Source organism: Haliotis rubra, unplaced genomic scaffold (genome assembly GCF_003918875.1).
Source record: "Haliotis rubra isolate DU_JTF1 unplaced genomic scaffold, ASM391887v1 Scf207, whole genome shotgun sequence".
Lineage (NCBI taxonomy): Eukaryota > Metazoa > Mollusca > Gastropoda > Lepetellida > Haliotidae > Haliotis > Haliotis rubra.
This window is the reverse complement of record NW_025766081.1, coordinates 1467733-1539821: the sequence shown is the minus strand read 5'-3', so window position 1 is coordinate 1539821 and position 72089 is coordinate 1467733. Positions and strand designations below refer to the sequence as shown.

The following is a 72089-nucleotide window of genomic DNA, read 5'->3' as shown; positions in this document are numbered from 1 at the left end:
GAAGCTCATGCGATACGTTGGGTGATGAAATCAACAATATTGATGGATGAAGCGATTAACAACCTGTAAAGGAGTGTCAGCATCAAGAATGACCACCCTCCCCTGCCCATGGATTAAGTGCTGTGTGTTTCATTTCGGTTTTATTTTATTCAGGCATTTCTTCAAAGCTAATGCATTTCGGTAAAGCTAGGCTAATTCCTGGACACATTTGCGTGAGCTCATATTACTCGGCCTTGATTTTCATCCACAATTACCCACACAAACATGGACATGATGAGACTGCATCTTGGAAAAGTGTGATTTCTTTTACAATGTTTAATTTCTCGCAGTTTTCTGTCAGTGTCAGTTGGACGGGACGCCATGTTGCAGATTCCGCCAAGCTTACAATGATGCTGGACTGCCACTCACGGTTACAATTCGCCCGTTTCACTGACAGGGGATAGGTAACTTGAGATCCCCAGAACCAACAGAATGAAACCAGTGGTGTTACTGAAATGCATTTCCTGGAGATAACATTTGAACCGCAAGGGTGATCTTGTCGTAAGTTTCAATGACATCTCAACAGTTAAAGCACACTTAACAGCAAATTGGAGACCTGAAATATAAGTGAGTGAAAAAATCTTTAAACCAGACATCCTCATTCCAGGTAAAATTGTATCAATGTGTGCTACGATTATCGAATCAATGTATTATACATAACACTGAGTTTAATGTTTGTCGACAACGCTCCTGAGTGGCTTGCGAGTGGTTCGTGAGAGAAACCCCTATAGCAGTAAGCATTGAGAACACCAGAAATGGGCTTCACAAATACTACGCATATGGGAACTGGAACCCGAGTCTTCAGCATTACGAGCGAACGCTTTAACCAGCAGGATGCCCCATCGCCCCTGATTACTTAGTGAGAGCGTGGGCTGGTTTCAACGCCATTTGGAACAGTTTGGCACTTCTATTATAGCGTTTCATTATGAGGATGTGGAGCAAGTGATTCCGCTGCAGTGAAAGACTTTGTTCGAATCGGTGCAAAGTTGCACCTTAATATTTTGATACACTCATGTAGACAAAAGGCGATTAAAATTAGTTAAATTAATGTGAGGTATAAACTAATGATATAGATATTTTACATCATGCCTGGGTTGATGGGATAGCCTTTTGGATAAAGCGCCCATCACGACAAAGACACAGGTGTGATTTCTCACATGAGTAAAATGCGGGAAGCCCATTCTTGTGTCCTAGAAATGAAAGAGTCTGTACTGATGATCAACTTATTTACTGTGCAATAGTTATTTGCTGGAATTTTTGAGGTATAGAACAACACTCCACTGCACGTGCCTGATACTGTGAAAAAGTAACAATACGGGGACTTACAGTACATTTGCTTCCTGCATGGGCCCAAGTTGGATTTATATCATCCCATCAGCTGTTAGCAATTTAGACAAATCTAGCCATACATTAAACATACGCATATTCTACGATTAAAAAGTGGAAAGTTAAAGTTTTACTTTGAATGTTTTGGGACTTACGTACCCTCTCAGGAGGGCAATAATTCTACAGTACAGAACCCTCATATCCTTCCCCACCAGGGACCTATGACGTAATTGCGGGAAGGGAACACTTAATTCCTCGCAGTTTTGTTGTTTTGTTTTGGTGTGTGGGTGGTTGGGTGGGAAATACTCAGGATATTGAGTATGACCCAAAGGCCAAGCGTGAGGCCCCGGACATGGCTATTGCAGGTATCAAGTCGGCCATCCAGCGCCCTAATGCTCAACATGGACCTATCAGGTAGCATTAAATTCTATTTGCGAAAGTGGGCGATGCCTGTGTTGAATAAACACACACACACACACACACACACACACACACACGTACACTGGTCATTTGATTAAACAATCAATCTAGTAGTTGTAACAACTAATCACAATTTTGATATTACCAGTAATTCAGCAAATAAATAAAAATCTATGTGTGCAAGTGGGCAATGGTCTGTGTTCATAAAACAGCTGAATATTGAGTCCGGTAGTTTCAAATAGTGATCACAGTTTGGATATTACCAGTACCGAGACCCGTTTCACAAAATAGAACTTGCACGATTGTATCACTAATTGTTAACACAGGATCATGAGGATACCACAGATCATCTCCTTGTAAAACGGTACCGAAGTAAAAATCAGAACACAAGTATCCGCTAGACTCTGCTGGTAGTAAGGTGAGGTGAGGTGAGGTGAGGTGAAATTGGGGTTTAACGTCGTGCTTGAGAATATTTTGCTCATATGACGAAGTTCATGCGTGTGTGTGTGTGTGCGGCTGCTTGTACTAGCCCAGACTTAAGCTGGTTTTATAGTGCTAGCCTACTGAGATACCATGCCGCAGTGAAGCATGAATACCCCACTCAGACACATTATACTGACTCCGAGCCAACCAGTCCTTGTTGTACCCATTAATGCCGAGCGCAAGGCATGACGCGGTCGGAGATGGAACCCGCGACCTTCCACTCTCCGGGCGGACGCTCTAACCACTACACCATGGAGGCGGTCGCTGGTAGTAAGACGAGTGAAGGCATCAGGTAGACAGGCGACTGATTGTATGCTATTGTAGCCTAATTGTGTGAATCGATTCCAGTGATGGACATCCCTGCATTCTCTACTCAATACTATTTGAACGTCGGCACAAGCTGGATTATTTCAGTACGGCGTTGGTCACTGGGTTACCTTGTCCATACTCGATCATTCACATACCGCATTCATTTTTCGTTTCGTTTGTTATTCTCTCACTTAACTAGGGTCATTTTTACTTGATCCCACCGTCAAAGTTTCTGGAAGCTGGAGTCAAAAACAAATGTATCCAAGCAGTGAAAAACGACCCTCTGTTTCTGTTTCCGCATTTTGTCCATTACCTTTCACCAATACAGGTTGAAACGTTCATATCCCAACATTGGCGGAAGCTAATGTCAGTTACAGAGAGTCACAGGTGCTGGCAACACATTAAACTGCATAGTAAACCAATTATAAAGTTTCCAACATAAACAGTTGTTGCTAGACTTGCATGTTAAAAGTTAGGGATGGATGATCGGTTATGAATTTTTTTACGCTTCGCAGATACGATTTACTAATTTTGAGACGTTTTCATATCAACACACGGATGACTGACTGAAAGAATGATTGAATGAAAGGAAGGTAGAATAGTCATCCAATATAAAAATCGATTTATATATAGAAAGAAAACTAAGAAAATTATAGCAACAAATTCCCAAGTGTATTACTGAACATTACCTAACGTCTATCCGGCTTCTCTTGGGGATGTGATATGAAACACCTGTCGCTCTTGCTTATTTTAGTCCATTCCAATTTAAACTTCAAACCAATTACAGTTTCGGAGGCTACTTGAGACTTTATTTGCTCCGCTGTTAATAGTTTTTAATTGTAAACTTGTTCAGTACATGCAAATAATTCCAATGCGATTAATTTTTATAATAAGCAGACTTAGCAGAATTGCTGCATTTCTTTCGGCTCATTTATTCACGTACAATTAATATCCTTAGGACAGACACCATTACAAAAACAACATATTTTTATGAATTAGTACCGTGAACATTTTTAAAATAACTAGTTTTTAGGATGCAGTTCAAATATTACCTTGGGTGACTTGAACATTTATTTGGAACTTGAGGGCACAAGAATGAGAATGAGAAAAAATTGGCCAGTTTTATGGTATGTGCATTGGCATTTCTTTGACTCTCATAAAACTTTGCTACATTTCTATGTTTGCATTAAAATTACTCCCAATTGACGGTTCTTACCGTAGGAACCATCCTGTTTCTTTTGTCGACATTAGGCATGAAGAATGACGGCTTTCAAATCCTTAAAAATAACTGATAACTTGGATTTGTTTCTTTATCTCAGTTGACTATGAAGTCATTATTTGCTGGGTTTGGTTCAGTGATAATGCGCTACAAACATTTCCAAGAGATGTCCATAAATCAATTAATCACCAAGTATAGTTCACAAAAGGAGTCACGTGACGCACGGCTGATGCACTATAGCCGGAAATTACGTCCGAACTGAGGATATTACGGAAATATAATATATCATAACCTTTTCACATTATATATCTGCACGACACGACTCTACATGTATCTACATATAGATGGAAAAAACATCGAGATGTTGAGTGCGCCTGTTCTTAAAGATCTTTAAAAAAGACTGCATTCGGTGCAGTGACATTTGACGTGGCCGTATTGCCTTACGACCCGGAACTTACTGTGGCGTGAAGCTATATCTACTGAACGCAAGGTTTCATAATCTGCCACTTTTTTATTTCTGGTAGGATTATAAACTACATGTCGATACAAAATTGTATGCTCTCAAAAGTGTTAATGATTTATTAAAGATATCCACTATGTATTGCGTGTGGCTATCTTCACATAGCAAAATCTACCGCATGGACACTGTTAGATTTGTCAAATATTCCTTTCGTTTAATAAACACATCATTAATTCAACATCGGGGTTTGGTCATTGTTAAGATATGTTACAGTCCGTCAGTGCATTCCACAAATAACACTTTCAAGACAAAGAATGCAAATATGACTTACAAGCGAAAAACTAACTTTAAAATCATCTTGCCCAAAGCAAATCTACATCAGAAATGCATTGTCAAGCACATCTGCATTTTGATCAAAACAAAACAATACATCGCGAATATGACCCACCTCAGACAAGAAAACACATCTGGAGATCTTCCATCACTGTAAAATCCATGCAAGCAGTAAAATAAATCTTGTGGTCATGTAGACAACAAAGAACCTGCAGTGGCAGCAGACAGAGTTCTTCTACCAGCACCTTGCTGTGTCTTTCAGTCACTTGCGGACCGTCAGTGCCGCAGGACTACTTCTTGCAATGCAGCATTCCGTCTAATCGGGGGATGCCTTAGACTTGTACTGAGTAGAGAAGAAAAATAGATAAAGCTTGTTAAGTACTGCAGGTGCAGAGATCGGAATATCTTCAGGCGTGTATAGACGGAAAAGGGATATGACATTTATTGGCTCTACCAAAAAGTGTTGGAGTGGTGGATTATCAGCTGCTGTAACGATGCTATTTTGACATTTTGCATTGGCACACGTTTCGGGATAGTTTAACTTCTACCAGGCATGTACATGCTATTTAAACTGTGTTTGAGTGGCGGGGGCTACCGTCGGGAAAGGAGATGCTTACTTTTTTGTCACATGCTGGCATAACTGAATTTCAGTGATCGTTAGAACAGATCCTCAGTAACGCATGTTTGTTGGAAGAGGCCACTAAAGGGAATCGAATGGTCAAGCTGGCTTACTTGGTTGGCATACAGCTGGAATATTGCTGAGTGCAGCGAAAAACTAAACTCACTCACTCACTCACTTAGCGATCAAGTCATATATACACTAGTTCATATTTGCCACCCAATTGCAAATCTTGCCAATGGATCCTTTTGTGCAGATAATCGAAACTGGGTTTTGTGTGGGCGTAGCGTTTTTATGCGTGGTATGATGGAACATCCTGAATTTGTACAGTCGAACACTCTACCAGAGTTCAATATGTACCACACAAGAAATTGGTTTTCTTAGACATCCATTAATTTTCATTCCCTAGTTGAATCTTTAAGGATCTTCATGTGCACTAAGTTAGTGCTCCTAATGTGTAAAGCATCTGCCACATTGGCTGTTTAAATGCGTGCGTGAAATGGATAGATTACTGGGCTTTTTATGTAGATAATTTAATTCTAAACATGTGCCTGACTCTGGGGGCGTTGGTTCGAATCCTGGATGGGACTCCAAGTTACATAACTCAAACTTATACAGTTCAGTCGCATAATATGTCTGTTATATCCATATCGCCTGGCCACGCAATTCTGTTAGCTGACACGAGTAGTGGAGACCCGATATGGAGGAATAATTAGCATGCATACAGGTGAAGTACATTACGTTTGAACTTAAGTACACTTGAGCTACTGATTTATGGAATTTCGGAGAAAAATTTATGTTATCGCTTTTGCATTATTAAGAACAACCTAGCAGTTAATATAAAGGTGTGTGTGTGTATTGATAAACATATATGAAGACATAGATCAACTGAATATTTTTACTTTTAAAATTACACATGATACATGTCACAATAGCAACAATTTATCGCTATTGCAACTCAAAAGGCAAGTAATGACGCATAATTTGACCGTCCCGTTGCATTGTTTGACTAAATGCTACCAAACACATAATTGTGTGCTCTATACTGAATTCCTGATACGAAGTTGTGGTACGTGATGAGTAACTAATGCTGCAAAATAGCATGACCTTTGTCCACTTCTTCTAAATAATGTCCTCACAGATGCCTTCTCCGTTCCCATGTCGATTTAAATCCTATATTTCAATTGCTCCAGTAAACAAGAACATTTACGATACCTCCAGTTTGTCCAGTGTATGCTTAGAGGCGCAAATGGATTTTAAGAACTGTACAGGTATTACTCAGAGACTGGCTAAGCTTGTGCAGGCGCCAGTCGATAAACACGTGTATTTATTATCGAACGTGTCACACTTGCAGCGTACATTTACGGAGCTGCGAAGGTCAAAGATGGATGATAACTTGTGCTTGTCAGGTTTTCTGTCCACGTCAGTGATTTTAGAGAATTTTATAAGGCAATGAAAAACTTACAACTGAGTTATGTAGGGTGGAAAATATCGTAGATTTTCTCGTTTACTGTGATGAAAGTCGCAGCTTTTCACTAATGTAGTTTTAAGATCCATTACTAGGCTAAACTGTGTCTACGAGTTTTGCATTTCGAATGAAATACTGAGGGAAAGTCACATTGGTTAGTGCACATTGTTTGACCCGTCGAAAGGTGCATAAGTGAGTGTCTTGCGTTTTGATCCCGCTTTTTACAGATGCATGCTTGCATGTTACTTGATGTGAGTGGAAACCAACGTGCACGGACATCTTAAAACTATTCTTGACTTTATTGTTCAAAAATGAAACGTGGACAGCTCATCAAGTTGATGTGAGTTTTCAGAATAAGACTTTGTTCCTATATTAAACATACAATTTGTATTTTTACCATCACTTAGTCTGTAGTGATTTACACAAAGTAGCAACAGTGGAAAGGTGTATGTTTCTAAAGCTTCCAATCGTCCCAAAGTAAAGCTTGTATTGATCATTATGGATTAAACATTTTAATGAGGAGTCTTTAGATTGCACAATAAAGGTATTTTCAACCTCAAACAAATTGGTTTTTTAGTGTCCTTCATTATTCATTTTGTGTCGTTACGATTTTAATTTTCTAACATCCACATAATTGACATTTAAATTGAATGCTATGCGTTATCGATCTGGAAACAAACGAGTGAAGACACAGTCAGACTGTGCATCTACGGAGCTATCAGTTCAAATATATTCAGGGCGGTTTGACAGCCGAGTGGTTAAGGTGTCTGCTCGTGATGTCGAAGGCCTGGGTTCGATTCCCCACATGGGTAAAATGTGTGGAGCCCATTTCTGGTGTCTCCCGCCATGATATTTCTGGAATGTTGCTAAATGTGGCGTGAAACTACACTCACTCACACATACACACTCTCTTTTCAACTGATTAGACAACCGATAGCATCGTACCAGTCCCTTATAAATGATGAAATGAACCCCAAATGTCCAACATTGACTAATATATCCCACTAGCAGTAAGGTACATCGCCAACATCTGGAAACACTAATTTACTCTGAAACTATCAGTCTGTAATAAAGCCATTTAACAGCGAGCTACTGTCAGTTGTGTTCCTGAGACGCCCAGAACAGAATGCCATAAGGTAGAGCGATGGGACGCCACATAAGTGTACTACAAAGAAGAGATCCAGATGCTGAAATGAGAAACTTGACAAAAGTCCGGATGACAGAAACACTAAGCTGCATTTGTATCTTTTGATAAGAACGATGTCTTAAGTCGCAATTTTGGCTTCCTTTGAAGATGCCTTGCTAACCTCTTTATCGTCACTGATGTGAAATTTCGATGAAGTCTTCATTTTGTACACAACACTAGTTTACGAAAAAACAGGAGAACCGGAGTTCTGCTTGTAAGAAAAATACAACGCACAAACACTCAAAAAAAGGATATAAGTTACGAAAGAACTTAAAATACAAATTCAGGAAACTTTTCTGTTATATTAATAATAAGTGCATTTATAGATTGCGTAGATCAATGCTCATGATGTTGATCCCTGGATTGTCTGATCCAGACTCTATTATTTATACTCTGCCAACAAATGGCTGGAATATTGTTAAGACATATAGACAAACTCCTATACCGTGGCATTACACTCGAACATAATTTTGTTTCATTCAATGAAAATAGCCTAACATTCGTTTTAGCTGCCTTTGAATAAGATAAAGAAGTGAATAAGCGATATTCACTAACAAAGATCAGACAGATGCGAGATTTATATTATATCCACACATCATTGTTTATTGAAATAACATAAGCATCCAAAAGCGTCTGTAATCATAATGCTTGGTGTTTGAACAAGTAATGGTGTCCTGGGGAACCGTGTTTCCTGTTAATACATCTACTGTTATGGAAGTGCACAAGCAAACATACAGTTATATAAGACTATAATTTCTGTTCAAACCAGTGCTGACTGACTCCACCTTTATTTAACAAAAGCCTTCTTTGAAATAATGGTGAAATTAAAATCCAAGACGGGAAGCCTATATTTATCGATATGGTATGTTACTTAATTCCAACCAATGCTAAGTCTACAGTTAATATAACATCTCAGCGAGAGAAGATGACTTTTCTGCATGCAGACAAGCTCATCCTACAAAACATCGGCCCGAGAGAGAAAACAAATGCCGATTATGCCATACCTCATCATTACACTGCAGTCTATTATGCATAATTGCACAGGCTCATAGTCTAGGGTATACCAAGAATACATTTGGTTGAGTACTTCTTTAAACGGTATTTGAGTGAGATCTCAACATTTTGGCAAATGTAGTATTGAAACATGCAAACGATTGACTGACAAAAGAGATGACTGCAGCTCTCCAATAACCAACTTTCCTTTTATGTCGAGCGTTATTCCAAACCCCAGCCTTATGTTGATACATTTCAAAAGTTCAAGTTAATATCGAGCATGCTCATTTCAGAAAGATTTAGAGGAGTCCTATATCACTTAAACGCTTCCCAAATACGATCGCACGTTCGGGGCTTAAATATATCTCTCAAAACGTTTCATGTCATCTTGTAGAAGTTATGTCCATTTTACGCATAAGCAGCAAAGGAGATGATTAATGGAGGTCCAAATTTTGATCATGAATGATCATAATTTGATAGTGATTATTCCTAGCCCAGTTCAATAGTAAATGAGACTGCAATCACAGACTCAAATACAGTAATGTTTATATTGAAACTAATGGTGGACGCAGCTTTGTCTTTATTAATAATGAAACAACGCCGTTACAGCGTAAATCCAAACATATTTGTCAAGCAGGATTGAATAATGACAATTGAAGGGTTATCAAGAACAAGACCTTGCATACATGAAACGGATAAACATAAGTAGGATCAATAATAACTGAATGACAAAGAACACGATGGACAGAAGACAGTGCCTGCACTGTCTAACCGATGTTTACTTTCTCGTCTATAAAACGTCCATCAAGAAAAGTGTTTAAGAGTTTCATTTATGCCCACTAAGCAAGTGCAGTGCTATTCAAGTTGTGTGTTAAATGTAACAATATGTTAAAAGATTTTGTAATGTTGAAAAAGTATGTTTTGAACCAGATCAAGTATCTACAGGTATAATTATCCGCTTGATTGGATATGCCAGTTTCTATGGCAATACAAAAACACTAGTGTCGTCGATGAAATTGAACTAATAATAATAATAATAATAATAAATGTGAACTTATAATGCGCCTTTTCCATGCACAAGGCCCATGCTCAAGGCGCTAACAAAGTGAGTGGATAATATACCTAAATACAATAAGGGACTAGTTGCTAGTCATAATGCAGTGAAAACAGATGAGTCTTGAGAAGTCGTTTGAAGGAATAGAAGTCAACTGCTAATTTAATGGTGATAGGGAGAGAGTTCCAGAGTAGAGGGGCAGAGCAGACAAAGGATTTCCTTCCGAAAGTTTGCAGTTTGAACCGAGGCACAGAGAGTAGGTTCAGATTCTGAGAACAGAGCTGTCTTTCTGGAGTGTACGGGGTAAGAAGTTCTTTCAAGTATTCTGGGCCTATGCCATTGAGGCATTTGTAGACAAAACACAATATTTTAAAGTCAATTCTTGATTTAACAGGCAGCCAGTGGAGGTTTTTCATGACAGGTGTTATGTGTGAGCGCTTTGAAGTTCTGCTTATGATTCGGGAGGCTGTATTTTGGACATTTTGCAATTTTGATAGCAGCTTCTGAGAAATACCAAAAAGGAGGCTATTGCAGTAATCAATTCTTGATATAACAAGTCCCTGGACTAGACCGTGGCTGCATCACGACTGATGAGATGGCGTATTCTGCCAATGGCTCTTAGATGAAAGAAGCATATTCTGCAGAGTTGATTTACATGAGTGTCCATCGCCAGGTGTGAGTCAAGTGTAACTCCAAGGTCTTTAACAGAGTCCACTGCTTGTATCTCTGCATCTGCTACCAAAACAGTTTTGGTGGTAATTTGTTTTTGCATTTGCCTGGATCCAATAACCATCACCTCAGTTTTGTCATCATTTAACTTTAGCAAGTTGTTTGTCATCCATGACTTAACATCTTTAGTGCAGTCTGTTATTTTATGAAGACCCGTGTGAAAGTCCTTGGGAGTTGAGTTTTTCTGAAGTTGAGTGTCATCTGCAAACGAATGATGGCTAATGCCATGTTTGTCAATTACGTCTGCAACATCGGTCGTGTATGCTATGAAAAGAAGCGGACCGAGTACCGATCCCTGGGGTGCACCACAGTGGACCAAGGAGGTTTGTGATTTGATGTTATCTAACAGGACAGTCTGACTTCTTCTTTCGAGATAAGATTGTAACCAGATGAGGGGTACCCCATGGATTCCAAATTGGCCCTTGAGTCTTTCCAGAAGGAGTTGGTGGTCGATTGTATCGAAGGCAGCAGAGAGGTCAAGCAAGATAAGAGTAGCTAGTTTGCCTTCATCAACAGCTGTAAGTAAGTCGTTAGAGACTCTGTCATCTGCAGGGAAAAATAATTATAAACCCTTGAGAATTCTTTGGGAAAAAATGCAGACTAAATAAATGATAAGTCCTGCTTTTTATTTTGAATCAGTCATGATAAACGTTTCTAATTAAACCAAAATAACACATTAAGTAAGTGCGTACATTTGTAAAATCCTAGTATTCTCTCATTTTATGAACACTTGTAATAATTAGTATCAGTGGAGAAGGTACTTCATGCACATCTCTATCATTTTTCGACAGCGATTGATAAAGAGACCGTCATACAGATTCCTAAATCGTTATCGCACAAACTCTTATTTTAGACGAAGAGAAACTTGTACCATTTTCGAGAACACCTGGTGTCATGACTGAATGTCATTGATCCATTCACATAATTCTCACAGCTGGTTTGCCATTTCCACACAGTGGAGTCAGCCTCGGCAGATAATCGAGGTTATTTTCCAGCGTTGATTCGTGATTATTAAAATGGCTTTGTCACTTTCATTTCATACACTGTAGATTTTTCTGTCTTGTGTAGTAATGTTGTTTTGAGAGAGACTGGGAAAGAAAACGGAACTTTAATGGAAGCTCAGATTGTCGAGTTCTATAGAAAGTTTTGGTTAACTTCTTCGTACTTTCAGCCAAAATACAAAGAATCGTGAGGACAGCAACGATGGCATATATATGAATTTTATTCAGTCTGACCTGGAGTCGATTATTTAAAAGACAGCGTGACACAGCCTAAATAGTCCTGGCTTGGTGGAAACATCGAAATACATAAAGCTTTATGAGTTGTCCCAGGCACCTGAAAATCTATTGTGCTCCTCAAGAAAGTAGGGGACATTGGAAAATAACTGATGATTATAGAACAACAAAGAGGTATCGAGGGATGGTAATGGATAGGTGTAACGTCAATAGAATTTGACGTTTGAGAAGATTTGATCAATAATGGGTCATGACCCAGCGATTAGTTAAACAATCGTTTACATTTTCTAAATCAATCTGCCAATGCAAGTGAGATGAGCCTTGTTCAGATTCAGATTCAGATTCAGATTCAGATTCATTTTTATTCAGTATTTCGGGCCTAAAGGCCTATAGTACGAATACACTTGCTACAATTATATGCACGTGGTGGTTGTGGTGGCATTTCTTGCATTAAAGACATGTTTTAAATAAATTGCAATAGATTTGATAATATCAATATTTTTAGAATTTAACAGACTGGACAATGTTTGTTCATCTCTTACAGGTGTTTGTACAAATGATAAATACTTACTTCTTAAATCTAAATATTTGGTACACACAAATAATACATGAAATTCACTTTCAATATTACCTGTATTACAATTTTTACAGATGGATTCATTTACATCACTAAAAGCTCTATTGGATTTGCGTAAATAGTGAATTCTAAAATCATGAAAGCCAATTCTAAATTTACACAACGCCCGTATAAACTATTTGTCTTGTAGGTTCATAATATAAAACTCCGGTTCTAACAGAGATTTATGAGAAGAATAGTGTTCTAAGAAACTTGAATTATTTATAGACATAGACCATTCTTGGAAGAAAATGTCCTGAAGACGTTGCTTAAAAACATATAAAAAATTACATTCATTTCCAACCATTTGTGAAATCGACACATGAGAAAATCCAGTCGAAAAAAGTAGCTGTCTAACCTCTGATGCCCAATTAAGCTTGCCAATATCATCTTGTAGCTTTAGGAACATATAACTTTGCCTTGGGTACCTATAAGAATCCATTTTAATCATTTCAACCAAAATTTTATTACTCGTAATCTGGTGAGTACAAATATATTGCAACGCCCAGTTTCCCTAATACAGCCTTATTTGAAGCATACTTTCCCAAATTTAGGAAGCATTTAAAATATGATGCATGAACCTTTCTATACAATGAAAGTATTTAGTTCCCAGATTTCGGACCCATATAAAAGAATCGGTAAAATCTTACAATCAAAGATGGTACAGGCAGTTTTGAAAGAAATAAAGAATTCTTTTTGAATAACTGATATACAGATTGCATAGCCTTTGATGCTTGAACAGATAAATGTTTACAGGCTGTTGACCAATTTAGTCTGATGAGAATATTAAACCCAAATATTTATAATACGAAACACATTTCAGCCTTGTATTACCATAATACCATACCTCATCCTTTTTAGCACACCCATCCATTTCTAAACACAATAATATTAGTTCTCCTCCTCTTTGACAACGGATTGCGTCTTACCATGACAACTTTGGGATGTTTTTCGCTAGAGGTAGCAAGATGCGATACAATCATAATGGAATGGAAGTCTACATGTGGAGTCTAAAGCGAGACAGCAAACACTGTGATCACTGTACTATCAAGCCTGCAACAATAAAACTGCACTTTCGTTGACAATGTCTTGCAGCCCTTTTGTCTGATACATTAATCATGGATTTTGGTCGTGGATCTTAATCACCTGACTACTATCGTTTCGTGTTGGCAGGAACCTGTTCAAGACAATGGCTTTCGCTGGCTGAGTTTTACGAGTTCTACCAAGTCAGTTTTCCCCTGGCTTCCATCAAGTTGTAGACGGAAGATCCCATCAGTTCAGCAATACTGCATTAAAGCAGGAGAAGAGAAGAAGCTCATGGTGTACAGTGGTTGATGAAATCGGTAAAAATAATGGATGAAAACGATTGGTGAGTAAGTGTCAAAATAAAATTTTGATCGCGGTACCTATTGTTTAATTGTCATGTGATGGTGGTTCTATCCGAAGCAGTTATTTCTCCAAAGCAGATGCAAGTCGGTAAAATTGCTCTAAATCCTGGACCCATTCTCTGAACCTTATATTACTCGGCCTTGATTTTCAGTAATATTAACATCGAGATCAACATGTGTAAATATAATGTTGGAAGATGGAGGGTGACACGTAAATACCCTTTCCATTAAAAAATGTGTCATCTCATTTAAGACGTTCATTTATCACAGTTCTAAAGTTAACTTAAATATTGTCTATGGGATGGACGCCATGTTGTAGATGTCGCCAACTCAACAATGACGCTGCCTTGTAACCCAAGTTCGTATTGGTCTGTTTCGCTGCATAACGTAGCAAATTAAAATGCCAAAGTTAAACCAAGTGTGGGCAAGTTCAGATCTTGAGAACCACGAGAATTAATACAGGGGGTGCTCAAATGCATTTCCTGGAGGTACAGAGCATAATGCCTGCTTGCAACGCTGAATCCGAGAGCGGGTAGACATATTTAATGGTTGAAAGGTTATCTGTTCACAACTTGCAATCACAAGAAATGTTCAGCGAATTCCAGACCTGAAACATACTTATGCCTATATCGGTTGTCACCCCTTCAATTTGTTTAATTGGAGATGGGGTGTGGGAGGTGTGTGAGGTGTGTGTGTGTGTAATGTGCGGGGATGGGGAGGGTGTCAACCATTATTGGCATGAGCGATATAAGTGAGTGAAAAATCGTTAAACCAGACATCCTCATTCCAGGTTAAAGTGCATCAGTGAGTGCTTATCGGATCAATGTACTATTAGACTGAGCAAAATGCATATTGACAACACGCCTAAGTGGTTTGCAACTAGTTCGTGAGATAAACCCCTATAGTAGCAACCGATGAGGGAATGAAAAGAGTGAGTGAGGTTTTACTCCCATTTGGGCAATATTCCAGCATTATCATGGCGGGCACAGCAGAGATGGTCCTCACACGTACCCACGTGAGTAATCGAACTTGAGTGAATGCTTTAACCAACAGGAAACGCCACCATCTCTGATGACAGAGTGAGTTGGATACAAGGAACAGTATTGCAGATATGGCATGGCATCTCAACTTAAGGAGGGTGTGAAGCAGATGTCTCGATCCCCTGAAAGTGACGACGACAGACTTCGGTCGAAAAGATGCAATGTGCCACACCCTCATACAGACAAGAGACGATTGAAATTAAGGACACTATTAATTAAGTTCAGCGTTAAAATGTTGATATAGAAAGTTTATGTTATGACTGGTAAAGTTTGGTTGTTCAGTGGATACAGCGTGACGACCTCACAAGAGTAACATATTGCTGGATTTATTGCTGAACAATTTGCAGTCACCAGTACATAAAGCCCGTTGGACACCCAAACAAGAACGTACTGTTTGTAGTGGAGAGGATTGCGTGACAACGCCTGACAGTTGTAAAGGTGATGTCCACAAGTCTCAAAAATCGCAACTGAAGTTGCTTGGTATTGTGAAAAAGTAGCACTTTCACCCACCAACACAATCCTTTCCACCGCTGATTAACATGCTTCACCAATGGATATCAGACTAACTGATTGCACTTCAACTTAGATATTTGCGGGGTATCAGCTTGGTTAACAAAACAAACTAAATGTAAAAACAAAAATATCCCAATTCTTTTCCATCGCTGATGAACATGCTTCACTCATGGATATCAGACTAACTGATTGCACTTCAATTATGGGTGTATCAGCTTGGTTATTGAGAAAAAAGTCAATCTTCTATAAATTAGGGACAAGTATCTTATAGTCACAGACTGTATTTCAGTTAAGAGGGAAGTTGAAGGAACCATTAATCTGACGTTTTTCTACTGACATTCTGGAGTGATCAATGGATAAACTCTATGTGAAATTTCAGGAAACAAAATAACTACATTTATATAAAACACTAATTTCAAAGTAGTAATCTAAATGGACGTGAATATTATGCTCACGTCTTCTCATGTGTAACCCTGTGTGGATTTCAGGCAATATACACAAATTACTGGACGTTGTTCCATCATGATTTGACACAATTCATCTAATATGGCTAAGACGTAACAAAAGTAAAACCACCGTGGTTTTGTTGTCAGCCATGACACATATATTTGCGGTGTTTTTTGATAAACAATATCTTGTCGTATGCATATCCATGTTTCGAAACATGGAAGATTATCAATTTGTATATCGATTCATTCAAGCAGGTGTGAACTAGTTTCAGTCGATTATACACAGTTAGTTGATATGTGTAAGGTTTTTAAGCGGCAATGGATTATGACTGCTTAAGAGTGAAAAAATAAGTTGGACTTAGCGCTGCTTTTGAACAGTGTTTTCTTTTACATGTCACCTTGTCCTGTCAGCTCAGTGTGGCAGGAAAGCCTGGAGTGGTGTAGGTCTCTGTACGTTTACCACTTCTTGAATAACACTGCGTTAACTTTGGATAGTAGTTCATCTGGAGATACTTTAATGAACGATCAAAGGAGCTGAAGTCCTTCCACAACCTTGAACGATGTGCATTTTTAGGTTATGTCATAACTGGTTGACGTCAAGCTGTTCAAATTACTTCCTGTGTTCCTGGTAACATTGTTTTGTCAGTCACGATGATGCAAGTGAATGTAAACGATCGGTGAACTCCATTCTCAGACTGACTCCCTTAAGAAGTAAGATTATAAAGTAGTTTAATGGTGCTGCATGGCTCTTCAGAAAAGTTTAATACTCCATCTAGTAAACTTAAATTACTAATGTCCAAGATATTTTTATGAATTAAACTTATTTTAATTTCTCTCACGCCGTTTCGAGACCATTCCAGGTCCCTACAACTTCTAAATGCCACTGAAAGACATTAAATTACTTAGTTAACTTAAAATAAGTGTTCCTTAACGGATACCTTTATGAATACCAAATAGTTATATACTTGAAAGTTTCAGAAGGAATCAAGTTTTAACAGTCATATGAAAGATGATGTCATCTGGCAACTCACTGTGAGGTTACCTTAAGATTATACAAACGTTGTCCTTGCCACAGCAGACACAGCTATAATAATTTAATAAGACAGGCAATTAATTCGAATAACCCTGAATGCGCTCTACGTGTGTGTGTGTGTGTGTGTGCGTAAATTTCTTAAAACTTATCACTGTGATCATAGACACATAACTCTATAACACACTGACACGTCTCAGATCTGACCTGTGCATTGTCTCTCACATAAACATGCTGCACATGGGTCTATGTAAAACTCTCAGTCGCCTCGTTGCTTTCTCTGCGTCGTTTGTTACATTTACGTTATGCAGATGGGTTTCTCTACAACAACAACCCGTCTCAGAGACTTGACGCATGCATCTTTTTCTTGCATTACAGTGGACTGTGTATAAACGGACACTCACTTGGACTGGAAAAAATGTCGGATTATACAGAGTGTGGGATAGTTCAATGTCTTCTTGGTTGAATACTTTTCAAATAGAACCATACATTGTAACTGGCTCATATCATGAAATCAATGCTTAATAGCTATTTGCTTGGTAAATAAAGGGGAAAATTCTCTATTTACATGTCCATGTATATCATTGGGTTTATTACCTTCAGTACAATATATATATATATATATATATATATATATAAGGGCAAATCCGACCTTTGGGCGACAGTACTATAAACTGCGACCTTTGGGCGACATTGCCATATATTACAAACGTACATTGATTTTTTATATTTCTTCGGTTATATACACTTTAATTTGATAATTAAACATTAAAAGGGGATAAAACCTTGTACATATATACAAATAGAGAATATATTTTTGGTGTCGCCCATACCGTGTCGCCCAGAGGTAAAGTGTACGGCGTACATGTATATATGCGACCTTTAGGCGACTGTCGCCCAAAGGTCGTATATATATGTCGCCAAATGGTCGCTTATGTAACATACATATATATATTTCGCCCAATGGTTGCTATTTAATACTATATACGTGTATACATTTCCATGGCTGCTTCCATGGATGGTAAGAAAACGACATCGTATCGCTTCCCGTGAACGAAGACGATTTTGTCAGTAAAGACGTCAAATTTTCAATTAAAAATTATTAGACAATTTTATTTATCTTTTTAGTTCTAATTTGAATTTTCTAGGCATTGTATTATCTGTAGGGATTAGGATTAGCGTGTGCATTTGCCTCGTATATACACCGTCGGACATGGCAATCAGCTGTGCACACTTTTCCCCGTGATCTACCGGTGATTTAGTTAAATTTATCCAATATTACTACGCGACGAATTCTAATGGAGTGATCGAAAAAAATCTAGTATCTAAAATTATTTTTGTGTTTCCATAAGAAATCTATTGTTTCGTTTTAGTTGCAGGCTTTGCTCTATAAATGTAAAATATCTATAATGATAACTGAGGTTATGCGAGAGCACGCACTATGGTGTTTTGCTGGATAGGATTTATGCAAGGAACAATTTGACCTGTCACCGATGAGGTTTCGCGCGATCTCGCTTATTCCACCGCGAAAACACTTCGTTGACATGTGATAGTCCAACTGCAAGAAATATTACTTTTAGCGAAAACAAATATGTATACAATGTACGTATCCATTTCCTGCCAAATACACTTTAATTCGAGGCGCGAGTAGATGTAAAATGATAGTGATTGTTGTGACTAATGCGGACCGAAGTTAAAACATCGGGGAGACACAGGATATAACTGCAGTTGATATAAACATTCTTTTTTAACCTTCTGAGTAAAATTAATAAACTGGATTGCAAAGTCCAGATATGAAAAACATGTTTTTTTACGAGATAAAGTAAATTAAATTTCGTCATCAAATATGGATATGTTGAAACTATTTCTAATGACTGATCACAATGAAAAGATGAGCGAAGGTTGATGGAGTCCAAATACCATCAAACCACAGCCCATTTTGAGCCAGTCGAGACTATTCCGGTTCTCCTATCATACACTGAGGCATACCAGACGACTCTTGATTAAACTGGGGGCTCCGACACTCATATTTGCAAAAATGTCTGGTCTGAATACCATTTAAACACAGCCCATTTTGAGCCAGTCGGGACTATATATCGTATTCAGTCGGAACTATTCTCGTTCTCTTATCATCAATGAGGCATACCAGACGACTCCTGAATAAACTGGGGGCTCCGACACGCATATTTGCCTGATGTCTGGTCTGAATACCAATTAAACACAGCCCATTTTGAGCCAGTCGAGACTACTCTCGTTCTCCTATCATATACTGAGGCATACCAGACGACTCCTGAATAAACTGGGGCTCCGACACGCATATTTGCCTGATGTCTGGTCTGAATACCATTTAAACACAGCCCATTTTGAGCCAGTCGAGACTATTCACGTATTCTTATCATACACTGAGGCATACCAGACGACTCCTGAGTAAACTGGAATAAACTGGGGCTCCGACACTGATATTTGCCTGATGTCTGGTCTGGGACTATATTCATCTAAACAGAGCCCATTGTGAGATATTTGCCAGTCGGGACTATTCTCGTTTCTCTTGTCGTACAATGAGGGCATACCAGACGACTCCTGAATAAACTGGGGCTCCGACACACGCATATTTGCCTTGATGTCTGGTCTGAATACCATTTAAACACAACTAATTTTGAGCCAGTCGGGACTATTCCCGTATTCTTATCATACACTGGTGGCATACCAGACGACTCCTGAATAAACTCGGGCTCCGGACACTGATATTTGCCTGTTGTCTGGTCTGAATACCATCTAAACAGAGCCCATTGTGGCAGCCAGTCGGGACTATTGCCGTATTCTTATCATACACTGGAGGCATATTAGACGACTCCTGAATAAACCTGGGCTCCGACACTCATATTTGCCTGATGTCTGGTCTGAATACCATCTATATACAGCCCATTTTGAGCCAGTCTGGAGTATTCCGGTTCTCCTATCATACACTGAGGCATACCAGACGACTCCTGAATAAACTGGGGCTCCGACACGCATATTTGCCTGATGTCTGGTCTGAATACCATCTAAACAGAGCCCATTGTGAGCCAGTCGGGACTATTCTCATTCTCCTATCATACACTGAGGCATACCAGACGACTCCTGAATAAAGTGGCGCTCCGACACTGATATTTGCCTGATGTCTGGTCTGAATACCATCTAAACACAGCCCATCACCACGCGCTAGTTCCGCAAGTGCTACCACCCAACGCCCTTATTTTTACAAATCAGCTTCGAGACTCCACCATGGAAAATGGAGCCACATTCCACCCCAAGGCGAACCAATGATAATGAACAAGAAAACATTGTAAGTTTAATAGTTACTATTTATTAAACCAAATAGTTTTGACATTCTTATTTGCATAACTTTGCAAATTGTGGCATTTACACTTCAGTGATCGAGACCTTGACTAACATTTGTCAGGTTAAATTGCTCACTATGTTGTTCTGTGATATGGTGTTTCACTCTGAGAGGGTAGGTTCAAATCACACAAGGGATTCACTCCACCCTCTACCAGCATAGTCCTAGTATCTGTACTTTACGGGGAAAGTGAATTCCCAAATGTAACATCCCTTAGAAATGATCTGAATATGTTTTAAGTTAATCTTATTCTTAAAATGTGTGTCATCTCTTCCTTGTCCTTTGCTGCTGTATTTTCTGCTTGTTCATCATTTTTGTTCTCAGCTGAACACATGAGCATTCATGCTTGGAAATCTGTAGAAATGCCTGAATGGTCCCCTCGTTTCTGAAATATAACAAAGTTTTCAAAATTATGTTAAAACATCAAGGTACAGTGAGTATCATCACTCAGCTGTTAGTCCTATAGTCTTTAACCAACTCCGACACTTAAGGTTGTTTTAGGACAAGTAAAGCATTTGCCATTTTAAGATTTAACTAATTTGTTATCATTATGAGGGACTTGTGGCCTAAATAAACTATTCACACTTTGCTATGGATTAAATCATTGATTCAACAGAAAGCTATAATGTGGGATGAAATTTGGTTTAAATATCTAAGCTTATTGTAAGTATGGATCCTAGGTTTCAGTATGACATTTCATCTTGTGGATCCCATACCTGCTATTGAAAGGTGTTGTTTGTTTGTAAATGACTTGTTCCATGATTTGCAAAATGGTTGATTGGTGCCATTAAAAACCATTTTATGGTTACTCATGTATCAAGTGCATAAGGTTAGACTAAAGTAGCTGTTTGCCTAAAGAAGGGTTACTATATTATTATTTATCCAGTTTTAAATGTATACAATTTCAAATTATAAATCTATGTCTAAGTATAGTTTGGAATTTTTTGTGATCCTTAGCAAAGTGTGAGTAGTATATGTTAGTTTCTAATCACTGCAATATACAATAAAACAACATATAGTAATTAAATTAAGTTTGCTGTAATGTAGAATAGAAATAGTTCTATAAAGATGGAGCCTTGAGTATTCAGGGAACTTTAATCTGATAACATGGCTGAAAATTGAATGGGGAGTGACTGCCACTGTCTATGAGTGAAATGAGGGGTAAGCACTAGTAGTGAGTGAGTTTAGTTTTTAGCTATGGACAATGACGCTTAAACCACTAGGCTACCCACCACCCGTCAACCCTAGAAGTAGTAAAGCTTCATTAAGCACATACAGACTGAATACCACAGAGAAGGGAAGGTGGGAGGATGTCAAGATAGATGCTGGTTAACTTTATTGCTTAGTGTTTATCAAACAAGTTGAAATGATGATTAAACAAACCATTGACGATATTAATATGCAGCATACAATTGGCTCAGTGATACATAAGATATGTTGCCCCATATTTTAATGGTGATATATAAGATGTGTTGCCCTAAGGTCTCATGGTGACATATAAGATGTGTTGCCCTAAGGTCTACTGGTAATATATATGATGTGTTGCCCTAAGGTCTACTGGGAATACATAAGATGTGTTGCCCTAAGGTCTACTCGTGACATACAAGATGTGTTGCCCACAGGTCTACTGATTGTATGATGTTCCCCTAAGTACTACTAATAATATATATGATCGGTCGCCTTAAGGTCTACTGGTCATATAAATGATAATGTTAATGATACATAAGATATATTTACCCCATATTTAAATGGTGATATATAAGATGTGTGGCCCTAAGGTCTATTGGTGATATATATATGATGTATTTGCCCACAGGTCTACTGATTGTATGATGTGTTGCCCACAGGTCTACTGATTGTATGATGTGTGTTGCCCTAAGGTCTACTGGTCATATAAATGATGTGTGTGATGATACCTAAGATATGTTGCCCCATATTTAAATGGTGAAATATAAGATGTGTTGCCCTAAGCTCTACTGGTGACATATAAGATGTGTTGACCTAAGGTCTACTGGTGATATATAAGATGTCTTGCCCTAAGGTCTAATGGTGACATATAAGATGTGTTGCCCTAAGGTCTACTGGTAATATATATCATGTGTTGCCCTAAGATCTACTGGGAATACATAAGATGTGTTGCCCTAAGGTCTACTGGTGACATAAAAGATGTGTTGCCCACAGGTCTACTGATTGTATGATGTTCCCCTAAGTACTACTAATAATATATATGATCGGGTCGCCTTTAAGGTCTACTGGTCATATAAATGATGTGTGTGATACATAAGATATGTTACCCCATATTTAAATGGTGATATATAAGATGTGTGGCCCTAAGGTCTATTGGTGATATATATGATGTGTTGCCCACAGGTCTACTGATTGTATGATGTGTTGCCCACAGGTCTACTGATTGTATGATGTGTTGCCCTAAGGTCTACTGGTCATATAAATGATGTGTGTGATACCTAAGATATGTTGCCCCATATTTAAATGGTGAAATATAAGATGTGTTGCCCTAAGCTCTACTGGTGACATATAAGATGTGTTGACCTAAGGTCTACTGGTGATATATAAGATGTCTTGCCCTAAGGTCTAATGGTGACATATAAGATGTGTTGCCCTAAGGTCTACTGGTAATATATATCATGTGTTGCCCTAAGATCTACTGGGAATACATAAGATGTGTTGCCCTAAGGTCTACTGGTGACATAAAAGATGTGTTGCCCACAGGTCTACTGATTGTATGATGTTCCCTAAGTACTACTAATAATATATATGATCGGTTGCCCTAAGGTCTACTGGTGAAATATAAGATGTGTTGCCCTAAGGTCTACTGGTAATATATATGATGTGTTGCCCTAAGGTCTATTGGTGATATATAAGATGTGTTGCCCTAAGGTCTACTGGTGACATATAAGATGTGTTGCCCTAAGGTCTACTGGTGATATATAAGATGTGTTGCCCTAATGTCTACTGGTGATATATAAGATGCGTTGCCCTAAGGTCTACTGGTAATATATATGTGTTGCCCTAAGGTAATATATAAGATGCGTTGCCCCTAAGGTCTACTCGTAATATATATGATGTGTTGCCCTAAGGTCTACTGGTGATATATAAGATGTGTTGACGAGAGGTCTACTGGGGATATATAAGATGTGTTGCCCTAAGGACTACTGATAATATATATGATGGGTTGCCCTTAGGTCTACTGATTATATATATGATGTGTTGCCCTAAGGTCTACTGGTGACATATAAGATGTGTTGCCCTAAGGTCTACTGGTAATATATAAGATGTGTTTCCCTAAGGTCTACTGGTGATATATAAGATGCGTTGCCCTAAGGTCTACTGGTGATATATAAGATGTGTTGCCCTAAGGTCTACTGGTGATATATAAGATGTGTTGCCCTTAGGTCTACTGGTGATATATAAGATGTATTTGCCCTAAGGTATACTGATTGTATCATGTGTTGCCCTAAGGTCTACTGATAATAAATATGATGGGTTGCCCTTATGTCTACTGGTGACATATAAGATGTGTTGCCCTAAGGTCTACTGGTAATATATATGATGTGTTGCCCTAAGGTCTACTGGTGAGATATAAGATGCATTGCCCTAAGGTCTACTGGTGATATATATAGTTGCGTTGCCCTAAGGTCTACTGGTAATATATAAGATGTCTTGCCCTAAGGTGTACTTGTGATATGTAAGATGTGTTGCCCTAAGGTCTACTGGTGATACATGAGATATGTTGCCCCATATTTAAATGGTGATACATAAGATATGTTGCCCTAAGGTCTACTGGTGACATATAAGATGTGTTGCCCTAAGGTTTACTGGTTATATATATGATGTCTTGCCCTAAGGTGTACTGGTGACATATAAGATGTGTTGCCCTAAGGTCTACTGATTGAATGATGTGTTGCCCTAAGTACTACTAATAATATATATGATGGGTTGCCCTAAGGTCTACTGGTGATATATATGATGTGTTGCCCTAAGGTCTACTGGTTATATATATGATGTGTTGCCCTCAAGTCTATTGGTGATATATAAGATGTGTTGCCCTAAGGTCTACTGGTGACATATAAGATGGGTTGCCCTAAGGTCTACTGGGATATATATGATGTGTTCCCCTAAGGTCTACTGGTGATATATATGTGTTGCCCTAAGGTCTACTGGTGACATATAAGATGTATGTTGCCCTAAGGTCTACTGGTGATATATAAGATGTGTTGCCCTAATGTCTACTGGTGATATATAAGATGCATTGCCCTAAGGTGTACTGGTAATATATATGATGTGTTGCCCTAAGGTCTACTGGTGATATATAAGATGTGTTGCCCTAAGGTCTACTGGTGATATATAAGATGTGTTGCCCTAAGGTATACTGATTGTATGATGTGTTGCCCTAAGGTCTACTGATATATATGATGGGTTGCCCTAAGGTCTACTGGTGATATATAAGATGTGTTGCCCTAAGGTCTACGGGTAATATATAAGATGTGTTGCCCTAAGGTCTACTGGTGAGATATAAGATGCATTGCCCTAAGGTCTACTGGTGATATATAAGATGTGTTGCCCTAAGGTATACTGATTGTATGATGTGTTGACCTAAGGTCTACTGGTGAAATATGAGATGTGTTGCCCCAAGGTCTACTGGTAATACATAAGATGAATAGCCCTAAGGACTAATGTGACATATAAGATGTGTTGCCCTAAGGTCTACTGGTAATATATATGATGTTTTGCCCTAAGGTGTACTGGTGACATATAAGATGTGTTGCCCTAAGGTCTACTGATTGAATGATGTGTTGCCCAAAGTACTACTTATAATATATATGATGGGTTGCCTTAAGGTCTACTGGTGATATATATGATGGGTTGCCCTAAGGTCTACTGGTGATATATATGATGTGTTGCCCTAAAGTCTATTGGTGATATATAAGATGTGTTGCCCTAAGGTCTACTGGTGACATATAAGATGGGTTGCGCTAAGGTCTACTGGTGATATATATGATGTGTTCCCCTAAGGTCTACTGGTGATATATATGATGTGTTGCCCTAAGGTCTATTGGTGATATATAAGATGTGTTGCCCTAAGGTCTACTGGTGACATATAAGATGTGTTGCCCTAAGGTCTACTGGTGATATATAAGATGTGTTGCCCAAATGTCTACTGGTGACATATAAGATGTGTTGCCCTAAGGTCTACTGGTGACATATAAGATGTGTTGCCCTAAGGTCTACTGGTGATATATAAGATGTGTTGCCCTAATGCCTACTGGTGATATATAAGATGCATTCCCCTAAGGTGTACTGGTAATATATATGATGTGTTGACATAAGGTCTACTGGTGATATATAAGATGTGTTGCCCTAAGGTCTATTGGTGATATATATGATGTGTTGCCCACAGGTCTACTGATTGTATGATGTGTTGCCCACAGGTCTACTGATTGTATGATGTGTTGCCCTAAGGTCTACTGGTCATATAAATGATGTGTGTGATACCTAAGATATGTTGCCCCATATTTAAATGGTGAAATATAAGATGTGTTGCCCTAAGGTCTACTGGTGACATATAAGATGTGTTCACCTAAGGTCTACTGGTGATATATAAGATGTCTTGCCCTAAGGTCTACTGGTAATATATATGATGTGTTGCCCTAAGGTCTATTGGTGATATATAAGATGTGTTGCCCTAAGGTCTTCTGGTGACATATAAGATGTGTTGCCCTAAGGTCTACTGGTGATATATAAGATGTGTTGCCCTAATGTCTACTGGTGATATATAAGATGCGTTGCCCTAAGGTCTACTGGTAATATATATGTGTTGCCCTAAGGTAATATATAAGATGCGTTGCCCTAAGGTCTACTCGTAATATATATGATGTGTTGCCCTAAGGTCTACTGGTGATATATAAGATGTGTTGACGAGAGGTCTACTGGGGATATATAAGATGTGCTGCCCTAAGGTCTACTGATAATATATATGATGGGTTGCCCTTAGGTCTACTGGTGAAATATAAGATGTGTTGCCCTAAGGTCTACTGGTAATATATATGATGTGTTGCCCTAAGGTCTATTGGTGATATATAAGATGTGTTGCCCTAAGGTCTTCTGGTGACATATAAGATGTGTTGCCCTAAGGTCTACTGGTGATATATAAGATGTGTTGCCCTAATGTCTACTGGTGATATATAAGATGCGTTGCCCTAAGGTCTACTGGTAATATATATGTGTTGCCCTAAGGTAATATATAAGATGCGTTGCCCTAAGGTCTACTCGTAATATATATGATGTGTGTTGCCCTAAGGTCTACTGGTGATATATAAGATGTGTGTTGACGAGAGGTCTACTGGGGATATATAAGATGTGCTGCCCTAAGGTCTACTGATAATATATATGATGGGTTGCCCTTAGGTCTACTGATTATATATATGATGTGTTGCCCTAAGGTCTACTGGTGACATATAAGATGTGTTGCCCTAAGGTCTACTGGTAATATATAAGATGTGTTGCCCTAAGGTCTACTGGTGATATATAAGATGCATTCCCCTAAGGTCTACTGGTGATATATAAGATGTGTTGCCCTAAGGTCTACTGGTGATATATAAGATGTGTTGCCCTTAGGTCTACTGGTGATATATAAGATGTGTTGCCCTAAGGTATACTGATTGTATCATGTGTTGCCCTAAAGGTCTACTGATAATAAATATGATGGAGTTGCCCTTATGTCTACTGGTGACATATAAGATGTGTTGCCCTAAGGTCTACTGGTAATATATATGATGTGTTGCCCTAAAGGTCTACTGGTGAGATATAAGATGCATTGCCCTAAGGTCTACTGGTGATATACAAGTTGCGTTGCCCTAAGGTCTACTGGTAATATATAAGATGTCTTGCCCTAAGGTGTACTTGTGATATGTAAGATGTATTTGCCCTAAGGTCTACTGGTGATACATGAGATATGTTGCCCCATATTTAAATGGTGATACATAAGATATGTTGCCCTAAGGTCTACTGGTGACATATAAGATGCGTTGCCCTAAGGTCTACTGTTAATATATATGATGTGTTGCCCTAAGGTCTACTGGTGATTTATAAGATATGTTGCCCTAAGGTCTACTGTCGATATATAAGATGTGTTGCCCTAAGGTCTACTGGTGATATATAAGATGTGTTGCCCTAAGGTCTACTGGTGATATATAAGATGTGTTGCCCTAAGGTATACTGATTGTATGATGTGTTGCCCTAAGGTCTACTGATAATATATATGATGGGTTGCCCTTAGGTCTACTGGTGACATATAAAGATGTGTTGCCGTAAGGTCTACTGGTAATATATATGATGTGTTGCCCTAGGGTCTACTGGTGATATATATAAGATGTGTTGCCCTAAGGTTTACTGGTAATATATATGATGTGTTGCCCTTGAGGTCTAATGGTGATATATAAGATGTGTTGGCCAAAGTCTACTGATTGTATGATGTGTTGCCTTAAGGTCTACTGGTAATACATGTGATGTGTTGACCACAGGTCTACTGGTGATATATAAGATATGTTGCCGTAAGGTCTACTGGTAATAAATATGATGTGTTGACGACAGGTCTACTGATTGAATGATGTGTTGCCCTAAGGTCTACTGGTCATATAAGGGATACAAGGTTTGACTACATTTGACTGTAGTCAAGTGAACTACAGAGGATTTGGTATATTTACTATATATGATGTGTAACCCTAAAGATGTAATGATAATACATATGATGTGTTGCCCACAGGTCTACTGATTGTATGATGTGTTGCCCTAAGGTCTACTGGTGATATATAAGATGCATTGCCCTAAGGTCTACTGGTGATATATAAGATGCGTTGCCCTAAGGTGTACTTGTGATATGTAAGATGTGTTGCCCTAAGGTCTACTGGTGATACATAAGATATGTTGCCCCATATTTAAATGGTGATATATAAGATGTTTGCCCTAAGGTCTACTGGTGACATGTAAGATGTGTTGACGTAAGGTCTACTGGTGATATATGAGATGTGTTGCCCCAAGGTCTAATGGTAATACATAAGATGGAATTGCCCTAAGGTCTAATGGTGACATATAAGATGTGTTTGCCCTAAGGTCTACTGGTAATATATATGATGTCTTGCCCTAAGGTGTTCTGGTGATATGTAAGATGTGTTGCCCTGAGGTCTACTGGTGACATATAAGATGTGTTGCCCTAAGGTCTACTGATTGAATGATGTGTTGCCCTAAGGTCTACTGATAATATATATGATGGGTTGCCCTTAGGTCTACTGGTGACATATAAGATGTGTTGCCGTAAGGTCTACTGGTAATATATATGATGTGTTGCCCCTAGGGTCTACTGGTGATATATAAGATGTGTTGCCCTAAGGTTTACTGGTAATATATATGATGTGTTGCCCTTGAGGTCTAATGGTGATATATAATATGTGTTGGCCAAAGGTCTACTGATTGTATGATGTGTTGCCTTAAGGTCTACTGGTGAAATATGAGATGTGTTGCCCTAAGGTCTACTGGTGAGATATAAGATGCATTGCCCTAAGGTCTACTGGTGATATATAAGAGATGTGTTGCCCTAAGGTATACTGATTGTATGATGTGCTGCCCTAAGGTCTACTGAAAATATATATGATGTGTTGCCCTAAGGTCTACTGGTTATATATATGATGTGTTGCCCTAAGGTCTACTGGGAATACATAAGATGTGTTTGCCCTAAGGTCTACTGGTAATATATATGATGTGTTGCCCTAAGGTATACTGATTGTATGATGTGTTATCCTAAGGTCTACTGATAATATATATGATGGGTTTGCCCTAAGGTCTACTGGTGACATATAAGATGTGCTGCCCTAAGCTCTACTGGTAATATATAAGATGTGTTGCCCTAAGGTCTACTGGGGATACATAAGATGTGTTGCCCTAAGGTCTACTGGTAATATATATATGATGTGTTGCCCTAAGGTCTAATGGTGATATATAAGATGTGTTGGCCAAAGGTCTACTGATTGTATGATGTGTTGCCTTAAGGTCTACTGGTAATATATATGATGTGTTGACCACAGGTCTACTGGTGATATATAAGATGTGTTGCCGTAAGATCTACTGGTAATATATATGATGTGTTGACCAGAGAGGTCTACTGATTGTATGATGTGTTGCCTTAAGGTCTACTGGTAATATATATGATGTGTTGACCACAGGTCTACTGGTGATTTATATGATGTGTTGCCTTAAGGTCTACTGGTAATATATATGATGTGTTGACCACAGGTCTACTGGTGATATATAAGATGTGTTGCCCTAAGGTCTACTGGTAATATAAATGATGTGTTGCCCTAAGGTCTAATGGTGATATATAAGATGTGTTGGCCAAAAGGTCTACTGATTGTATGATGTGTTGCCTTAAGGTCTACTCATGAGTAATATATATATGATGTGTTGCCCACAGGTCTACCGTTGATATATAAGATGTGTTGACCAAAAGTCTACTGGTGATATATATGATGTGTTGCCCTCTTAGGTCTACTGGTGATATTTAAGATGGGTTGCCCAAAGGTCTACTGATTGTATGATGTGTTGCCCAAAGGTCTACTGATTGTATGATGTGTTGCCCTAAGGTCTACTGATTGTATGATGTGTTGCCCACAGGTCTACTGATTGTATGATGTGTTGCCTAAAAAGTACTGGTGATATAAGATGAGTTGCCCAAAGGTCTACTGATTATATGATGTGTTGCCCACAGGTCTATTGAAAATTTATGATGTGTTGCCCAAAGGTTTGCTGATAACAGATCTGATGTGTTGCCGAAAGGTCCTCTGATAAAGGTCTGATGTTAAAAGAATATATATGTGTTGGCCAATGATCTGTAAAAATAACAGATTGGGATGTGTTGCCCAATGGGCCTTGATTATAGCAGACGGGATGTGTTGCCCAATGTGTTGCGATTATAACAGATTTGATGTGTTTCCCAACATTCTGCTGAATATTAATACATATATATATATATATATATATATAGAAGTTGCCCGATGGTCAACACAATACATCCTATTCATCATCAACACAGACCTTTAGACAACACATCCTAGTTGCATACAATGTAATTTATCTTGATTGATTTACTAATGACCTGCCAGGATATCATAAAGCGGTCGAGAGCTAAACACATTCATGACTTTGTATCATGATATGATATGTTATTGGTGTTCACTTATCTTGATATCTAGAAAGAAACTACTAAAAACTGGTGGTACCTTTTGACTTCAAGTCATCTGCTGATGAACAGTATATCCACCTTTACATTTTAGTACCTTCTCACAGATACTACATCTGAATCCTGAAAAGATAAACAAAGAAAATGTCTCTGCTGACATGGAATAGGAGGTGTCTTCAGTTCTCATTTGCTGTGTATGAAGGACACCAAAACATTAATGCAAATGTATTATATGAATCATTTGATAACAACCCATTTAAACACCTGATACAATTATGTAAAAACAAATTTAATAGAGAACCCACCCATCCCACCTCTAACCGGCCCAAGTGATATGAACATAATGGTGTCAGAACTTTTATACACCTGATTATCAAATGGAAGATTGAATTATTGACAGCAGACAAACAACAAAATGGAGGGAATATGTTTATTTGTATACTCTGTATTGAGAAATGCCAATCTTTTCTCTTCATGGGTCTGGTCTGAATTGTGTGCACTACGAAACACGACACGCATCAGCTCTCTATGAAACTGTGGTAAGATATGAGTACATAGTAACCTAAAAGTGAAAATGATATCTCTATAAAAGACATGATTATTGCAGGGATTAATTTTTGAATTGCAAATGTTTGGACATCAATCAAGTGCAAAAGTCAATGTTGAAAATTACCCTATTGATATGTGAAAAGAGCAAATTCTGCAAATTTTCAAAATTTCTACATTTTCTGTAAAGTTTTCCATGATCAAAACCACAATACTTGTCTGGAACTGCTTGTTATGAGGTACATACAGTAAATTTTTCATATATGTCATCAAAGACAGACTATCTGTATATAAGGGCTATTCCATGTCTAACAATTAACCTCTTATTGGCCATTTTGAATTTCTTGTTACATTTATAAATATTTAAAGATCATGTATTGAGATAATACCTAAAACAAGTATTGCTGCACTTTGGTACTGATCGGCACAATACCATTCAAGATAACTGTACTAATATTAAGAAGGCTAAAACAAATTGCAAAAGATTCATGAGGCATTACTTCATTGGGGTATTGCAAGTTTGTGGTGCTGAAATCTAAAGGTAAGCCAGAACAATGTTTAGTTTAGGAATGCCACGATACATCGATACTTTTCAAAGACGATACAATCATTGATACATTCAAAACTCTGTCGATATTTAGTTTTGAAAGTATTGATTTAAATACATTTTAATATGCATCGTTCACATTTTGCAATTGTATCATGTTTTTATGTTATGAGAGTTATAAATGATTATTTTTTTTAATTTCTGAGAATAGACAATGTTGATCTTTTCAAGGACTCTTATAAATATAAAATATTTAATGTTCAAAATGTAACTAATTTTACACAATAAATGCAGCGAAAATAGGTATCATGATACATATCGAATCATGTCATGAGTATCGTGATACGTATCGATTCATGAAACTTATTTATCGGGACATCCCTAGTTAGGGTAGAAATAAATTCAACAAAGTTGTAAACATGGTATTCACAATTTAAACCTACTAACATGAAGGTATTGATTTCTAGATCACATAACCTACCCCTTCCTCCTTTGGAATGCCTCAGAGACTCACCCTCTGATTCTGCAGTTTCAAGATCACACTTCTCCTCTGCCAAGCTCAAGCGTGTCTTGGTCCGTTCATAGTTGTCTGTATCATGCAACATTAAAATGTTAACAATATTATTCTCAAAATGATTATGAACTTAAATTCAAAACTGAGCTTAAGAAATAATATTTTTTCTTCTGAACTGATAAAGTATTTAAAATTCTACTAGATTTAGTTATCACCCTAACAACATACATAAATTATGAATTTACAATGTTTCATATTCAGAAACTCTTGTAAAATAAAATTAACTTACCGGGCATAAACTGGATTGGATAGGATTTCCACGTCTAACAGGACCATCTGAGACTAGCACTTCTGAGTCTCTGAATATATATAATTTTGATAGAATCAAACAATTCCTTTTAAACTGAAAGGAGCTCCAGTGAGATGCAGATTCCTGAATCTAAGTTAATCTAGACTTGCTTAAATTTGGTCTTTATCATTGCAGAAAGGCATAGACGGAAGTAAATATAGTAAAAACAGACTAGACCTTTCCTGACATTTTACAGTCTATGTCAACTTTGAACTTGAGTTGTAGGGTGACCAAAGGGAAAAACTTGTGCCATCAAGTCAATTTGATTGGAATTTAAGAATACCCATACTATCATAGTTTCAATTTACTCACACAATATACAACGATATGTCTTTAGTCATGGGTTGCCTCTAAATGATGTTCAGGATTGTGTTAGTCATCCATGCATAAATGTCAAAACTCACCAGTAATACAAAATGTTGATTTCTTTCAGGTTTATTTTTAATTTACTATCCATAATAACAATCATCGATTCTATGATTTATGTCAATAATGTCTGCCCAGTGCTGTTCATCGATGTTGGTATTAGTCGACAGTGCAAACTATCAGCCGATGATGGACCAATGATGAACAGCACATTACCTGAATAGATGCATCAAAGAGGCATTTCTGAAACTGTTATTATGGCTTTGTAAAGGTAACTTACAACAGGGAAGGGCTTTAATTCTTACTGTTTGTACTGACAGGTATGTTAAACTTCATCTCCATTTTTAAAAGAGAAATAGTTTGTTTAAGAAACCCCGCTTTGAACAAAATTACCCTTTTATGCAATTTGACTGCTAAGGGAACTTAAGAAACCATAAAAGACTAATAACATATCCCTGCATAGAAACAGTTGGTCTATTGACCAACCAATAAGTTATAACATGTCTCAATGTGTTTAGTGAGATCCATCCTTGATTTTTTCAGTTAATCTTATTCTGTCCACTGGTATTTACCCTCTTTCCTACGTTACACAATGTACAGGATTTAGACTTTGAAATGAGGAAATGTGTCTGCATTAAACATACAAAGATATAGCTGCCATGGAATTATGAAAGCTCAAAAAGGGAATTCTGACTGTATTCATGCACAATATTGAATTAACAGATACAAGTGCATCAGTGAAGTGGAAAATCTCTAGCAATTTCAAATTTCTGAGGATTATTAAAGAAAACTGCAACTATTTAAACAACATATATTAGACATACCAATCAGGTTTAACATGTCTATGGGATAGATTAAAATTAAGTTGTATTTATGGTGCTTAATCAGGTGTCATTCGATAATTAAATCAACGGAAAGATGAAAGAAAATTATGTACATGTAGCTGAAGATGATTTCCAAGATGTTTGCAAACTTCTACTCAATTTATGAAAATTATTTTTTGCAACAGTTAATTAACATGTAAGTATATGGAAATTTCACTAAGGATGACTCCCTATGGCCAACCACTGTACTCTGTAGTCTCTGTCACAGTCCCTGAACCACAATATTATTTTTCCCTACTGCCTTGCCCTTTCTGCAATGCTACAGCCCTAAATGAACCAGGTCTAGATTTCCTCAAGTTCTGGTTTCCCTGGGGCTCCTTTTCAATTTATAATGCGTTTGTTTGTTGATATAAAAAAAATTATATTCAGAGACTAAGCGAGGATCAAGAAACAACATGAGATACGAGACCTCACAATCGCGATCAAGTTACTAGCAAACAGTTTCTTCCAGTTGCGAAATCTTGAAATAGATTGTGTCATGGGACAGGCATCGCCTTTGATACAATATTGTACATGCTGCTGTTTTCAACAAAATACTCTGATTACGATACATACCCTGCATTTCCCAATGCTTTGTGCTGCAGAAGTCACCTCGTGTAGTGCGCGAAAACTGTCGCAAACGGGTTCCGATTTGACACAAAATGTGAACGGGCCTTCGTGTGAAACATGAATTCAGTTTGTTTACAGATTATTACATTGTTATTTTGATCGAAGAATCAAATGTTTTAAGTATTTAAACGTGTTCTTGATGGCATATTAGTCTTGTCTGTAAGCTCCCACAATATCTACAGACATTATTGAGTTATTAGGTAAGTGTTCATTTCGACGTTGCCGCTTTTGAACTTTCACGTTTTGACGCACAGGAGCGTGACGGCAAATCGCCGAAAGGTACTGCGAGGCGAAACAGTGATGTTATGGCGAACGCTTAACGATGTGTATATTTGAAAAAAAGTATGTACAAAACCTAATAGCATATATCTAGACAATAATTCCTCCATTGTTTATTTCTGAACATATATCCAGGTGTTAGGGAATTTTATAGAAAAACCCCGTGTCGCCGAAAGGTCGCAGACGTTATATACACGATATTTTTGTTTTTTCAATAACAGCACTGAATTTTTATAAAAATACAAAAGCACACCCGAAGGTCCTGAGACCAACTTCTATCCAACCATCCACTTTGGGATAGTTATTAAGGAAAATGAAAATAGTTGTGACGTGCAGATATTTAGGCGACAGAAATATATCCTTAGGGCGACGGCTGTATATATATATATATATATATATATATATATATATATATATATATATATATATATATATATATATATAACTCGGGAAAGACAAGGCTCGAGAATTACATAATTAATATAACTCGGGAAAGATAGGGATCTGTCATTCCCCGTCACGAGTTGGTTATTGTTTTCCCACATAGGAAATGAATATAATTACTGCTCAAGTAATACATTCAATTGAAAATGAAATTAAACTTTAGATACCATAACGTGTACACTGTACACTGGATAAGGAGAAGGGTGTGTCGGTGGCGAATACTAAGATGTATAAACTGATTAATGATCAGTTTTGTCTATTTTATATAAGCAGATGGGAACTGCCATAAAGTATAGTATTAAGGTTATGTGAGTAGGTATGGAAGTATGTGTTTGATCTTATCTGTAAACAAACATATTTTGGATACAAATATTTGAGCAGTGTAATCTCATACTGATTCACTGGGAGAAGGAAGCGTCTTGAGAGACTCATTGTTCTTTAACTAGACCGTAGATTCTCTTGAATGATCTGAGCCGTGGACTGAGTATTACCTTGGCACCAGGACACACAGAGATCGTATTAAGGCAAAGGCTCAGTGAAAATATAGGCCACCCTTCCCTTGTAGCGAGATGAAAAGCAGAAAACAGGACAAATACTAAAAAACCAAAAAAAAGGAAATAATTTGCCTTCCTATATATGATATTGTTTGATTTCTGGGGAATGGTATTTCTGTATGACTGACGTATACATGGCCAGGCTGTTTCAGAAAGTAGATGGATGGTCTACTTTCTTGTAACCGTATTCAGTGTTACAGATCTGAATCTTTCTGAGTAGTAGCTACGTTCTCAGATTCCTTGTGTTCATTTTGGTCCAGTCCTTTGCCTGTAGCCTCTGTGTACGATGGAGGAGCTGCAACATTCGCATACGTTGGGTTTGACGCAGCAACATACGATGAAGGAACATTCATGGGGTTTACTTCCTCTGAAGCTTGGAGGTTGGACTTGCGATTTTTTCGCCTCAGCCAGTAACAGAAACCGATGATGATAGCGATGCCGACGATGATGAAAAGGACGATGAGGCCGATGACAAGGGCATTTGGCGATGGCTCTTTCAAATCGAATTTTTCTGAAGGCGAAATCATGACACCATCACATTGCAGCAGATGAATACTCATTTCTTTAAACATTTACCACCATTATATCCTTACAAACCTGACCTGTGAAGATATGGGTTAGAAATGGTCTCCTGTAACCCATGCTTGTCGAAAAAGGCGACAAACAGGATCGGGTGGTCAGGTTCGCTGACTGCGTTGACACATGCCATCGTATCCCAATTGCGGAGATCGATGCTCATGTTGTTGATCACTGGGTTTGTCTAGTCCAGACTCGATTATTTACATATAGCTGGAATACTGCTGACTGCGGCGTTAAACAACAACCAAACCAACCTTACAAATCTGACCTGACCAAACTTGGAATTACGTTTTCCAAAAACTACTATTGTTTCCAATTTGGTTACTGGTTGCCAGAAACGTTGGCTTCATACAAATAAACCAAAGTACACAACCCAACTAAATCTACGAAAATCAAAATGCAATCCAGTGATTGTGAAATATGTCCAGAAATAAGGCGTTTAGATCAAGAAAAAATATAGCCGTCACATAAAGTCCCTTTGCTATAATGTTTGCTACCGGAGGTACATGTTCACGACAAAACCCTTTCCACATCCTTAAGAAATCTCTGCTAAAAGCAGGGTCGATTGTAAGTTCTATCTACAGACTGAGTATAGTGGAAGCCCTCTAAACCGGCATTCGTTGGGACCGGCAAAAATACCGGTCTAGAGGGCAAGCCGGTTTAGAGAACTTTTCCCTTTTCGACCTGAGAATGATCTTCCGTGTGCCGTAAAATACGACTGAACACCGGAAAAACAAACCAGTCTCATCACAGTTAAAGACATCTTCAGGCGCATATTCATCAATCAAAGTTGGGACTTCACTCTGATCTAAAATGGCACTTTCGCCGCTTACTTTGAACTGTCCGATGTCGTATCGTGTCTTCCAACGTGCCAGCTATATTCCATATTTGCTGTCTTCCGTTTTGTGCACAAACGCCATTAATTGAGTGAGTGAGTTTAGTTTTACGCCGAACTCAGCAATATTTCCAGCCATATGGCGGCGGTCTGTAAATACTAGAGTCTAGTCCAGGTAATCCGGTGATCAACTGCAGTTGCAGTTATGATGACGTGTCAACCAAGTCAGTAAACCTGACCACCCGATCCTGTTAGTCACCTCTTACGACAAGCAAAGGTTGCTGAAGACCAATTCGAACCCGGATATTGACGTGATCACTGGATTATGTCATATTGCGATGGTAGCCCTATATACTACATAGTTGTTTTATTGACATCTTATGTTGTTTACTTGCTTAAATGCCAATCCAGTACTCAAATGAATCAAATGTAAACTATTTCTAGGAGGTCCTTCAAAAATGTCTCCGAAAAATATTTCCAGCTATATGGCGGCGGTCTATATATAATCGAGTCTGGACCAAACAATCCAGTGATCAACAGCATAAGCAATCTACGCAACTGGGATACGATGACATGTGTCCACAAGGTCAGCGAGCCTGACCACCCGATCTTGGTATGGGTTACTGATGATCAATTCTAACCCAGATCTTCACGGGTACAACGCAATTAACTCATACAGATTCAGCATCAGCAACATGTACATGTCTACAATATACCTACCAGCTGTGTAGACCAAGTTGAAGCCATATGCTGTGGAATATTCATCAGAGACGAATTCAATATACAGCGTCTTCCCCGTGCTCCTCACTGTCTTGGTGATGTTTGCCCCACAGACGTTTGATACTCGATTGTATTTAGCGGAAGGTCCTGAAAGTAAAGTATAATCAAATCTCATCATAAGAAGCATTCAGTCAAATACAGCCATAAGACCCATGAGTCAGCGTGTAGTATACTTTTTAAGTCAACGAATACGATCGCATGCGTTTAAGGAGTTGTGTAGAACATGTAACTTCTTGAGGATGGTCACCGAAATTAACTGTGCAGAACTTGAAGTATGCATGTGTTTAAGAAAGAGTCTTCTTGTCAGCACCGAACCCGTCGGGCAGTAATTCCAAATTAGGCTGCCGCAGTGACATACATGGAATATGTACAAAATATACGGTTAACCAAGACTCACTCACTCATTCACCCATCCACCCCCTCACTCACTCACTCACTCACTCACCCACTCACTCACTCACTCACTCACTCACCCACCCACCCACCCACTCACTCACCACTCAACACCCACACACTCACTCACTCACCAAAACACCCACTCACTCACTCACCAAAACACCCACACACTCACTCACTCACTCACCAAAACACCCACACACTCACCACAACACCCGCACTCTCACTCACTCACCAAAACACCCACACACTCACTCACTCACTCACCAACCAAAACCCCCACCCACTCACTCACCCACTGACTCACAGTTCCCTGCTCTCGCCGTCGTATACAGTGAGTGATCATTCACTCACTCACTTACTCACTAACTCGAACTCACTCTCTCTCTCAGTCACTCACAGATCCCTGCACGTGACTCACCGTCGTATACAGCGATGTAGTCCTGAACACAGTTCTCCGATTTGCTGATGTTTACAACGTTGATGATTAGCTTGACGCGATCGTCGGAAGAAGTAAGAAGCCACCTGCAGTTCATCTTGCTGAATAATGATTAGAGCAACGGGCAATGATAACCATAAGATATGGGTCGATGGTCGACTCTACATATACTTTTCAGCAACCCAGTGTAATGTCTTAGATATGACATTTACATGAACCACAATCCTGTGTACATATATATGTACGTGTATGCACTGTTGTTATAAAATGGATGGAAATGTAACGAAAAGTGGAGAAAAAAAAGAAAAAAAAAGAAAAGTTGGTGAGGTCTGAATACACAGTTGATGATAGGTGCGATGTGGAACTGGCAAAAACAACCACAACGAAAAGCGTGTGGGGTCAGTAGGCGATATATCAACTGTCTGCTTGCTCAAACACGTTATTGGTTGAGAGTTTCGCAATTGCCTCTCCTTCCATACGTCAATAAATAACAGTTTACATCCCTAGAGCAAGTTTTAAGCATAAAATAAAGAAAAAAAACCATGGCAGGTGAATGTGTTTTCTTCACAGTGGGAACAAATTTAAAGTTAATTTCATATTTGGTCTCAATTTCGAAGACTTACCATTTTACAAAATGCATTTCAAAGTTTAAATATGGTGCTTTTTCAAATAAATATGTATCGTTTAGCTAAACACGTTTCCTTTCTAGGTACAACGCAAAACCAAAACTATACCAGAATGACCTTACAGTAATGTAAGATAATGATGCTATTTTGTATTATTAACAACTGGATCGATGCTCATGCTGTTGAACATTGCATTGTCTAGACTCGATTATTTACAGACCGCCGCCATATAGCTGGAATATTGCTGAGTGCGGCGTAAAACTAAACTCACTCACTATTAACAACTGATGCTAACGGAGTAGACACAAGTAAATAGTGTAGCTGCTACGATGTAGAAAATAACATCATAATAGTTGACTTCGTCAATGTTTTGTCATAACGAATCAAATGACAAAAATCATACCCGTTAACAAGGCTCGACACGCCTTTCAAAGAGGGTGGTGTAACGGCTCTCTTAAAAATGTCCGTATTTGGTGTGAGCACCATTTGCATTGATTCAGGCCCACATTGAAGACACCAGATGAAGGAGTTCCACATGTCAGCCAATGAGCAGGCGACACCGACTGGTTCTGCTCCTGTCGGTTATGAGGTCTTTGTCCATCACATACCAAACATGGTCTATGAGAAAGAGATGTGGAGAAACAGTCGGCTATGAACGTACAACAGACGTATGCAGCCTAAAAATGTCTGCTTCAACACGTGCAACGTGTAGGCAAGCATTATTGTTACGTTAAGTAGATGCATCTGCACATGATCACTAACGATATCGTAGCGTACGTCTTTCACATTGCCATGAACAATAATGGGTTCCGATGGGTCCTATGAGTTGATATGACACTATATACCATTACATTTCCTTCTCCATACTGACAACAAGGGGTAACACTATAACGTTCTCCCTGACGCCTGTAGACTATTGCGCGACCACCAGAGCTGCCCAGTTAAACGTCGGACTCATATTAGAACAGTATACTACTCCAGCCCCGTCTCGTACACTTCAGCTGCTGTTTACAGTGAGACAGGTGGGCCGGACAAGACTGACGCATCGCTGAACATCGGGACCGGATCTTGTGCTCCTTCATCCGGTTGCCTTTAGTCATGCTACTATTTTGCAGCAACAGAGGAACTGACCGAGCTGTTAACGTGACAGTTAAGTATTGACTCCGTAGATGCACCAACGATTATGGTTGCCTTGTTCCGTGACGTCACACGTGAACGGCTGCCAGTAGCAAGTAATTAGGAATGATTTCTGCCGATAACGTCTCCAGATATAAATGTATATCAATGTACAGTTACGTACCTCTCCTTTTGCTATTGAATTCTTTCTGCAGCAAACAGACTGCGCGTTGTCATTGGTTTTCGAAACCGTCATTACGGTCAAACAAAAGTGTTTGTGTTGACATCCGATAGCTGCTCAATTATCAGATGCTGATCACATCCAACAGCCACGTGCAAATTGCGAATCACGACCTTAAGGTCGAGAGAGCTTTCATGAATGTAGAGAAATGTGCATCATTTGAGTAAGGCATATTTATTTTCTTATAGGTATATATTGAGTTATATGTACTTATATCCGTTAGCGTGTATAGAAAGCTAGTCTATTAGCTACATATGTTAAAGGAAATTGCTTCAAACTTACTCAAAGTACTGTGATGAATAGGCAGGCGAGTAGATAGAAGAAGTGGAATAATCGGCTGTTAGCTCAGACACACTGGCACCACAATCTGCGACAACAATAATATATTTATATAGTATACTGCAGATCCAGTCTTCATGGCGTGTTGCATTTATTGAATTTAAGAAAGAAACGATCGGAATGGAGGACTGTTTGAAAAGTGACAAGTACTCACCCTGTATGAAGTGGGACAAAACCGGGAAGTATCCTTAAAACCGCAGATACTATTGCGTCTTAGAAAGTCTTAAAAAATTCCATCAGCAATAAAAGGAAGTTATTTATTGGAATGACCACTGAGCAGTGATGGCATCAGGTGTTTGCGACGCGGTAAGACACGTCCCTCTCTAACACTACGGCACCACAACTCAGTTAAAACATTGTAACCGCCATCAAGAAACGAGGTGTTGTGTCACAGTGTTTTCCTTTGAGTGCCTATCATAGAGGCTACTATAAACTATACAGGTCTTGAATAGTGAAATCCTTGAGCCCGAGTGATCATACATCAAGGAAATTAAATCTGAGATTCGAACCCATGTTCAAAGGACTCTGGGATGCATCATCATGTCGAACAACAGCGCCATAGTCGTCTGGACATGAACTGCTTCGTCTCAGTGAGCTTAGTGACAGTTTCCTACATTTTTCAATAGAAAATAATCTGTTTATGTCTTCATTGAACATTATATCCTAGCGGATTCGCCTAATACTCTGGACGTTTATGACTCAGTCCGCTGGGACATCTAATTTGATAAGCGATGATTGAAATCCTGAAAATCTCACAAGGACCCATTATAAAATGTCATAGCTATATGATTTAAATGAATACTTGCATTACCATTGGAGTAAGACAGAAATACGTACATCTGTAGTACCACCATTGATAAGTGAATTTGAAACCTTTTCCAAGGTTTGTTTGTGTTTGAAAATTGATGAAGAGTTGCTCTGTGGTGGTCATAAATGAGCGGTCATCCTTCCCGCAGAATCTCCATGAACGATAACCCTGACCTACCCCTCCTGAAACAAAAATACATTGCCTGTCATACAGAAGCATATGTAAATTCAAGATGAAGATTCGGACACATTTCTCGGTTCAATGTCTGTTTACACACCAGCGAATACTTCAATGTTAATTATCTAAATTTGATACCTTTACTATCATGGGATTTTAAAATATTGGTGCTATTCTTACCATCATGTAAAGTAATGCTATCCTCTGGGCACTTTACATCTACCTCGGTAAACCACACGATGATGTGTCTTTGTCGGGAAGATGTGGCATTCCACCAAGCGTTGTAGCCACTGAAAAATATTGCATCATGTCATTTCTATTTTTCAAGAGAAAAGAATGTAGCAAAATACTACCTAATTAATCACATTAGTTAATAAAGCATTTAGAAACATTTCCGCTGACGTCCATTTGGAGGAAGTTCGTCATTTCAAGGCAAGGAAGGGGAACCGACCGGACCACCGCAATGACTAACACATTTGATCAGTCCGGAATTGCGGGCTGGCACTCTCAGACTGAATCAAATGGTATGGAATTGGCTGTTTAGGATGGAATACCTAACCTTGATTGCACGTGATAGCAGACACCCGTGAAGATCCGGTTAGAACTGGTCTTTAGTAACCCATGCTTGTCGAAAAAGGCGACAAACAGGATCGGGTGGTCAGGCTCCCTGACTTGGTTGACACATGTTATCGTATCCCAATTGCGTAGATCGATGCTCATGCTGTTGATCACTGGATTGTCTGGTCCAGACTAATTTATTTACAGATGGCCGCCGTACAGATGGAATATTGTTGAGCGCGGCGATAAACAACAAACCAACCAACCATGACATCAGACAAAGATGATTCATTATTAAAGACACGATTATTGTCTGCCATGAGAGAGCTGTAGTATTGATCAGTGTGGCTTTAGATAAAAACGATAAAACCTTTTCCACATCCATGACAACTGTGTGTCTGTTTAACACCACACTCAACAACATTAGGACGGTCCATGAATATTCGAGTGTGTACAGGTCAAAATAGGGAATGGCACCAGACATAATATTTGTCACTGATTCATCAAATTTTGAAATGTCCTCCACATGTTTACCACTGTGTTAACAATGCATCCTGGATCGATAATCCTGGATCGATACAGAAATAAAAACGTTGTTCATTGTCGTTCCAAATGTGTTTCCATATTCTACTACAATACACTTACTTTATTGGCAACTAAGAAATATAAAATTGGTAATTTGGGTTAAATCGTACATGTACCTCAAGTAATTGCCTTTCCCGGGAGGAAAGAAGAAAGATTTATCATATCCGGATGCTTCTAATGCCATGTTAACCTGACCTAGAATGCAAGAATACAACACTGTCAGTGTCATGTTAGCATTAGACAATAATAATAATAATGAAAGCCTATATAGCGCTAAATCCAACCACTAAGTGGGTGTTCAAAGCGCTGTATCTGCTGATAAGGATAACATCACACAAATTATGACGTTTTTCACAATGAGTTCCAAGTTCCAAGACAGATAAGCCATCAATTTGAGACAAGCACACTCAGCAATATATAGTGCGTGAAAATATATACTACTCACAATTTGATAGGGATCATAGAAAGTTTGATGAACATATGTGAGCAAGTTTTGTTACTGCCTTTGATTAACGGTACATTGTTAAAGGACATCTAGGCAGTGTCATGTACACATTTGCACGTTAGATGAGCATGCAGCTTCGCCTTTGTAACTTTGATGTAAACGTCAGTTTGTCAGCTCACACCTGTGTGTGGATTGTTGATGAAGGTTTTGACATTTCAATACGTTTGTCATTACATTTAACACTCATAATGCTTCCTCAACGTCAAAGATGTCAGAACAATCAGAGAGATGCATCGGCATGCTTGAATCAGTCTTCTCAAAACGTAACGAATGATACAAAACGCCAGTTAAAGCGTTGTTAACAAAGCGTGGTACCGGCATCAAACTTTTGATACGGCAGCCCACCGTCATGGTGGTGGTCTTCAAAGGTCCACTGCACAACGACAAGACAACCGTACCTCACAGGCGGGAACGTTTAGTTTGTCACTTGGACACACTGGCTACCATTTCTCTTTACTGATGAGTCACGGTATTGTTTGGACTTTGCTGACAGAAGGCAACGGGTGTGGAGAAAGAAAGGGAAAGGTTTAACGATGCTAACATTAGCAAACACGGTCGTTATGGGGGAGGATCCATCATGGTCTGGGGAGGAATCAGCAGAAACGGAAAAACTGCTCTACATGTCACGATGAGGGTCACGATGACAGGCGTTCGATACAGGAATGAAATCCTTAGTATGTACGTGAGACCCTACGCTAGTGCCAGAGTTCATCTTGATGGACGAACATGCCCGTCCCCATCGTGCTAGGGTGGTGAACCAGTTCCTGGAACAAGAAACAATTATCCATATGGAATGGCCCGCGCGATCGCCGCACCTACACGCTATTGAACATGTGTGGAACATGCTGCAGGTGGCCGTTTCCGGACGTCAGGCACAACCCGGGACTCTAGAAGAACTCGGAAATGCCCTGGTCGAGGAATGGAATAACCTTCCAATGGCAAGCATCCGGGTTCTTATTGACAGCATGAACAGTCGATGCCAAGCTGTCATTCAGGCACGGGGAGATCATACCCGTTATTAACTTTGAAATGGATAACATCAAAATACATCACTCTGTCTCCAGTTTGCCATTGTTTGCCTTTTCATAATGAAATGCAATTTTGGAATGTAACGCACTCTTCAACATTAAACATTACAAACAGTCAAATTTCAATGCATTTCTGAACCATTAAATGAGTTAACTCTTTATGAAAGTCCAACGTTTGAGGTGGATTAACCGCACTCTTAACATGTGATCCATATCTAATTGTGAGTAGTATATAGATACATAGGTGTGATCCATAAAATATCAGTTCATTCCCTCGGCTTTCTCAGTAAGTATGTCATTGTGCATTTCCGGGAATTCAAGCCAGTATTTTATACGACAGTAAAATAAATTACACTTAAACTGCAAGAGGGATATCGGTAATCATACCATACCATACCACCATACCATATACCATACCATACCATACCATACCATTACCATACCATACCATACCATACCATATCATACCATACCATTTTTGTCCTGTAAAATGACTTGCAGAGAACGTTTGTCACATGTTTGCTGAGTAGTCTTGATTCACATTTGTCTTTGTCCTGTACAGTATCGTTCCAGATTGTTTTTTGTCCTATACACTATCTTGTCGGAAAGTTCGTTGTTCTTTTTTCGAGCAGTTAGGCGTTCTCTACTATTCCTTGTGGAGTAGCCTGCTACCCTCTACAATGTGAGATTTGCTAGCATGTACAATGCCGAGCAGTCTGATGTCTTTTGCAATGTCTTGTCAGTGTAGTTCGTTGTCGTCTAATATGTTATGTCGAGCAGTTTGCTGTCTTGTACAATGTCTTGTCGAGCAGTGTGTTATCCTCTGCAATGTCTTGTCGTGTAGTTCGTTATCCTCTAATATGTAACGTCGAGCAGTTTGCTGCCTTGTACCATGTCTTGTCGAGCAGTGTGATGTCTTCTTGCAATGTCTTGTCGTGTAGTTCGTTGTCCTCTAATATGTTATGTCGAGCAGTTTGCTGTCATGTACAATGTCTTGTCGAGCAGTGTGTTGTCTTTGCAATGTCTTGTCGTGTAGTTCGTTGTCCTCTAATATGTCATGTCGAGCAGTTTGCTGTCATGTACAATAACTTGTCGATGTATTGTCTTTGCAATGTCTTGTCGTGTAGCAGTCATTCGAACAATTTGCTGTCATGTACAATGTCTTGTCGAGCAGTGTGATGTCTTTGCAATGTCTTGTCGTGTAGTTCGTTATCCTCTAATATGTCATGTCGAGCAGTTTGCTGTCATGTACAATGTCTTGTCGAGCAGTGTGATGTCTTTTGCAATGTCTTGTCGTGTAGATTGTTGTCATCTACTATGTCTCGTCGGGCAGCGTGCTGACATGTACAGTGCATACGGGAGTGGTTTGTTGTCCCCTACACTGTCCCGTCGGATAGTTCAATGCCTTCAGGTTCAATGCCTTGTGGAGTAGTTTGATTGTCATGTACAATGACTTGGTTAATAGTTTATAGATATTTTGTCGAGTAGTTTGTACTTTTCTACAATATTTTGTGGAACGCAGTTTGTTTTGCTGAAAAATCTCTTATACAATACAACCACTTCGCTGTTTATATTTACCTTCCCAGTATTCCAGAAGAAAGCCTGTGTTGTTTGTATTAGCGTCGACTTCAAAGACAATCAGCATCTGGCTTGATAGACTTTGGTATGATGGTGTCTTGTTGGATGCAGAAACCTCCAATACGATTTTGAATCGTCTCGTCAAGACCTGAATGGGCAGGTTATCGTTCAGTTGTTAGATTTATGGTGGCTGGATTGGTGACGATATTACTAATGTATTGTAACAAACGACATATCTGTTCAACAAACCGTTGGGCACAAAACATAAAAGCATGTGTCACAGATAACTCACTGATGGTGGAGTCACTGAGTATCATTTATTCTAATTTACATTTTAGTTTGTAAAATGAGAATGCCATAATGTCATGTGTCGTATGTAGTTTTGTAGAAGTGAAAGATAACACCTCACGAATACTTATGATTAGTATATTTTGATATATTTTAATTAAAGTTATTGTAACTGAAGAAAAACTGTTTCGAAAATAACTTCATTGTGGCATATCCCATTAGCAAAACATTTGTTGTGGATTAAAAGGCACATGTTTAATGAATATTCATTCTTCCACTAAGACATAGTATTGATCAAAGATTGCACAGATCATCAGAAAAAAAGTATAATTGTCATAAGAAGTCCCTAAAGATTTATAAAATTATTAAACAGATTGTGTCTAAAATGAGAGCTTTCAGTAAAAGTAATAAAGGCATAAATATGTCTCCTGGTCATGTCATTTCAAAGGAATTTGAGTTTCAGCTTGAAACCGAGGGTGCTCTAAATCACATATTACCATCATAGACCGAGATCACTCTCTTCACACAGTGGATGCTGCCGCCAACGTCACTGGCTTTCACGGATATATAGACTGCGTGTCCGGGGGAGCTGGTGATGGCGTATTTACACCTCTGGTAGCTACCAACAGAAGTCACACATGATGATTTTCATCGATCGGTGATTGGATGTTCACTGTCAGTCACCACGATATTGATCAAACCATCAGGTCCTGGTCGACTCTAGCACGTGAGTGAGTCTGTGAGTTTTGTTTTAGCCGCATTCAGCAATATTCCAGCTTTATGGCGGCGGTCTGGAAATAATCGATTCTGGACCAGACAACCCAGTGATCAACACCATGAACATCGATCTACGCAACTGGGATACGATGACATGTGTCAACCCAGTCAGCGAACCTGATCACCCGATCCCGTTAGTCGCCTCTTACGACAAGCACGGGTTGCTGAAGATCAATTCTAAACCGGATCTTCACGGGTCCGCTAGCATGTTGATATGATACCATTCTCATTACTTCCTACATACAAGGAGCATGCGCATGCCAGTCCCCATCATGTTAACCAAACCATAGTCCAGGCCCTGAGGCTCTGACCATGTGAATGCGATTCCACGCAGCTTTATCTTCCCATAATTAACTACCATGCGCATCAGTTCGAACTCTGCGGTTCACCATCATGTTGAACAAACCACAGATCAGGCCTATCATCATGTCGATATGATAACATTTTCATCACCAATAGATTCATTTTCAGTCAATCAAAGACCCTGCACCACTTCGTACACTTCATCAGCGTCATTCATACTCCTTCGAAAGGCATGATGATCCGTCCGGATCGAGGATTTCAAACTCTTGGTTTATATATGTTCCAGTGCTTATAAGTATTGCACAGATACAGAATCACACCGATAATCACATTGTAGTTTTTTTTCTGCATCATCATCCATGTTGACTTATTATCTCATTATCAATCAAGGAGGATACTGTCTTTCTGACATCAGTTACTTTGTGGGTACATTCTCAGGTCATCATGACCAAGTGGACACTATTTCACATCACCATTTAAATCCATAACAACATTATCATTTAAACGCGTAGTTCCATTCATGCATAAGCAATCACCACACAGGTACATGTGATTCTCATCAATCGACATGCAGGTGCATTTTACTCCAATCAATCAACATCAAGGTACATTGTACTCTCATCAATCAACATACAGGTACACCGTCCCCTTATCAATCACCACACAGGTACATGTGATTCTCATCAATCGCCATGCAGGTACATTTTACTCCCATCAATCATCATACAAGGACATTGTACTCTCATCAATCAACATACAGGTACACCGTCCCCTTATCAATCACCATGTAAGCGCACTGTTCCCTCATCAATCACCAGGGGCGGTGGGGTAGCCTAGTGGTTCAGACCTGGGTTCGATTCCCCACATGGGCACAATGTGTGAAGCTCATTTCTGGTGTCCCCCCGCCGTGAAATTGCTGGAATATTGCTACAGGCGGAGTAAAACTAAACTCACTCACTCACTCATCAATCCCCATGCACGCAGATTGTACTCTCATCAACCACCATACAGAAACATTACTTTCAACAAGCACCATGCAGGTACATTGTACTCTCATCAAGAACCATACCGATACACTGTACACACATCAACCACCATACAGGTAAATTGTACTCTCATCAACCACCATACATAAACATTGTACTATCATCGATCATCCTGCAGGTACATTGTAATCTCAACAACTACCATGCAGGTACTTTGTACTCTCAACAACCACCACGCAGGTACATTGTACTATAATCAACCACCATACAGGTACATTGTACTATAATCAACCACCATACAGGTACATTGTACTCTCATCAATCACCATGCAGGTACAATGTACTCTCATCAATCACCATACAGGTACATTGTACTATAATCAACCACCATACAGGTACATTGTACTCTCATCAAGAACCATGCAGGTACATTGTACTCTCATCAAGCACCATACAGGTACACTGTACTCTCATCAACCACCATACAGGTACATTGTACTATAATCAACCACCATACAGGTACATTGTACTCTCATCAATCACCATACAGGTACATTGTACTCTCATCAACCACCATACAGGTACATTGTACTCTCATCAATCACCATACAGGTACATTGTACTCTCATCAAGCACCATACAGGTACACTGTACGTGTACTCTTATCAACCACCATACAGGTACATTGTACTATAATCAACCACCATACAGGTACATTGTACACTCATCAATCACCATCCAGGTACATTGTACTCTCATCAATCACCATACAGGTACATTGTACACTCATCAATCACCATACAGGTACATTGTACACTCATCAATCACCATACAGGTACATTGTACTCTCATCAACCACCATACAGGTACACTGTACTCCCATCAATCACCATACAGGTACACTGTACTCTCATCAATCACCATACAGATACATTGTACTCTCATCAACCACCATACAGGTACACTGTACTCTCATCAATCACCATACAGGTAAATTGTACTCTCATCAACCACCATACAGGTACACTGTACTCTCATCAACCACCATGCAGGTAAATTGTACTCTCATCAATCACCATGCAGGTACATTGTACTCTCATCAATCACCATACAGGTACATTGTACTCTCATCAACCACCATGTAGGTAAATTGTATTCTCATCAATCACCATGCAGGTACATTTTACTCCCATCAATCACCATGCAGGTACATTGTACTCTCATCAGCCACCATACAGGTACACTGTACTCTCATCAATCACCATGCAGGTAAATTGTACTCTCATCAACCACCATGCAGGTACACTGTACTCTCATCAATCACCATACAGGTACATTGTACACTCATCAATCACCATACAGGTACATTGTACTCTCATCAATCACCATACAGGTACATTTTACACTCATCAGTCACCATACAGGTACATTGTACTCTCATCAATCACCATGCAGGTACATTGTACTCTTATCAATCAGCATGCAGGTACATTGTACTCTTATCAATTACCGTGCAGGTAAATTGTACTCTCATCAATTACCATACAGGTACACTGTACACTCATCAGTCACCATCCAGGTACATTGTACTCTCATCAATCACCATACAGGTACATTGTACACTCATCAGTCACCATACAGGTACATTGTACTCTCATCAATCACCATACAGGTACATTGTACACTCATCAGTCACCATCCAGGTACATTGTACTCTCATCAATCACCATGCAGGTACACTGCACTCTCATCAGTTACCATCCAGGTACACTGTACTCTCATCAAGCACCATGCAGGTACACTGCACTCTCAGCAACCACCATACAGGTACATTGTACACTCATCAATCACCATCCAGGTACATTGTACTCTCATCAATCACCATACAGGTACATTGTACACTCATCAATCACCATACAGGTACATTGTACACTCATCAATCACCATACAGGTACATTGTACTCTCATCAACCACCATACAGGTACACTGTACTCTCATCAATCACCATACAGGTACACTGTACTCTCATCAATCACCATACAGATACATTGTACTCTCATCAATCACCATGCGGGTACATTGTACACTCATCTATCACCATACAGATACATTGTACTCTCATCAACCACCATACAGGTACACTGTCCTCTCATCAATCACCATACAGGTACACTGTACTTTCATCAATCACCATACAGGTACATTGTACACTCATCAATCACCATACAGGTACATTGTACTCTCATCAACCACCATACAGGTACATTGTACACTCATCAATCACCATACAGGTACATTGTACACTCATCAATCACCATACAGGTACATTGTACTCTCATCAACCACCATACAGGTACACTGTACTCTCATCAATCACCATACAGGTACACTGTACTCTCATCAATCACCATACAGGTACACTGTACTCTCATCAATCACCATACAGATACATTGTACTCTCATCAATCACCATGTGCGTACATTGTACACTCATCTATCACCATACAGATACATTGTACTCTCATCAACCACCATACAGGTACACTGTACTCTCATCAATCACCATACAGGTACACTGTACTCTCATCAATCACCATACAGATACATTGTACTCTCATCAATCACCATGCAGGTACATTGTACACTCATCTATCACCTTACAGATACATTGTACTCTCATCAATCACCATACAGATACATTGTACTCTCATCAAGCACCATACAGGTACACTGTACTCTCATCAATCACCCAGCAGGTACATTGTACACTCATCAATCACCATCCAGGTACATTGTACTCTCATCAATCACCATCCAGGTACATTGTACTCTCATCAATCACCATACAGGTACACTGTACTCTCATCAATCACCATACAGGTACATTGTACACTCATCAATCACCATACAGGTACATTGTACTCTCATCAATCACCATACAGATACATTGTACTGTCATCAATCACCCAGCAGGTACATTGTACTCTCACAAGCCACCATACAGGTACACTGTACTCTCAACAACTACAATGCAGGTACATTGTACACTCATCAATCACCATGCAGGTACCTGTACATTGTACTCACATCAGGGTACACTGTACACTCATCAATCAATCACCATCCAGGTACATTGTACTCTCATCAATCACCATACAGGTACACTGTACTCCCATCAATCACCATACAGGTACACTGTACTCTCATCAATCACCATACAGGTACACTGTACTCTCATCAATCACCCAGCAGGTACATTGTACACTCATCAATCACCATCCAGGTACATTGTACTCTCATCAATCACCATACAGGTACACTGTACTCTCATCAATCACCATACAGGTACATTGTACACTCATCAATCACCATACAGGTACATTGTACTCTCATCAGTCACCATACAGATACATTGTACTCTCATCAATCACCCAGCAGGTACATTGTACTCTCACAAGCCACCATACAGGTACATTGTACTCTCAGCAACTACAATGCAGGTACATTTTCACATCATTTCTTGATCTCCGTTTGCCGCAGAACTCAGCAATATTTCAGGTATATCAAATGATTAAGACTGGAGCAGACAATCTAATGATTAACATAATGAACATCTATCTAATCTTTCCGGATACGATGACGTGCATAAACCAAGCCAGCGAGCCTGACCACCTGATCCCATTAGTAGCATCTGTCGTTGACAATTAATCATCATCATCATGATACAAGCTCAAACCAGCAGTCACTCATGTGTGTGTTTCGCAAGCTGCCTTGGTAAATATATGCATTAGTAATTAAATGAACTGGTGGTGAAACACGAAATATCAAACACAAAGAATGCTACTCACCTTGGGAACGGGTTAGGATAATTATCAGATTTCAGGATCTGTTTGATACCGGAGGCAGTCAGCTGTTGGTCACACATGCCATCTGTTAATTACAGTTTACAGTATTAATACATTATATTGCCCTACTGTGTTAGTTTTACATGCTAGTTTTAAATTCATATCTGTGATACTCTAGAATGTTTACTGTCCATCCTCGACAGGTTTAACTCTTCACAATGTTATCATTTTTGTATTATATAAATTGTTTACGTCACGATATGGCTGAGATATTGCCGATGTGAGGTTAAATATTAACTCACTCACTCACTAATTTGTTTAATTCATTTGTACAAACAAACCTTCCACGATGTCATATCTGAGTTTGAATCCTGTGTGCTTGCGGGAATGTTCGGTGCCTGTCCTGTACACCACCACCAATGTTGTGACAAAAAACTGGAACGTAGGTGTGCTTCTTCCACACCAAGATCCAATTATCTTGTAATTAGCAGCTGTAAAATAAATTTTATCTGCATATTGATAATGTCAAAAGTAATTTAGAATGCAATACGCTGACACATCATATTACTAAGTGAGTGTTCATAACGTTTAGCAATACTCCAGTCTAGAATCTGTCTCAGGAGATAATTGAGGCTAGTTAGTGCCTGGCAAAGACGAGGATCACTGAATTCTCACCCGGATCTTAGATGTCAGGAGTCAATGCTTTGACCACTAGGAGACATCCGACATTTCTAAAGTCGTGCTATTGAAATTAGGCGCAGACACTTGTAGTTACAACAATGTAGGGCTGGCTATCGATAGAGATCATAGATATCGATAATTGTTAATTAAATATCGATCGATTATCGATAAAAAGCTGAGACGTAACTTGAGCAAACAAATTGTCTTAAACAAATGAATATATTTCACATCACTGGTAAACGTGGTGACATGTTTTTGCATCATTTTGGCATTGTGATTATCAACAAAACAGCGTTCTGAACATACTTTTGAAGCTAACCATGAATAAAGTCCTAACTTTTTTTCTATCACACAATCTAATGTACGATATTATCGACAAGCACAATCTTCATATCAATTGATAACTACTGATATTTTTCTATTGACAATATTTCCGATTATCGATGATTTCAGCTAGCCATAGAACATTATATGCATATATTTCTTCGTATTCAAATGCAATTTAATCCGATTAAAACAAGATTTCAATAGCAAAGACCTATGGCATAAGTGTTTAATACATCTATAATACGCACGGTTATACATCTGTACAATGTCCTTGGAACAGTTCTGGGTGTCGTCTAAGTCCGATTCCAGCACTTTGAGTTGTATGTACAACTTTTCAGAGGCTTCTGTTGTAATGAACCACCTGCATTCCTGTAAGCTGATAACACAACGTTGTGAAAATAATTTTATTTATTATGTCATATTGAGCATGGGTAGATCACCTCAGTTTCCGTGTCATTATTACCCGCTGCCACGGTAACTGCCAAACTCTCCGCCGAGAAGCTGTATCGCTAACAATATTTAATATCACCCATGCAGTGCACGGAGTTCGAAAGCCGTTCGATTAGCTGTTTTTGAGTTCAGTATTTACACATTTATTTTACCCACTTTTACTGCATTATTCAAACTATTTTATTCATTGAATCGTTTGCACACTCGGCTTAAACATAATTAACCAACTTTATAGCAGTTTTAAGCTTGTCAGAATATGTTTCACTGATTTTAAAAATGCAGTCGAGAAACTTTGTTTACATGTCATATAGCCGGTAGCGATCTCCAAAATAAAATAAAATGATATTTTGTACATTTAATATGGCGGTAAAATAAATCAGCCTACCGGCTCGGGTGACACTCTTACAAAGAGGCGTACATCAGACCGTATCACCCTCGACAGATAATATTTAATATCTTTAATGAGATAAATAGTTCATGATCTATCTGTGTAACAGGGACATCTGACGGGGATTTGCATCAGTCGTTTAGCGTCAAATAACCACAGATTTTGTTTGATAATTGGCTAAAGCGTACATCATCGTTGATCAGTTCATTTACCCGGAAAGGTCATGAATCCGGCATGAAAAGTCATTACTGATTATGAATCCTTCTCTGTTCTCAAGACAATCACGGACTCGACCAGGCATACTCCTCGTCAAACATCCACAATCTCTCACTCTCTCTCTCTCAATCTTTCTCTCTCAATCTCTCTCTCCCAATCTCTCTCTCAATCCTCTCTCTCTCAATCTCTCTCTCTCTCAATCTCTCTCTCAATCTCTCTCAATCTTTCTCTCTCAATCTTTCTCTCTCAATCTTTCTCTCCCAATCTCTCTCTCAATCTCTCTCAATCTTTCTCTCTCAATCTTTCTCTCCCAATCTCTCTCTCTCCCTCTCTCTCTCAATCTCTCTCTCTCTCAATCGCTCTCTTTCCTCTCTCTCTCTCTCAACCCCCTCCCTCTCTCTCTGTGTGTTGTATTGTTTACTACATCTGATAATATCAGATACTCGATACCCTGTAGGATTTTCAGGCTCGAGGTTTGGGAGCTAATACTTGCGTGTAAGAAAAACAATTACGTTCTCTATCCAGATCCTAAGACTCTGAGAGTATGAGGCTCTAAACCTCTAAACTAATTTTCCACTTTGCTATCAAATATACAATTGAATAAACTTACTCTCTATACCCAGTTGGAAATCCTGGAGACATTATCTCCCCGACAGATTCGTTTGAGATTCGAAGGGTATTGTAGCATCGGTCTTCTGAAATGGCGGTAGAAAGCGATTTTAACATACGTAACGTGCTGAGATATCTCTTCCGGTTTCTCCCTGAGTTGTCAAGGGTATGAATCATGGACTATTATCGAAACTCCCTCTGGAATCATTCATCACAAAGTCAGTAGGCCAGATTCGAATTTAATGCTTACAAATAACATATCCTTCATCAAAATATTTAGGTGCACATCATCCATGTTTGTCCATTATAACGACTATTCTATACTTATAACAGGCTTCCTGCTTGGAGCCAACGGGCGCAGAAAGAATCCTTGAGGTACAGTTTCGGAAAGTGGGTGAATGGCTTGCTCTTTATGCCCTTTGGTTATAGTGCTATGTAAGAGTGAATTTAGTTTTACGCCGCTTTTAGCAATATTCCAGCAAAATCACGGCGGGGACAGCAGAAATGGGCTTCACATATTGTACCCATGTGAGGAATCGAACCCGGGCTCCAGCGTGACGAGCGAACGCTTTAACAACTAGGCTACCCCACCGCCCGCCTTAGTAAGAGATTGTGACGGTTAAACGGTATTTTTCTTTGACATCTTCAGCGCGCCAGGAGAAGCTGAACCTACCTTCTTCTGCAACGTATTTCACTTGTATTCCGGTATTGATGTGCTCCAGTCCTCTTGGGGAGATGGTGACGATTGAATGTTTATAGATGGCTATTGCTTTTTCTTCCTTCAAGCATAAAGTCTGGATCTCTCTTCTGTAGCCTAAATAAGTACCACACTATGTTACAGTATTGTAGACATTTACGGCTGACGCCGGGTTTTGGACTGACTGACTGACTGAGTTTGGTTTTACGCCGCTTTTAGCAATATTCCAGCAATATCACGGCGGGGACACCAGAAATGGGCTCCACTCATTGTATCCATGTGGGGATTCGAACCCGGGTCTTCGGCGTGACGAGCCAACGCTTTAACCACTAGACTACCCCACCGCCCCCCGGGTTTTGGAGTTTACGTTATAGGGTGAACGTTGTCCTCAGCAGTAGCTATGATGAATTTATTTGATAGATACAACACTAAGTAACTGAGAGAAAAAAATACAGAACCACCACTTCATCGCAGTGTTCCGTACTTTCGTCTCAGATGTTCACCTACAGTGCAATACAATGCCTGCGAAGAAACCCAGAAAAGAATGGTACTCCTTTGTGTTTTTAAATATATTTTTGTTTCCCTCCGTATGTAAAATATACAATATTTTTATTTAGAACAATGGTGGTATTATAATAGCAATGCTATTGCTGGGAAACTGTTAATCATGTGTCATTAAACATTTGTACAAACATCTTACACTATAGGAATGGGACAGATCATTCTGTTTCATGACGGCTTAATGGGTTGTAGGGGTAGACGGTTATAATTACAGACATCCTCATACATCACAAACAATGTTTCGATAAAACAAACCTATATAGGTCTCAACGCTGATGTTTGTAAGTGAGCAGTCGGAAGTAACAGATTTGTCAGCATACTTGAAGGTCAAGAGAAGACGGTTAGTTGGAGGGCCCGAAACGGCCCAAGAGCATTTGGAAACACTGAAAACAAAATTATTTCGAAATAAATATCAATCTTCCCGTACACTGTAGTTGATTATCTTATATGTCTAACATAAACTAACAAGGTTTTGATATCAAATTGTCGCAAGGTTCTGACGAAACTATTTGAAGGTCTATTCTGTTTATGTTGTAGACGATGATTATGCGTGTCCAGTATTTTGCAAGGACAGGTGAGTGAGTGAGTTTAGTTTTACGCCAACCAGACAATCCAGTGATCAACTGTATGAACATCGATCTACGCAATTGGGAAACGATACATGTGTCAACCAAGTCAGCGAGCCAGACCACCCGTTCCCGTTAGTCGCCTCTTACGACAAGCATGGGCTACTGAATATTAATTCTAACCCGAATCTTCACGGGTATGCAAGGACAAGACCCAGTTGTTGCCATGAGAGATGGATGTCGCCATAGCAAAGTTACAAACTAAAAGTGTCGACATTACTCGTCTCGAGATGTGTTGTTTACAAACAGGCTCGCTGACATGATTGACACCTGCCATTGTATCCCAATTGCGTAAAGCGATGTTGTTGATCACTGGATTGTCTGGTGTAGACTCGTCTTTTAACATACCGCCGCCATATGACTGGAATATTGCTGAGTGCGGCGTTAAACAACCAACCAACCAACCAAACCAACCTTCCAACCTATTACCATGATAAGAGTGAGTGAGTGAGTGAGTTTGGTTTTACGCCGCTTTTAGCAATATTCCAGCAATATCGCGGCGGGGCACACCAGAAATGAGCTTCACACAATGTACCCATGTGGGGATTCGAACCCGGGTCTTCGGCGTGACGAGCCAACGCTTTAACCACTAGGCTACCCCACCGCCCCACCATGATAAGAAACAAACGGTAAAGTAAACATACTCACTTTTGTGTTCCAGATGGATAGCCAGGAGTCCGAACATACCCTGGTGTAAAGATTGCCAAGAATTCTATGTAATCGTCACAAACTGAAACAAATTGCACAATACCTAACTTCCATGAAGAAAAGATATATCTATTTTCCACAGACCCGTGAAGACACAACATAAGATGTCAATAAAACAACCATGTAGCATATAGATCCAGGTTAGAATTGATCTCCAGTAACCCATGCTTGTCGTAAGAGGTGACTAACAAGGTCGGGTGGTCAGGCTCGCTGACTTGGTTGACACATGTCATCGGTTCCCAAGTGCGTAGATCGATGTTCATGCTGTTGATCCATGGATTGTCTGGTCCATATTTACAGACCGTCGCCATATAACTGGAATACTTTTAAAGGACAATACAACCCACAACGTTTCAACAGATTGGTTTCGTTTCAAACTCGACGTTTAAGGAGGACGGTACCATTTCGGGAACTACATCCAAGTGTGGTTTCTGGAGTACCTTTATTGTGAGCCTGGGTGTAGTTCAGCGTCAGGATGTTGTCGGCGAGGATGGCGGTGCCATTTTCGATGACAACTGTCATGGCGTCCTGTGATGAAACAAACTGTGGTGTTCGCCTCTTCGTTGGCGATCCACAAAAAGACCCCAAATACAGCTCATTTGTGGGGTTATCTGAAACGGGTTATATTCAATAGTGTTAATCCTAAATCCTAGTCATTGAATCTATAACATGTCACACGTTCAAAGGTTCTCTTCGTTAATCGACATGCTTAATGTATAATGTAGTTTTCTGATATCTTGCACATCTCCAAAGAGGGAGGATCAATCGTCGATATTCTAACCATTATTGACAATTAGGTCATGACTATTTAAATGAGGTCGTACAGGGAACTCTGTTTGAGTGAGTGAGTGAGTTTACCTTTACGCCGCATTTAGCAATATTCCAGCAATATAATAATATCACGGTGGGGGACACCTGAAATGGACTTCCCACCACCTCTTTTGATCTCTGTTTGAGACAACATAAATTCCTAAAGGTGGTTAGAATCTGCGCCTTAGTTGGATGCGTGTCATAGTACTCCCATATAGATACCCATAATATCAATCACTGGATTGAATGGTCCAAACTCGAGCACAAAAGGCTTTATTAGGTTTTTTTACCTATTCTTTCAGTTGAGTAAACGTGTGCAAAAGAATACGAGTGAATGAATTTAGTTTTACGCCGCTGTTAGCAATATCACGGCGAGGGATACCCATTTGGGGAATCGAACCCAGGTCTCCGCTTTAACCACTATGCTACCCCACCGACCCCAAACGAATATGAATTATGCACAAACCAGCTTGTAAAATAATACATAATGTAGGACTATACTCCATTAGAAAAATGTCAGGAAACTCTCTTGTGTGCCCTATGTTATTTTTCAGAGAACACTTACCCCCAGAATAAAACCTTATATTGCCATCCTTGCAGACCTGCTGGGTTAGGTTGGCGGTAGCGTTAACTGAGACCTCCACAAAGGAATTATCTGAATCTTCAGTCCGTATAAGGATAATGCTTCTTTGTCCGCTGCATAATTGAAATGGACATACATTGAAATGATACATGCATATCATACTTTCAAATTGACATTTTTCACATGAAATGCAATTGTAGTGAATACACAGTGTCATTTACTGAGAAAGTGTGAACCCAAATCAAACTATGAGGCAAGTTTAAATCTTTTATAACGTTCGGTTGAAGAAAGGAAATATACAAAGTCACGTCTCGTGCGGAATTATTCTGCTCAGCTTGCACCTTGCTCGTGTAGCTGAACTTTGATGACAAAAATATCATTTGTAATTTTGACATGGATTCTGTGGAGTGCATAGTAGCAGTAGGAGATGCAGTAGTAGTAGTAGTAGAAGTAGTACTACTACTACTAGTAGTAGTAGTAGTAGTAGTAGTAGAAGGAGAAGTAGTAGTAGTTGAAGTAGAAGTAGTAGTAGTAGTAGTACTACTAGTAGTAGTAGTAGTAGTAGTAGGAGAAGGAGGAGAAGTAGTAGTAGTAGTAGGAGAAAGTAGTAGTAGTTGAAGTAGAAGTAGAAGTAGTACTACTACTAGTAGTAGTAGTAGTAGTAGGAGGAGAAGTAGTAGTAGTTGTACTAGGAGTAGTCGTAGTAGTAGTAGTAGTAGTAGTAGTAGTAGTAGTAGTAGTAGTAGTAGTAGTAGTAGTAGTAGTAGTAGTAGTAGTTTGTACTAACCTTTCTCCTACGGGATACGCGGACTGGTTGTAATATAATGTCTGAAGAGTTCCGTTAGCCACAAGAGTGATATTGACACCATACACTGGAAATGTAATGTGACATGTGAGACAGACATTCGGCAACTATAGGCGCACACACACACGCACGCACATACGCACACTCACACACGTTGATATTTTCAAGCCTGTTTACTAAATAAGTCGTGACAACATTCGTAAAATCACATGGGAAATCACACTGTGGGGAAAACACACTGGAGTTGTTAATAAAATATGTCATAACTATATCTTGCATTGTGATTAACATCTATTGATGTCAAACAGAAACATTCTGTTCCACTGTTGTATGTTTCGAGCTTAAAGCGGTTTAGAACGACATTCACTCTCTCGAAATGTCCAGACATTATGTCTCTCCTTCTTGTAGCAACCGACACAGCGTAAAATAACATACACATATATGGATACAATCTTTAACTGTAGTCAACTGATGGGTAGGGAACTTCTGGTAGTTGGAGAGGGATGATTGACGGTCTGGTTTGGCTGTTGAAGTTTTAGTTTCTTTGATGCATATATCTAATTAATGTGAAGAAGGTGTTATAGTCGCATCGTAAACCATTCCTTGACATTACTTGCATAGGTAACTTATTGCAGTCACAAGGATGATAATAGATAATAATTATGCCCGGAAGGAAATTTTGTGTACATCAGAGTTAAAGAACATAAAAACATAACATGTAAGACATGTGCAAACAACAATGACATTATATGCAAACTATTAGTTAAAAAAAACAACAACAACAACAAAAAAACAACATTATTTATAAGACAAACATCAATCAATAAATATACTAAGAGAGTAAGGTCCATACCTGCATAGAAAATATTAAAACAGATTGTAAACACGATTAACATTTTATAAAATATGATTTACATATGATCCTGCAGCTTATATAAACTTAACACGTGTTGAGAATACCAGTTGTGAAATGTCAAGCCGTTCGCCTCTGTGTAGCCGTCTGCGCAGCTCAATCCGACTGACGTCATACGTTTATTCAGTGCTTATTTCACAATAACGCCGCTTTTTAAATTGTTCAAGGCATTCATGCAATATTTGCACAGCAATTAAAGACGTGTTTACTTCAGTGACACTGTCAGCTACTTGCACTGTTAAAATATGGTGTAGTGCAGTGCGGAACGGCAGACAACAGCCGTGAGCATGTTCTAAATGCATATCTCGTTTGTAACTTCCCGTAGACGTACTGCATAAGGAAACTCGTTGAGCAAACACATGATAAAGTGTTGTAACTGCTACTTGATCTATTATTGCCATGGCTATGTCTATTAAGGCATCAATATTACTTCTTCCGTTTTTAATTTGTTAAACTTCTAACTCGGCACGGAAATGTAGGAATAATAACATATTTGGCTCTGAGATAAGTCGCGAAGATCAAAGTGAATGTGAATGAATGTAACACCGATGTTAACAGTTTTACGGCTGCTGTTATAGAGCTTATACCTGAACTGTTTTGAAGTTTTGGTTTTTGAACTACTATTGAAGACATTATGAGCAAATCAGTTTGGTATAACAATTCCCCCCAAATTGATGGTAAGCCCATAATATATTGCACAGTGGCATAAAATGGATATAACATTTCTGAATGATTTTATTAATGAACATGGTAAAATATATGAGTTTAATGAATTTGTTACAAAATATAAAATTAGAACCGATTTCGTGACCTATCAAGGGATTAAACAAGCTATGATGAGTTATTTACAAAATATCAATAAGAATCATTCAGTGAGATTTCTCAAGGACCAATATTGATATTCAACATCTCAAAAATACATAATAAATCTGGATATAAGGTACTTTATAAAATTCCGCATGAGCCTAATAGTACAAACTTAAGACCTACACTAAGTGGGAAGGTTACCTACAGAAAACATAACACTGATTCAGAATGGATAAATGTTTGATGGTAAAAAGATGTACTCCACAAAAAGTGAATTAAGGTTGTTTCAGTTGAAAGATTTACACAACATCCTTAGTACAAACAGTTATCTATTTAAGATTGGTTATGTATCATCAGCAGCTTGTACCTATGTAAGGAAGCAGATGAAACAATTTCACATATCTAATGCAAATGTTTATATTCTGTTGATATATGGGAAAAGCTATTAGAATGGATTGGAAATTATACAGAAGGCAGAATCACCTTCATTGAAGAACATATATTGTCTCGCTTAAAGGGTAAACATAATAATCCGTTGAATGTTGTTGTCATGATAACAAAATCTCTACTTTACAAATTTAATGGAAAAATGAATAAACCAAGCTTTTTAACCTTTCAAAAGGAAATAGTAAGATATTACGAAACCTCAAAGTTTATTTCATATTCAAATTGTAATATTACAAGCTTTCATGCCTTCTGGTCTTCTTTCCATTTACTGTTTAGGAATCCTCTACACGGATTCCTAAAAATTGAATGCATTATATTTATATGTGCATGTATGTATATGTGTATTTGTGTGTATGTGTGTGTGTGTGTGTGTCTATGTATAAACATATGTGTGTATATGTATATGTGTGTATATATGATAACAATATATGTATGCGTATATGTACATGTATATGTGTGTGTATATGTACTTGCATATGTGTTTGTATATGTACATATGCATGTGTTGCTGATACATTTACAACAATAACTATGAATGTTGATGCACATTTTGCCTTTGAATGTTAACAATAGATGGAAAATGTAACTTCAAAAGACGAAAAAAGAAATACATAGCCGATAGATGGGATTAATTAGCAATGATGGCTGGAAAAAATAATATTATGGCTGTCTGCAGGCGGGTGACTGGGTTAGAGCACTGACTTTGTGTGCTGGCGATTAGGTGTCTGACTCTGAGAATGTGGGTTCGAATCCCGGATTGGACACAACCCAAAAAATACTAGAATCTTTACTGAAGTGCGAAAATGAAATCCCAACTACAACACAAGTTGCATTTGACCACTTTGTGAAGGAACACTGTGTATTCAATCCACAAAGCGTTCGTAACGTTACGACCTGTCGTAACTATAGTTTGCCACAGGCTTACGAATATCGTAGCGCTACGAACGTTTTAGTACAAAACAACTGCACGAAGCAATAAGCTGTGTGACATAGGCAGGCCATATAATCGTGTCACATTAAAGAGATCAATACATGTGAGTCATGGATTGGTGAGGTATAAAAGAGTTACATGTCACATTCAATATTTGCCTGCTTGCATGATCGTGTGTGAGTGTGTGCGTGTGTACATGTGTGCGTGTGTGATTGACCGTACTTGACCGGTCTAATGCCATTAGGTCAAGGTGTCTGTCCCTCTTCAACACGGACAATCCACACATTACATTGGCAAAGACCGACACGTGTTATCTCCTTAATGTCGTGCGTAACGTTGAGTAAAACAAGTAATATCATTTAACGTCTTTGGTATGAGCACATCAAGGAAAGGGCACCGAGCCACCTATTTCCACTCTCAGGGAACACGTCCTATTAACGAGGTCACTAAGACTGTCACTCTGGATTAACAACAAATGAATTTATCTTACCTGTTGTCCCGATAGTTTGTACTAGTAAGATAACAGGCCACCATAAACTGCCATACGTGGCCATGTTGTCAAATGCATGCTATCATAATCTTCTCTCGGTATTTTGCAACAACCTCCAGGTAAACATATCCCGTAACCTGTCTACCTGGCCCGCCGCGACGGAAAACGTTAGCTGACTTGTCAGGCCACTTTTTCAATGTCGACAGTAATGACCAGACTGTCGACAGTCGCTGTAGAATATTATGCGTTCAGCATTCAGCGAAGCGTTACGATAACACGCCTGCAGCGGTAGGATCTTACCATTATGAAGCATTCAAGCGGAGACACATTGCGTCCTATACGCACAACCATTTAGAAAGGATACAAATAAGTTTGAATTCGAGTCCCATTCGACACAAAAGAGTACGGCTGTTCGAATAATAATAACATGATAATAAGGTACATTTAGACATTCTGTTCGGACACTAAACTATATCATAGCTGAGAAGAACTACATATGTACATGCATGCTAGATTTTCTTCTCTCAAGACTGTTGTAGTTGAAATAAGAGAAATGCCAATACGTATAGCTAGGATTCGCAAATAATTTAAATACTTACAGATTATTGACCCAAGTAGATCGCAGCCATTCATTCATGTTTCAAAATGTGTCATAATTGTTAGATACTCCAGCAATCCTTTCGTATTTTACCGCATGTTACCAGGATCCTCGTCATGCATGAAGAACTTCAAAACATTATTTTAGGAATGGATGCCCACATACATATAGATGCCTGCACAGCTAAAGAGATGAGGCACATTTTGACGGTTTCAAACAACCTTGGAACTACGAATGGCACCAGTTATAAGTGGAACTTTTTTTACAAACATTTAACACAACACTACCATTTATTAGTGCTCTATTATTATGTATGTCAGGCATACAGGTTGTTCGGTGTTGAGTAATAAAACAAATAAAATTTCATTGTTCTGGCTTATTGAAGGAAATCACAACTGGATGCAAACTATTGCTCAGTGGATCGGAGGTAAGGTTAAAAGTTCATTTCTTGAATTATTGTATGTCAATTATTTTCAATATCATCACTTGTGAGTAACTTATTCCCAATACAGATCGGGATCGAACTGTACGCTTAGAGTTTTACGGCGTCGTTCGAGTACTACACTATATCATTTCTTGAAACTGAGAAACATGATATGAGCTGTTAACATGTATTCTGAACAGTGCATAATCTGTCCATGTTAACAGATTGTTTCAGATGCTGATGACTATGACAATGCCGTATTAGAAGCAGAAGTAGTAGTAGTAGTAGTAGTAGTAGTAGTAGGTTGTTGGTTTGTTGTTTAACGCCGCACTCAGCAATATTCCAGCTATATGGCGGAGGTCCGTAAATAAGCGAGTCTGGACCACACGATCTAGTGATCAACAGCATGAGCATTCCATCGTATTGGGATACGATGACATGTGTCACCCGAGTCAGCGAGTCTGACCTCCCGATCCCGTTAGTCGCCTCTCACAGGCTACTGAAGAGCAGTTCTAACCCGGATCTTCACGGGTGAGTAGTAGTAGTAGTAGTAGTAGTAGCAGTAGTAGTACTAGTAGAACTGGTACTAGTACTAGTAGTCGAAGACATCAAACGCACGTTTTCCCCTCTCCTTGCTGTATCAACCGACTGCTCGTATTTCAACAAACAATATCTCCTTTTTGCATTTTACGGACGTTTCCATATATATGTGTGAATATTCATGCACGTATCCATATCACGTCTTTGCGTTGCCAAGGAAGTATGAAGGCCAGCAACACCCGTATCAATCTCAGAACATCCGCTTCCACCACACAACCCTCTCATTGCCTCCCAGCCCAACTTGTTCATTTAAGCTTAAAATATATCCCCTTTTGCTTTTTTTTATACTCCGAGAAACAAATATCAATTCAACCTATCCAATCTGCATTATCAATCCTTATTAGGTACAAATTGTATTTGTTTTTAATTATTTTTAGATGACACTTACATTTCAAACCATAAGGGCAGGCTAACTGATAGATAATCGGAAATATCATCGACAGGAAACATTTTTAATGATTATCGATATGAAAATTGTGTTATCGATAATATCGTACAATAACTTCTGGAATAGAATTTTTTTTAAATTTCTCACACGATATACACATTCAGGACTTCATTCATGGTCTGGTTCTAAATTATGTTCAGGAGTCTGTTTTGTTAATAATCCATGCAAAAACATGTCACCACACACGAGTGATGTGAGATACATTTATTTCTTTTAGACATAGTTTTGCATTTTGGCTCAAAGTGTTTTATCGATAATCGACCGATATTTAGCTAACGATTATCGATCTCTATGATTCATATCGATAGCCAGCCCTACCAAACATTTCCTTTTCTTTCTTTCTAAAATCCAAATTATGAATTTCCTTGGTTATACCTTTAGTTGCATTTTTTGATACAAACGTTTAAAATTATTCTCTATTTCACACATTACAGTACTTACCTTTTCACACATTACAGTACTTATTTAATCTCATCTTCCACCGCCCAGTGAAATTGAAGTCCCAGAATTAGTCTAGAAACTGATGATGATGATGATGATGATGATGATGTTTGTGAGATGTAAATGGGACTATGTGAGAATGTACATCGAAACGTCCGTACAATGCAATAAAATATACGTTGCATGTTCCATTACGATCAGTCGGTTTATAAAGCAAGGAGAGAAAAGACGTGCGGGTGGCTTCTTTTTATCATAATTATTATGATGATGATGATTATTATTATTATGTTTTACAGATTAAAGATAATATGCAGCAGAGAGGGTTCGGGTGATCCTGGCACAGTCAGGCTGGTAAGGCTCATCATCAGCTCGGGGCCCTTGCCGCCTGACTACACGCAGCCCAGACAGCGAATGGGACTTCTCCCAGGAAACGCTGCCTAGTCGAACCCACCAAGAACTTTCCGGAGAATATGAAGGCTCCCCAACACTGCAGCCTTCTGCATTACTCAGAGTGTCAGAAGGGTTGTACTCCCGGTGGGGAACCCGGGCACTCTCCTGATCTCACAAACCAAGGGCACCGAGACCAATGGGGAGCCTGACGACAGTGTACTTGGGATGCAAGCGAGACATTTCAAAGGCGAGGTCCGCATATTTATCATGCTTTTTACTGAATCTTGCCAATCACGTTGCTGTCAAAAGGGACAGAACAATTCAATGATATAATACATTCATTGGCTTTATCAAAAATGACAAAATCAGGTTTGTTGGCAGGAATTCGTATGAAGCTGTATATAGGCCTATTCCACAAAAGTTTAAAAGCATCATTTGCCATCACGCCCTGGACATGTTCAGGGTCGTACCATGGATGGACCTCGGTATCAAAGCCACAGGAATGGCGAAGACGATAGTAGAAGCAGCGAGCCATGCCATCATGTCTCTTAAGATATGCTGTTTGTACCAAGGAAGGGTATCCACTGACATGGTGTTGGACAGTCTCCGTAAATTCATTTCATAGTCGGCATTTCATATTGATATTTTCTTTAAGAATCACATTTTGGCGATTACGAGTGGGAAGTGACTGGTCCTGAGCAGCATAAAGGAAGCCCTCAGTTTCACATTTAAGACCAGCCGACTTCATCCAGGCGAAGGAGTCGGTGGGATTGCTATTCTGTTCCACACACTGCATGTACACACAATGCAGAAAGCTTCTCCACAAATGACCGACTCTGGGCACACTTGGTGAATGACTTCACCTGGTTTACTCACATCGCTGTTCTGTTCAGCAGTACATCGCCATCAACAAAATCAGCATCAAATTTCAGATTTTGTCCAACAACCTTGGCACGTTTAAGATAGCTGTGTAATTCCTTGCTTTCATCGTGAGTCTTGACATGCATCACCAGAGGATCATCCGATAAATAAATATGTGCAAAAGTACACAATACAATTCTATCATGAAGAGCCTCCACATTAATCAAACCCCGACCTCTAGAATTGATTGGCATATATAAACGATTGAGAGAGGAACAAGGGTGGTGGGCTCTGTTATCAGACATGATCCTTCTGGTCAGGCGGTCAAGACTCTGGATGTCTTGTTTTGTCCAATCAACTACTCCAAAGGAATAGGAGAGGACTGGCACAGCAAAAGTATTGGTGGCTTTGACCTTGTTTCGAGCATTTAGCTCTGAGCTCCAGATTTTCTTTCAGCGAGATTTATACTCGCCCCGAAGTTTTTCTTGAATCTGGGCATTCTGGAGCTTGTCTCGAACTTGCATTCCAAGATAGGTGTAGGCCTGATCTCCCACAAGATGCTCAATAACTCCTCCCCCATGTAACTTGACCGATCCATCATTAGTTACCTTGAAACGTTTCAAATGAAGAGTATTACATTTGTCGACTCCAAATGTCATGCCAATATGATTGGTAAAGGACTCGACAAGGAGAACCTGTTCTTTCAAATTGGTATCTCCTTTGGCAAGGAGCTCAATATCATCCATGTAAAGGAGATGAGTAAGCGGTGTTGGGGATCTGTGCTGAAGAGGACCGGAAAGGTACCCCTCCTCTCTATTGAGCAGAAAGCTCAAGAGATTTAAAGACAAACAAATATGCAAAGGACTGAAGGAGTCCCCCCTGAAATATTCCCCTTCTGATTGGAATAGATTCCGAAGTCTGCACCTGCCCTTGCGAGTACATCTCAAGTTGAGTCGACAAGCAACGCATTAAAGACTTGAGTAAATCAAGTAGTCGCTCAGGGAGGTCAATACAACACAGAGATGTCTTGTTTTGCCCAATCAACTACTCCAAAGGAATAGGAGAGGACTGGCACCGCAAAAGTATTGGTGGCTTTGACCTTGTTTCGAGCATTTAGCTCTGAGCTCCAGATTTTCTTTCAGCGAGATTTATACTCGCCCCGAAGTTTTTCTTGAATCTGGGCATTCTGGAGCTTGTCTCGAACTTGCATTCCAAGATAGGTGTAGGCCTGATCTTCCACAAGATGCTCAATAACTCCTCCCCCTTGTATTATAATTATTATTACTTCATCATCATCATCTTCATAATCAGTAGCAGCAGCATCACCCTTAAAAAAGTCAATTTGGAGTACACAGTACATAACTTACAAATTACTTTTTAAGCATGCCATTTAAAAGAATATACCCTGAACGTGTCTCATGTCTCATTCCTAAAATTAGGATTTATGCTGTTTGATTTAATCTTTTATCACTGCGCATATTATGCCTGATTTCGTAACTTATATATACCAGATATTACTACTTAAAATTTACTCCACATCTGGTTCAATTTGCACAGACAAAATTAATATCCACTCAATTTATCTTTGTTTGCTTGGGAAATCTTAGGAATCAATAACAAGTGACCCGTTCAAGGTTTCATTTGACAGCCTCCGTGGTGTAGTGGTTAGAGCGCCTGTCCGGAGAGCGGAAGGTCGCGGGTTCGATCCCTGACTGCGTCATATCAACAGACGTTAAAATATGGTACTTGTTGGTCCCTGCCTGGCGTTCGGAGTGGGTATTCATGCTTAACTGCGGGATGGTATCTCAATGAGCTGGTACTGGGCTAGTACAAGCAGCCACACATACACACGCATGCACGTCGTCATATGAGCGAAATATTCTTAAGTACGACGTTAAACCCCATTTCACCTCACCTCACGGTTTCATTTCATTTGTTTTATGTTTAACGCCGAATTCAGCAATATTCCAGTTATATGGCGGTAGTATGTAATTAGTCGAATCTGAACCAGACAATTCAGTGATCAACAGCACAAGTGATCTACGCAATTGGGATAGGATGACAAGTCCCGTTGGACCACCTGGTTAGTCGCCTCTTACGACAAACATGGGTTGCTGAAGACCAATCTTAACCCTGATCTTCACATGTAAAAACAATCTATTTATACGATCGACACCTCAATAAACGCGATATCCAGTTACCAATTATATTAACATGATATTCGGACTTGGTCAAAATGACATTCCCCCACGTAGTGACAGTAATTGGGCAACAAACTTAAAAACACACTTTTCAGTTTGTGTCGGTTCAGGGCGTTGCAAATGTGAAAATGTTTATGACTTACATAAAGAATGTTTACAGTAAAACTAATAAAAACAAATGTCAATCAACCTGTTCTGTCATCACACAACCAGTTCTGACTGTTTATAGGTATCAAGTAGTTAAGAGACCAAAAGATTTGTTAACACACATATTTATGGAGTCATGTTTTATCGGAATCAAACAATGGACTCTGGTTTAAGTAGAGATTTCTTATGAGTGAGTGAGTTTAGTTTTACGCCGCTTTTAGCAATATTCTAGCAATATCACGGTGGGGGACACCAGAAATGGGCTTCACACATTGTGTCCATGTGGGGAAATCGAACCCGGGTCTTCGGTGTGACGAGTGAACGCTTTAACCACTACGCTACCCTACCGCCCCGAGATATCTTATGATTATAGAATTGTTTTTGTCGGTAACATTATTGTTGAGCAATTTAAACACTGCAACAGCAGGGAGTACTAATTATTGCTCAGTGTCTTCATCAGTATTCAGGTAACTGTACAAATATATACATGAACCTTAAACCTGAAATGTATACTATTCTTTTGCTATCACTGTAATACATACTATTATTGATTCTTTTAAAGATTCCGCCATACAAAGAACAAACTTTCATTAATCATAAAATCGATCACACAATACTATTGATTTTGATCATAGTACATAGAATAACACCATTTATGTTCCTAGGATATATCTAAGTAATGGTAGTTCAGTTGTTCCCCCTGACCTTACATTAAAGGAAATAGTTCAGAGACAACATTCACTTTTAAATGGACTGGGCAAGAACCAATGTAAACATAGAACGCTAGTGCAAAGGAATACCCAGTATTGATCATTCCCGGGGCCGTGGTAATGGGATTTACAAGGCCAAGCACAACACAGAAAGACATATTTGTAATCACCATGGCAACGTCATGAACGAAACGATCATTATATCTTCATATTTACCAGTCGATACTAGTCGAGCATGCGTAGGAAGAGCTTGTTCAATGTCTTATATTGCAAACCACACGGGTTCGAATCACTGTTTGGACAATAATTTAAAACTAAAATATAAATGTAGAACTTTGCAGTCATACATTGCTTTTAAATGTTATGATTAACATGCGTTTCAAATTTGAACGAAATCGGCGAAGAAATAAAGATTTCAGAAAATTCTACCGTTACATTCATTACGTAATGTTGCAAACTATATTTACAAAGCGATGCGATTTTTGTAACGTTATTGTAGGTTATAAATTCTTATGCTTTGTTATGCCAACGCTGAAAACAAACCATGTTGAAATAGGTTAAACAGTAACTGTTCAATTTCATTGTTTACTGTCTGTATTCAAGACCGGACCTGTCTAACTAAAAATAGACCTTGCTCATGCTTAGAAATCACCTAGCTTGACGTCCATTTGGTGAATAGGGGTCTTCAGGTATATTTGCTTCGTAATTCGTTTATTAATACCGTAGTGTTAAACATGTCGGCCTTGGACGGGGTATTTTACATACATGTATATGAATGCTTATCCTGTAGTTAGGGGACGGCCCCAACCTAATTAGGAATTAGCCATTATACAAAGAAATTGTAGTATTTATAAAAAAAACAGGTGCTGAATATTTGTTTACACTATCATTTCAAATGATCAGTCCCTAAAAGTCAGATAAACCATACTAACTGGAACATCATACTGGAACTGTGAGTGTTCATGATCATTTTGCCAATGGATTGCACGCGTTATCTAGGGAGTAGGGAAGCTTCGTAATGTCATAATTTTAAATGTTGGTCTTTCTTATTTCCCGAATAGACTCCTAAGGCAATATCGAAAATGAGAATTTTTTTTAAATATTGGAATAGATAATTCATTCTTTCACAGATTTCTTTGGATTTGTATTTTTTTTGTACAAGAACATACATGTATCAATACTCCCGGACTCAAAACAAAACAGGGGCGATGGGGCTAGCCTAGTGGTTAAGGCGTTCGTTCCTCACGCTGAAGGCCCGGGTTCGATTCCCCACATGGAAACACTGTGTGAAGCCCATTTCTGGTGTCCCCCGTCGTTATACTGCTGGAATATTCCTAACAGCGGCGTAAAACTAAACTCACTCACTCACGCAAAACAAAACATAATATCCGGCCTACTTCTGTCAGTAAACAAGCATTTCGTTGAACGAGCATCAAGAGTTTGAGTGGGCATAGGCGAAGAAAAAAATCGGTCACAAAAACGGGTTTTCTCATGGCACAGTAAGGCTTCCGTATAAGGGATATGTTTGCAGTTCTTTTCACAGGGTGTTCGGAGGAGAGTCAAATCCCACTCGGTCGGTGTTGACGAACGGTTGTGATATTGTTCGTGTCCACGGAGGACGAGGAGAACAAGAATGACCATGGTCAAGCAGGTTTTCGTGGGATTATGCTTGATTCTGTTCGGACCAATCATGACGTCAGTCATTGGTGTGTATTATCTTTCGTTATTTCAAGCACGCTCAGCTACATTTTGTAGTCCGAACTACAACGTATTTTGAATAAGAATATAATCATCTGACATT

General features: G+C 39.0%; 1 protein-coding gene and 1 long non-coding RNA gene across 4 annotated transcripts; both read right to left on the bottom strand.

The window, feature by feature from the left end:
* Positions 1 to 20239: 20239 nt before the first annotated feature.
* Positions 20240 to 34561, bottom strand: LOC124276228. Of its 2 annotated transcripts, none has more exons than XR_006898455.1 (4): positions 34299 to 34561; positions 32145 to 32219; positions 30578 to 30660; positions 20240 to 20673 (listed from the first exon to the last, which is right to left on the bottom strand). It is a non-coding gene; the product is annotated as an uncharacterized LOC124276228 (long non-coding RNA). The 2 variants fall into 2 exon arrangements; XR_006898456.1 differs by lacking the exon at positions 34299 to 34561 and adding an exon at positions 32434 to 33018.
* An 8663-nt stretch (positions 34562 to 43224) lies between these two features.
* Positions 43225 to 63690, bottom strand: LOC124276227 (cubilin-like). Of its 2 annotated transcripts, none has more exons than XM_046711897.1 (14): positions 63469 to 63690; positions 59863 to 59947; positions 59058 to 59179; positions 58123 to 58293; positions 57623 to 57704; positions 56604 to 56731; positions 55764 to 55904; positions 55092 to 55176; positions 53676 to 53803; positions 52761 to 52910; positions 52423 to 52504; positions 47005 to 47126; positions 46220 to 46367; positions 43225 to 43303 (listed from the first exon to the last, which is right to left on the bottom strand). In XM_046711897.1, exons 1-13 carry the CDS (start codon positions 63530 to 63532, stop codon positions 46270 to 46272), a joined length of 1458 nt encoding a protein of 485 aa, XP_046567853.1. In that variant the 5' UTR covers positions 63533 to 63690; the 3' UTR covers positions 43225 to 43303; positions 46220 to 46269. The 2 variants fall into 2 exon arrangements, with proteins under 2 accessions (XP_046567853.1, XP_046567852.1); XM_046711896.1 differs by having other exon boundaries at positions 59058 to 59188; positions 63469 to 63689.
* Positions 63691 to 72089: the final 8399 nt, after the last annotated feature.

Bases quoted from the DNA above. Each gene is read 5' to 3' on its own strand.
- LOC124276227 (XM_046711896.1), bottom strand. From the start codon at position 63,532: ATGGCCACGTATGGCAGTTTATGGTGGCCTGTTATCTTACTAGTACAA. The intron at 56,732-57,622 runs GTGAGTATGTTT...TTTTGTTTTCAG, and splicing joins TATCCATCTGGAACACAAAA to TGTTTCCAAATGCTCTTGGG. The intron at 47,127-52,422 runs GTGAGTAGCATT...TTCTGTTGGTAG, and splicing joins TATCCTAACCCGTTCCCAAG to CTACCAGAGGTGTAAATACG.